The sequence below is a fragment of the Protopterus annectens genome, chromosome 6.part0 (assembly GCF_019279795.1).
Source record: "Protopterus annectens isolate FY-2018-M chromosome 6.part0, PAN1.0, whole genome shotgun sequence".
Lineage (NCBI taxonomy): Eukaryota > Metazoa > Chordata > Ceratodontiformes > Protopteridae > Protopterus > Protopterus annectens.
Genome location: NC_056737.1, coordinates 476788027 through 476860115, shown reverse-complemented (window position 1 = coordinate 476860115; position 72089 = coordinate 476788027).

Below are 72089 nucleotides of genomic sequence, written 5' to 3'. Positions count from 1 at the left end.
AAATATATGGTGCCTCTCTCTTTCTCTCTGTATGTCTCTCTCTCTCTCTCTCTCTCTCTCTCTCTCTCTGTCCCTCTACAGAATTCTACCTAGTTCTTATCTGAATGACTAAAGATGTTGAAAAAGACCTTTGAGCTCCAAAGACCATTTACATGATGCAGCTAGCCCACACACACAGCTACTTCCTCAAATAACATTTGGGTATTCTTTCCTTTTTTGTATACCACTGATGACTTACATTATACCCCTGGTATAGGCAATAGATTCCAGAGTCTAGCCACCCCTGTCTAGTACTATTTGTCTTGATTGTTTCTTGAAGCAAGCCCCATGCAGCTGTCACCCAAGTCCTCATTTCCATGGCCCCTCTTCAATACTTCCCTTCCTGCTTACTGCAAAGCAATCTAGTGGTCCACATTATATCTCCATTCTTTTACTTGTAAATGCATGCTCAGCTATCTATATATTTATATCCCACCCACCCCCATATATTTAATTAATTTGGTATCTCTGCAATACATTGCATACTTTCTACCAGCTAGGGCCAATAACTGGCTGCTGCAAAAACAGTGGCTCCCAGGCTTTCTGCTCATTACCCCTAATCAGATACCTCACTTCCAGGGCCTAAGTAATGAGCACCATTAAAGCATGCTTTGTGAAAAGTCGGGGTGAACCTTGCAAAGGGTCATGTCCTGGGTACTCAGTGAGGTATCAATGGAAGCTCCAGGAATGGGCAAGTACAGAGACCTGGGAGAACAGCTTGAGGCTATGTTTGTTAAGGGAGCTTAAAAAGGATTTAAAAAAATGAAATGCTGAATTCAAAATAAAAATGGATACTTGGTGTAATATTTGTCAGAAAATACTTTTAAGCATTGGGGTTGAAAAGCACCAAAAGTAAAGCAGTGTGCATGCTACCAAGTTGTTCAGGTCCCCAAGTAAAGTCACTGTTTCAGAAGCCAGCATTGTGTAAAGAGTAGCAAAGTAGTCCTCAGTAACACAGTAATAGTAATCCTCTATCAAATACTAGCACTGGCTCAGGAAGATAACTCATTTAATGTTTTTTCCTTAGTTTGTCTTGTCAAAAATTGTCTGCCATGATACATTCACAATGTGTAAACACAGAGACTGTGTACAGGTAAATGCTAACAGTCACAATGTCGTTTGAAATACTGTACAGAGCCACAGCAAAAATAACTTGCATGGTTATGCTTATTGACAGGCCTCAATAGTTTGCAAGGAGACTATAAAGGGTTGGGAGGGTGGCCTAATAGTTAAGGTATTTGCCTTACAAACACAAGGTGCAGGGTTTGAGTCTCACAAGGGATAATTGGCTAGGCTTAAAATGGCTTGCAAGAGCAGTCAACCTAGTACTAACCTATGAACCTATAATTACAAAAGCAACATCAGGAAAACATACATACTCCCTGGAGTTACCAGTAGATTTCAAGAGTAGAACTGAACAGAAATAAAAGTAAATGGAAATATTGGGTGACATAAAGAAACAGACTGAGCCAAGCTAATGTATGAATACTTAGACTCTGTTGTGAAGTACAATGAGATTTGCATCTGTATTGATCCACAAAATATGAATCAAAATAATCAAAAGAGAACAGTACCCAGTGATTACAGCTGGGGAAGGGGTCTAAAGTACAGCTATGCAAAATACTTTTCTTTATTAGATGCAAACCTGAGTTCATAGCAGGTGAAAGCTAAATGATGAAATCTTGTGGTTGTATACATTTTAATGTACCATTAGGAAGATGTACATTGACAATACTTCCATTTGATACTTCTTCTGCACTAGAAGTATTTCAAACAGCAGCTGCATGAGTAATTGAAGATTTTGAAGTGTCTGTATACATAATCAATCATCTTGTAGTGAGGCATCAATACCAAAAAAAAAATATGGCAAGAGACTGATAAAGCTATGAACAGACTGAGACAGTATACCTTTGAAGTATAGCAAGTATAAAATGATAGTGACAAGTCTTAAATGCATTGATCATTTTATAGAGTTAGAGGGAATGAAGCCATTCTTGAAAATGTCACAGCGATAATGTGAATCCCAGCACTTGAAGACAAACAGGTATTAATGAGGTTGCTGTGAATGATACAATATTTTATAAAGTTTATTCCTTGAACATCTGATATAACTATGAACTACGTCCTGAAGAAACACCTAGAGCAGCAGGTAACCTGGGAACAGGAAAAGTATTAAAATGCTCAATAAAGTAGTTGCAACTTTCCAACATTAAAATACTGCAATGCAAATAAGTTGTTTGTGTTGCAAGTAGATGCCACACAGAATGGTATAGGAGTTGTGATCTTGAAAGAGAACAGATTAGCTGCATGTGGATCAAGATTTTTACAGATGCACAAAAAGATATGCTCATATACAGACAGAAGGAGCTGTTCGTAGTACTGTATGGTTATGAGAAATTTTGATTGATTGCAATTAACAGTAAAGAAGTTCATGTGGAAACACACCACAAACTCTTGACAGATGATATTTAAGTTTTAGAAGTATGATCTAGAAGTATAAGATCAGGGAAGGATCTATGCATATCAGATATGCTGACTACAGCATATTTGTTAAATAAGTATAAATAGTTGCTGAAAGAAGAACTAGAGATTCCATATCTGTTACTGTAGACACCAAAAGCAGAACATAAAGTAAAAAAATATTAGAGTTTCACTGACACTGACTTAGAAAAATGGATACTAAAAGTCATTACAAAGAAATGCTGGTCTGAGCAAATTTCATAAGAGGAATAAATTGGTCATATTTTTCTTTTAAGAAATAAATAAGCTGTCTCCGTAACTTGATGTTAATAGCTGGCAGAATGTAATTCCCCATCAACTAAGAAAAAAAAATGCTTGAGGTGATACATGAATCACTTCTGGAAAAAAGTAAACTGCAAAGAAAAAGCAACAGATATAATGTGTTGACCAGGAACATTGACAAAGACAGAACAGACAGTACACAGTTGTATGATCTGCAGTACATACTTAACAATACAAAAAAAGGAATCCTCAGTTATCAGTCCATTCCACTTCAGGCAAACCTTACATCTTTTATATATGTATTTATATCTATACACATGTTTCTATTGTGTATGATCAAACTAATTTAATATCAAATTGAGAACACTAACAAAAAAGTTTGAACATACACAATGCTGAAAACGAAAAATATCAAATGAAATAATATTGAGAAAGGAAAAATATTTCTACTCTTGATATTAACACTAAAACCTCCCATAACTCTAATGTCAAATTTGTCTGAATAGTGGCAGTGCTACAGGATGTTTTTTATGAAAGTAGGGTTAGGGTTACCACCCATTACTAAAGAGGGCAGGGAGGCTCCACACCCCTGTACCACCTTAGTAATGGGTGCTTAACCCTAACACTGCCCCTTCGCTCAACCCTAACCCTACACCTTACCTTCATAAAAACCTTCCTGAACATTACCGCTAGATAAGACACACTCAGGCGTACAAGCATTCACAAACACACACAAACAACACTGTATCTATCCCCATACCTAATCCTGACCCTAACCCTTAAATACACAAGCTCGCACACAAACATAGAACACCTACCCTTCATTCATCCCTGACCCAAACCATACAGTATTACGAACAGCTCCTTCTGTCTGTATATGATACATATGCACAAACACTCCTAACCCTGCAACCCTTTTTACCAGTCTTAACATTACACACCACAGACATTTCCACCACTCGGCTACCAGTACCATCACCATTAAACCACACCCTTGCATTCGTCAACAAAACTGCTGCATTTATTAATTTGCTTGGGATTGCTTTTCTTGGTGTCTGCATTTTGTTTTAATTAACAAATCTGCTGCATTTATTAATTTGCTTGAGATTGCTTTTCTTGGTGTCTGTTTTTGTTTTCTATTTTACTGATAGTTAACAAAACTGCAGTGCTGTTACTTATTTGCTTGATATTTCTGGTCACTGTCTAGATCCTGTTCAGGTGGTTTCATAGTGAGAGTTGTCTACCGTCTTTTGATGCCAGCCTATCCAAGGTGTGACCACAGCTCTTTGTGTTATCTGATTCCCTGAGGCTCTTAAGTTTTCCTTTATACTACAGTTCTGTGTATCAGTATCTTAGCTGCTCCTTATGGCCTAGCTGTGACTGATTCAATAGACATCTGCATACAGAAAGCCTATAAGTATATTTTTTGGCACTTAATCTGTTATCAGTGATAGTCAAAAAACTGCTGCATTTATTAATTTGCTTGAGATTGCTTTTCTTGGTGTCTGCATTTTGTTTTAGTTAACAAAACTCCCGCATTTATTACTTTGCTTAAGATTGTATTTCTTGGTGTCTATTTTTGTTTTCTATTTTATTGATAGTTAACAAAATTGTAGTGCTACTTGGTGGCTTTGCAGTTGTCTGCCCCTACTGTAAATTTCATCTAGGGCACTCCTCCCAGTCTAGTGTCATTAGCTCATTCTACCTAATACAGAGAGAACATTTGAGAAGGCCAACTCACTTATGTTCTTAACCTTGAATTATCTTCTGTTCCTCCTTTCTCCCTTTCCACTTTACTGAAAAAAAAAAACTTTGCTAGAATCTCCTTGTGTTCTGAATGAGTGTGCTTCTCAAATAGTCTGGGAATACAGAGCTGATAGGTACATTTTTGGCACATTTTAACTGTTCAGAGATGAATAAAACAATAATTGAATTCAGTTCAGAATACAGTTTGAATAAATTGCAATTATTTAAACTGTATTTGCTTTAATACTGCTACACACTCACACGTGCTAGCTTGCACTGCACTTGAATTATTTTTAGTGCTGTTTTAGCTGCTTTTCAGTAAAAAAAAAAATAATAATTTCTAAGCTTGTTTCCTACCTTTCCTGTAACTAGTCTATTCCAGATGCAGATTTGCTGTGTCCAGGACTGTTTGTAAGCTTCTGAGCCCCCCAAGCCTTTTTGTGTTGGAGGGAAGCCTTCTAGGTTATCAGTGGGAGTGGTAAGCACTAGGTAGCCTATCTAACACAGGAGGAGTGGTTTCTGGCCCAGAAATTGTAGTTTATTGGCCGTTTGAGCAGTTTTTCCATCTCTTTCAATTTTCAGGTTTAAAAGCACTCATTTCCTCTTGTTTCCTGCCATTCCCATAACTAGTCTAGTCCAGATACAGATTTGCTGTATCCAGGACTGTTTGTAAGCATCTGAGTGGTGCCAAAAAGTCTGCTCTTCAATTTTTCCCTTAGATCTGCTAGTTCTCTCCTCTCCTGCACTTTTACTAGCTTATTAGTATAGCACTTTATCAGACTTCTAGTAGCAATTACTGTAGCACACAAAAGTGCTACAGCACTAAACAATCTACAAGGAAACAGCTCCAGTACTTATTATTAATGCTCACCCCTCCAGGCATGTCTAAAGGTCAGCTCCCTGTGCTTTCTCCTATTAACCTAGTGAACTTGGGCATCCTGAGGCAATGTACTGACTGCCTGATATACACTAATACCCCTCTCCTCTTACCCTCTCAAACACTGAGATTTGTGAGAGATGCACTTATATACCCAAATTGGAAGCCATGCACTCTCCAGCCAAGACCGGAATAGATGGCCAAGAGGAGAAGATCAACACTTGCACCACACCACATGGAACACATAGCCCTCCAGAACACACACCAGTACAGCCTTCACTTAAAAAAACAAACTACACACCCACCTTCATGGAGGCTCTAAATAAAAATCTACCCAAACAGCAGAGACCTCCAGGGCAGAAACTCACTTGACCACCACAACACAACACTAATCACAAGACACATAACTCTCCTAAATAGTGTGCCACTCAACCAAAGGCCCTAAGGCAAAACAGCATGCCCAACACACTAGTCATAGGTGACTCGATAGTGAGGCACACTGATGTCCCACTCACGAGGTTGAATAAGGAGAAAGTAACAGTCAGCTGTCTGTCAGGCGCCAGGATCCACCACATAACGCACGCACCCAGGTCCCTCAACAACAGGTACAGCTATGACTCTGTCTTTGTGCATGTGGGTGTGAATGCCCTGAGACGTACCTCCCTGGACTACATGAAAAGAGACATGGAGGAGCTCCTGGAGTATGTACCCCAGGCGGGTATGACCCTAGCCCTGAGTAGCCTCCTTCCATTACCCAGAATGATACCACAGTACAAGCAGAAAATTATTGATTTCAACAATTGGCTAATTTTCTGGTGTCATTCTAAGGGGATCCAGTATCTGTCTGCCTAGGATGACATGACTGACAGACCTCAATGCTTTGTCAGAGATAGCCTGCATCTGTCACCCCTGGGTTTCCAGATACTGGCCAAGGCTCTTGCCACCCCTATAGTGCCTTTTTACACATTGTTCCAAAGACCAAATTACCACTGTAACAGCTACAAACTAATGCAATCTGAGGGTCATGTGCTCAATGCTAGAAGTCTAAATCTTAAAATGCACTCGCTCAAAGCACTGCTTAAAATGGAGAACATCGACATTTGTGCTGTAACAGAGACCTGGTTCAAGGCAGCAGAAAGCACCCCTACACTACCAGGCTATAACTCATTCCACACCTTTCGGCCCCAGAATTTGGACCAAAGCTCCAAAGATGGTGGTGCTTCCATATTCATAAAGGATGTGCACACCTCCAGACTGGTAGCCCAAAATAATGCATCAGAGATACTTCAGATGCAGCTAACATTGGGTAAGACAGCGATTCAGGTCATAGCTTGCTATAGGTCCCCAAACATGTCCCAAGACTCACACTCCACATTCCTAAGCACCCTGGAGAATATTAGGATCCAACCTAACACTCTCATACTAGGCAACTTCAACTACCCCTCCATTAAATGGGAAAACTACCCATGTACAATGCACTTGCCCAACTTTTCCTGAAATTTATTAATTCCAATGCCCTGGACCAGCTCGTTCTTACCCCCACTACAGGTGGCGACATCCTTGACCTGGTCGTTACTAACATGGGTGACCATTGCTCTACACCAATAGTCAACTCATCCATAGTTAGATCCGAACACAAACTAATCATCTTGGAAATCCACATCCCTCCCACCCCACCCCACAAAGGTAACCACCATGAAAAACTTCTCCAAAGCTAACTTTGGGCTCCTAAAACAGAGGTGGCTAACTTCACGGCACCCATGCAATTGGAGAATAGTTGCATGACCACCGAATCATACACCAATGCACTGTATGAACACATACACAAATGCATGGATCTTGCCATACCCAATAGAACCAAAACACTCTCCTCCAAAAAAAGGAAGTCAATCTGGTGGTCCCCTGCCATAAACAAATTTTACAACGGAAGGAGAAAACTGATGCAGAATAAGGTGAAGTCCCAAGACTGGAAAAACTCCCTTATCAGCCTCAACAAAAAGTTGAGGTCCCTCATCAAATCCTCTAAAGCTAGCTATGAGACCAGAATTGCAGCAGATAATAAAGACAACCACAAGGCCTTCTATAGTTATGTAAAGAATCTCAATGGCAATACCCAGACTTGTTCTGGGCTACTGCACAATGGCACCTCTTATACTAAGTCAATAGATATTGCCAATATAATGGCCGACAGATTCAGTGCCAATTTTATCCCTTTCTTCCCCACCAAAGGACCAATCACAATACCAGTAGATTGCCAGGCACCCATTATTACTGCTACACAGGTTAAAACAGCACTGTCCAAGGCCAAGAATACAGCTTCTATGGGACCTGATAATATCACTGGCTGTATTCTACATGAACTACAGAGTGAACTGGCACCTCACCTGTGTGCCCTGTTCAATCACAGCCTCACCTCAGGCTTTGTCCCTACCGAATGGCACACTGCTACAGTCATCTCTCTCCACAAAGGAGGAGTGACTACAGACCCTGGGAACTATTGCCCCATTAGCCTGACGAGTCTTATAATTAAAGCTATGGAAAGCATCATCATGGATCTAATAAACAAGGATACAGGGAATCTCCAAACTCTGGATCCCACACAGTTTGGTTTTGTGAAGGGTAGATCATGCCTGCTCAACCTGGTTAACTTCTATGAGTCAGTCACCAGAGCTGTGGATGAAGGCAAGGTGGTTCATACAGCCTACCTTGATCTGGCCAAGGCCTTTGATACCATTCCCCACTCAGGAATCATAGAAAAACTCACTAAGCTAGGCATCAACCCTTATAGCACTAAGTGGGTTGCAAACTGACTCACAGTGTGAAAGTAGCTGAATCCAAGTCAGACGGACGAGCAGTCACGAGCGGAGTCCCACAAGGTTCGGTCCTGGGTCCTCTCCTGTTTGGTATCTACTTCTCTGAAGTCCAGGCCAACACAAAGGGACTCTGGCTGATAATGTTTGCAGACAATTGCAAGTTGGGAGCTATTATTAAACTCCCCAAGTGATGTTAACATCCTCGAGAAAGGCCTCATTGAGACCAACGACTGGTGTCAGAACCATGGCCTTAAGCTCAATGCCAAAAAATGTGTCATCATCCTCTTTGGGAAAAACCCGGTGCCCATGAATTACCACACTGATAGTAGTCCATTGAACACAGAAGGCATTATAAGAGATCTGGAAACACAGGTTGACAGCAACCTCTCTTTTGATCACCACATTGTCACTGTGGTCAGAAAGTCCTTCTATGTGGCACATCTCATTACAAAGGGTTTTGCATCCAGAAGGAAAGAGGTCATTGTCTCCCTCTACTCTTCCCTCATTAGGCCAATCATCGAGTACAATGCCCCATTTGGCATGTACCTCTGTACCTCACTAGACACCTGCAACAACTGGAGAGGCCACAAAAGTACCTCACAAAGAGGATCCTAGGCCTTAGACACTTGTCCTATATGGAAAGATTAAAAAAAAAAAAACTATTCTGTCTTATATCGCCTACTTAGAGGCGATCTCTGCTTGACTTACAAAGCCATGTCTGACCCAGCTCTGTTAGAAATGCTACATCTAAAGAAATGCCAATCCCTCTGCACCACACACTCCAGAGACCTCAACCTCATTACCACAATCAACAAAACAAGCTGGAGGAACAGGTTCCTAACACAGACAGCCCATGTTATGGAATAGACTTCTCATACATGCCAAACAGAGCACCTCAATGGCCCTCTTCAAGAGAAATCTTGATGAGTGGATGGGAAATAGAAAATTCACCCTGGGGATCACTCCAGTGGCTCTACTCGACAGAGGCAGTGGGAACTAAGGTTGGGTGGTACCACGCCAGGGTAATGCAATCGGCTAGACTTTTAAAGGCTCCAGGGCCATTAGACTAGTACACACCTATGAACCTATGAACGATATATACATTTCAGTAGTTACAATAATACATCTATATTTCTTTTTCTGTACAGCAGGGCAAGCTGTTGGTACATTTCTTAACATAAGCAGCTTTACAAATACATTTTCAGCACAAGCATCTGTACAAATCAGTTTGATATTCAAATAACATACAATTCTTTACTAAATTCCAGGTAGCTGTGCTGGTATATCTTACACATCCACTGCCCTACTTCTCCTGGCATAGTTGGCAATACCTCATATCATCACAGTTATCACTAAACAAACAAATGCATTCTAGACAAACCACCATACCCGCTCCTTCTACTTCTAACACCACTGACCAAATACTATCTCAATTCAACTCCTACTTTTTATAGACGGTACTATCTCTGAGCGATAGTAACAATTCACCTCTCTCTCTTTCTCTCCCTCTCTCTCTCTCTACTCCCATCCTCCCAGTCTTCTCCATTGACACTAAAACCAAATTCTTTAGCTGTTGACCAACTTCAAACATAAAACCTAAAAACAGCAGCTGATGCCTTGCCTTTTCCTGTATCCATATTTATAAACCAATCCATATCTCAGAGATATGTCCCATCCATCCGGAAAAAATCCTGCACAATACCATGGCACATCTGCAGACTTTACCAATTATAGATCTATTGTCATCCTATCCTCCCTGTCTCAAATACTTGAAAAATGCATCCACTCAAAACTAATGCAGTGCACTAACTGTAACAACCTTCTCTACGAAACCAAGTATGGTTTTAGAGTTCAGCATAGTATTACCACTGTCCTCTAAAACTTCACCAATATCATAATCCAACATATAAATTATGGCAGTCTTCTATCTTCACTACTCTTATATGTATCAAAGCATTTGACACCGCATTCCATCAACATAATCTTACAGAACTTTCCTCCCTTGGCCTCACCCAGCCATCTCTCTCATTGTTCCAAAGCTATCTGATTAACAGGTAGCAAGCAGTCAAATGGAAACAAAATCTCTCTTCCTTCTTACCAGTCACTAGCAGCATCCCAGAGGATCAATACTAGGTCTCCTCTTATTCAACACTTTCATAAACAAACTAAATACTGCCACCCACCTCAGTATGCTGAAACCTCAACTCTTATATATACAACCACGCCCTAACCAAATGTTCATGACAGTACCCCAAATTTGTATTTAATGCTATTGAAACTGGGCTAAAAGATAGAAATCTACTTTTAAATAAAAAAGACATGCTTTTCACTACTAAACAATATTAAAATGAAATACACTTTTTCAAAATAACTTCATCCAGCAAAACAAAAATTAAAACTGTAACCCAAATAAAACTTCTGTGCATCCTTACTGACAATAACCTCAGATTTGACCAACACATATTGCAAGCCATTAAAAACAGACGAGAAAATCAGCTCCCTCTATAGAAGTAAATACTACCTGACAAATGATGCAAGACAAATACTAACATTTACCTACATTTTTCCATTCCTATTATATGTCTTGCCTACTGTTACTAACATAAATATTATACTTAAAGCTAAACGCTCCATTTGTTATTATAGATTAGCCAAATTTGCTGCCAAAGTTACATATAGGAGTCATCATTGCAGAGCCCTGAAACAACTAAACTAGCTTGAGCTACCCAAATATTTAACATACTCACAACTTATTACTGTGCACAGTCTTATACAAGCACCAGAAAAATGTCCAGCACAAATAGATACCCTGCAGCGCTACTCTCCAGGTAGACACCTTAACTCAACCAATAAGCTCTTAAGAATCACAGTAAAATCTAATGACTCAGCAGGCAACTCACTAAACGCCCAGTATATCTATGAACTCTAGAACACCATCCCAGCATACCAAATTCAGGCCATGAAACTTTCCATCTTTAAGCCCTTAGTAAAGCAACACCTAAACCACATGTGGTCGTACACATGTTCCTCGCCTGAGAAACTCCATTTCACTTTGTCAGCTCATACCCACTATCCCATTATAAACTGTATCCCCTTCTATGTAACAAACCTTTCTACCACTCCTTGTCAATTTCCTTCCAACCTTAATCTCCACTTTAACATTTCAATTTCTTTTTAACCTTCCCCCTTTTTTCCATCTCCTTCAAATATTCTCTACCTCTATCTTATAACAAGGTTCTTTGTCAGTATCTATAGTAGTATTTTTACTCCCACTATCCTTGACTCATCACCTATACAATGCCTCACTCCTTCTTCTAGCTTTAACTACTATATACCTACTAACTAATGTTTTACCCTCCTTACATCTACACTGTAATGCTCCTCACCCATGTCTTACAAGTCATCATAGGATCATAGGAGGTTACTAGGCTCTGGGGGCCTTACAAGCCTAGGCAAGAGTTTATCCCCAACCTCAGTCAGCACCCATCGCCTCTGTCAATGAGGGACACAGGTGGAGCCCCTGGGACAAATTTGGGTTTTGTTATAGTTAATATCTGCTTGTCACGTATATTGCAAGTGAACTGTCGGCATACTACATATTTTATACCTGGAATTTAATATCATGACAAAATAAATACCTGTTTTGTCTTTATATAGTGTCACTACAGAACAATTACTTTTGTGTATCTAGGTGTTTTAAGAACTATCTGTGTAATGTAACTTTGTAAGTAATTTGTTTAATCATGAGCATTTTAAATGTATCTGCTGAAGCTTTTTTTTCCAGGCATTCATTGATAATGGGCTTTGTCCAGTCAGACTTTCCTGGTCAGCAAAGACAAATAAGTAAATAACTAACTAACTAAGCTGCCTGCTCACAACTTTGTGCCCACAGTTATGGGTTATGCACATCAGCTTTACATTCTCCATAGCAATGATCAGTGTAACATAATGCTTGCTGCCTCATAGATAAACATATACTTTTTCTAACTTTAATAAAAAAGATATCATATAGTACTAAGGCTAGGAAGCTAGTTACATTGTTTATGTATCAGGTAGTACACAGTTCACCTAGAAAGTTCTCAATTTCTCAGCCGGAATATAGAAGTCATAAAGGTTAACTAACACCTACCTGCCTATGCGCTATTTATTAAGTTTTCTGACATAATGGTAGGGTAAAATCACATTAGAAATAAAACTGTGTTAGAAGATAATGCTAATCCCAGGTTTCATAAAGACATAATTTTATTTTGTCTGTTAAGGCCTGTAGTACAGGCAGAGTAGTAAAGCCTAGAGAGTGCATGGATCGTATCTAAATGTGAAATGAGTAAGTGGGCAAAATTCACTGTACTTTTATTAAAATAAAGGCAAGACATGAGATCTGACTCTTTGGAGACATTAAGGAGTCTGTGAATCTAATGCTGTGTAGGAGATACTAACAGTTGTCCAGGGTAGAAGGCATTTTTGCACCTATAACCAGTGGGGGTATGTTTTATAAAGACTGACTTCATATCAACATACCATAAAATGAAGCTGGAGAAAGCTTCAAAAACATTTTTTGAATATTAATACACAAGGACTGTTCAAGTACAATAGAGTGAGATTTGGAGTAAAGTTGCTGCATAAGGCAAAAACAGTCAGATGTGTAAGTTTTGATAAAATGCAATGTCAGTACAAAGCGGTTATATGTTGCTCATGTACAGAAGTGTAAGCATTCAGTCACAAATGAGGTACCTACAATCTTACTTCCGATAAGAAACTTAAAATCATGCTTGGACTTACTGAAGCTTCTATTTCAGATATGTTAATATCAAGAAATTTCAGTATTGTAGGAAGACAAGGCCTTAGACAACGTTGATAGTGGGCGGTATGCTTTGGGTAAACATTACTGAAATGATGAAATGGATTCATGTCTTATTGCAGTAGATTCAGTGGGGCAGAAAATGCATTTTGAGAAGCCATGTGGAACAAATCCAGCATCCTAGTCAACCCAATTGCCTATAGCCAATAGCCTGTCAGCTGAACTTTTATGATTAGCAACCTACTCCAGAGTGCCCTAAGGATTCATTGCTCTCCCACAAAAAGGAGAGACATTCAGAACCATGCCAACAGAGGGATGCATTTCCCAGTTCAAGACCCATACTGGAAGAAATTCCTGGACCTGACATGGTGATGAGCACTATCCCAGAACAATGCATTCAGAAGCATGGAATATTGAAGCCAGATTTATTTAGGAATACCTAGCCAAGAATGCAGCCAACATAGTCCAGAGATCAGTGTCCAACCCCTTGGTATAGAGGGATAAAGCATTTACTGCATCCCAGATGACTAGGGTTCAGCTAATGGCATGGGTGCTTGAGGGATCAGATTGGTGGGAGAGTAGAAGTGAGCAGCTGATGCCTGCTCATTCATCTTTGGGGAAAGAGGGCTGCCTAGGATCACTATAATAGCAGCAGTAAGAGTCTGGTGAGCACTGCACTGCAAATGGTATACTGCTTGGCTGGGAAGTTGCACATGCACAGAAACGAGCATGCACTACTGCCTATGGGGGGAGCATGCTCTCTTCTGTGCATGCAAATAAGCGAGCGTGTACCTCCTATAGGCAGCAGTCATGGAGCTCACAAGGCTATCAAAGAAAGGGAGAGAGGAGAGCACACTCCCTGGTAGGAGTGTGATGCTGCCCTGTCATCTTCAATTTTCTTTGCATTGAAATAAGCTGCCTTGCATGCACTAATGATACTTCTTTCACAGTTTTAGAACTAGCTCAGAAGATATGTGCATAATTTCTCTTAACTGTACCTAATGCCTGCTGTCGAGATGAACTATATGTATATGTCTTACTAATATACATAACATCCTAAGACTAAATGTAAGTAGAGTGGAAGTGTTAAGTAAGTGTGCATTCATCTCTGAGTACATTTGTGCAAGTAGAGTTACTTCAATGCTCCCAGTTCCGTATATTTATTTTATCTAAATATATGTTATGTTGTCTGAGGTTAACATACAACAAACAGTATCCAGCACTGTGAAACATAACTTGGCAAGGTCTACTAATCAGAACCTACATAGTAAGATCAATGACATACAGAAAGCCTCTTTTCACTAGGAGATAAAGCCAGTGCAATAGATTTTCATGCTGTTGCCACTCTTTCATAACTAAGTTGTGTATGCATACATACATATATATATATATACATACTACAACAGTGGGTCAGTCATGATTTCCCAATAAACAGCATTTTTTTTTATGACTAGCACACCGATAGCTGATGTGCAATACACAACCACTGGATCCACAGATGGATACTCATGCTTGTCACGCAGTAGCCACAACAGTCCATCAGAATTACTGTGCTGTCTTGTTTAGTTATAGTTAGTATCATTTCACTGTGCCCACAGTATGAAACACGATTATAACATATCTGTAATCACCACGAGTACCATTTTTGTGGGCTGAAAACAGCTAGTAGTGACTAGTGGTCTGTAAACAGTATGAGACTTCTCTCATATAGATGGTTGTTCAACTTCTTTAGTGCCCAGACCAGACTAAGAGCTCTTCTAGCTCTCTGGATATACTGAGCCTCAGTTTTAGTTGATGACTTTGAAGCAAGTACGGGGGGGGGGTCTGTCTGCACCATCCCAGAATTCATAGGATAGACAAATGCCAGTTCCATAAAGCATCATATGCCAACATCATAGGCAAACATTAATCAAACTAAGTAAACCGTCTGTTCAGTGTAATCAGCTATTTTAAGTCCACGATATAGTGCTGTCAGTAAATCATCCATTTCCATTCATGCCTGTTCTTCAGTGGTTCTGATAGTTAAGGTACTGCTGAGAGGTACAGAAGAAAATGAAGGCAGTAGTCTACTAGTTCTAAACACAACCTCAGTTACCGAACACGCTGAAACCTGGATGTTTTCTGTACTTTGTTTTTCTGCATCACATACAAGGAAAATCAGCTTTTATGTTTCGCATGCATACCACTGACACAATTATTTTAGCCACTGTGGACACTTTATTACTTGCATACACCTTTAATAACAGGTGTCAAAGTAATTTACCATACTCTTCGGGAATGCATCAATATCTACTCCATTCTAAGTTTGAGACATTTCACTTCTGAATTGATTAAAGTAATATCGCTTTTGGGTTCATACTACACAGTTCTAACGAATCACTTCATAATTGCGGTTTTCTGTCTTTGCAGTCATCTCGGATGAGAATTCTTCCCTTCCTGCATCCATTCTGTACACATTATGATTCATAATTGCCATATTTAATCCCATTATTCTGCCACTGATGCTTTCATTACCTTTGGCCCTTTACAGTATCTTCCACATTCTGTTTCCTTCAATCAATAAATAGTTGTTTTGAATTGCAGTCTGACACACCTGAAATGTTTGTTTCTCACTTAATAGTCATTAACAACACATTTCTTTACATTGTGTTGTACAGTTGAGATATCCTTTGCTGCTATTTCCATTCATACTAATATTTTTAAAGCAATGCTTACTCAGTCACTTGCTGTCTTACAAGTCTCATCTGACTCATAGATATGCCCTACGGCAGCCATCATCCACTACCAGTGGTGTTTTCAAGGCAAAGGAGGAAACAGAAGTATGTTGTCGGGTCTTTCTTCTTTATCATAAGCACTCACACCTATGGGCAATTTAGAATCCCAAATTCATCTTACAACATATATTTGGAACGTGGGAGGAAACTGCAGCACAGTGAACACATGGAGGACATGCTGACTCTGTACAGAAGGCATCCCAGCCTAGAACCAAAGCAGCTAACCTCTTGCTGTGAGGCAGTCTGCTGTTAATCTGAAATACTGACAGACCTTTTAATGTGTTTAAGCAGCCACAAGTCACCTGGAAAATTATCAGACAAGATTGTCTCCATTAATATATAAACATTTCTCTATTATATGCTTACAGGACTAAAAGAGTTTCTGTTTGCAAGGAATCACCGACTACCTTTTGTTTAGCTAGCCATATAATTCATCTGAAATAATTACAGAAACATTTGGATTAACTGGTTTGCAATGATGACTTCTGTGCTTTTATACAACTTATAAAGGTCATTTTTTCCTATGAAGCATTGAATGCATCTTGTTACCATGTTTGTTTATGCAGCCTTAATATACTTAAAATACTTCGGCAGTCACCTGCAGTAATACATGAAAACTATGCTATTTTACTTGTACAGCACTCATAGGTTCACTCCATTCATTTCAGCAATCTGTCATTAAGCTGCTCCTTTTTGTACAAGTTACTGTATAATACTTTTAACTTTATTGATAGTACTGTTACAAAAATATTTTAATAACTTTCCTTTTTCTAATAATTATTACATGCAGTTTCACTGTATATTGATTTATTATAATATTGGCACATTATGTAAGCACTATTTTCAGATGCCCGTAAATTTACTATACATTAGTTAAAACATCTGATCATTAAAATCTACATACACTTTCTTTCTGAACATAGCACTGTATAATCATTAAAGTCAGCTGGTTTTCCAGTAAACTCACACTGCATAAGGAGTTTATTTTTGTTATGCATAATTACATTTAGCTTATTTTATTAGAATTTAGCTCATAAAGTCCAGCTAGTTTGCCAGCTTCATGATTACAAGGTTTTCTTCTAGCCTACTGCACCACAATGACCTTTAAACCCTTTTTTGGGGAATTTATTCTGTTTCTTCATAACAGACATTGCTTGCACCCATGAGCTGGGGAGATCACTGTACGCTGCATATAAATACACACTAATAGGAACAAGAAAACCAGAGCTGTGGCATAATGCATCTTTTACTTACTATAATGACTGTTGTTCTACTGCCACACGTAACCAGTATGTGCCAACACATCAGTACATGCATTACTAGGGCATACACTGCAAAGAGCTTCAGAATAATCAATTTATCCTACTTCTTGCACACATGAGCTGGACTTTTTGTTATATACTTGCTCACCATATAATAATAAATGGTATATATATAATAGTAAATAAGCACATATTAATAAAGGTAAGAAGACCAGAGCCATGGTATAATTTGTCTTTTACTTACAATGGTTGCAACTCAACTGGCACATGTATTACATAATAGCAAGTATATTACTACTACATACGCTACAGGGGGAGTTTCAGAATAAGAAGGGTCAGAGTTCTTGTCTTGGAGATACTTTCAGAGGAATTCTGAGGTCCGCAAATGCTTTGTTTGCAGCCTAAGGAAAAATCCACTGAGTGCACTGAAACTGAAACATGGGCTGGCTGTAATTATACTGGCAGCGAAAAAGTAAACAATAAATTTTAAAAAGCAAATAAAAGCCAACAAAATACAGTGCAATAATAGTTTAATAGTTCTTTGCCTTTGAAATAAATAAAGTATGTGGACATTTTGGCAAATGCTAAGAATTACAGAAAATACAAGCTACTTGATATTATTAAAATACTTGAATGATGGTTTGAAGGCAGGTTTGGCAGTGCAGACTTATACAGTTTATGCATGTCTGATGTAAACTGGATGTCAGGGCCAAGATAGAAAGTATGTTTCTTGTGTTGTCTAAAAAGTTTGTAAATGCATGGCACAGTGAAAACAAAAGTGCATATATGCTATCTATGTTATTTATTAATTTCTTGTTTTTACTTCATTTCTTAATTTTTATTGACTAGCAAATCATACAGCTACAACAACTGGACTGGCAATTTGATGAAAGGAGTGAACTAGCCTATTTCAAAGCCTAATACACTTTTAAAAGATGCCACTTCAAATGGTGGGTTAGTAATACAGTATTTTAACCAATATGTACAAATGCACTGGTCATCAGAACACTGAATACAGAGCACAATCTTTGAATTGCAAGGAAGTGAACATTTATGGGTGGGATGATGGAGGAAAAGTGACTCACTAATATTGTTTCAGCCAACTGAAAGCAATGGACTAGCAAGAATTAATTGACAAAGATATTCTGGAAGAAGGGACCACTAAATTCTAAGTCTAGACCACCACAAAATGCTATTCAGATACACCAGAGTGGGATAAGGATATCCTGTCATCAGACCACCGCAGAACAGCACAGATATCGGAAAAGGTATTGACCAAGTTCATGTCGATAAGGAAAAGCCTGTACAAGAAAATATTCACTTATTTTTTAATTCCTTCCTTAACTTAGAGGTTCATGTAAGTTCATAGGTGAGTACTAGGCTAACTGCCCTGAAGTGCTATTTTAATCCTAGTCAGTAACCCAAGGTCAGACTCAAATGTTATACCTTGCATCTTTAAGGTAAAGACCCTAACCATTATGTCAAACAGTCCCCCCTTATCATTATCAGAGTCACAGGGAATCTGAAGCCTATGTTGGTACTCAGCAGGTATAAGGTACAGAAACAGTCCTGCATGGGAAGAAAGTCCATCTCAGCCATCTCTGGACACACGCACACACACACACGTGCACACACACACACACACACACACACACACACACACACACACACACACACACACACACACACACACACACACACACACACACACACACACACACACACACACACACACACACACACACACACACACACACACACACACACACACACACACACACACACACACACACACCACAGGCATAACTATGGGTGATTTAGAAGATTGTCAGGCTACCTACTGGGGATATTGCCTACCCAGGATAAACTACTCAACATCAAATAAATATGCCTAAATATAACTGACTTTGTGACTCAAAACAATCTGGAACAAACAGTGTGAAATCCAAAAGATGACAGCGTCTCAGATATCACATTGACAAACCTGTGATCTTTCTGATTCTCCACTCCCTCCCATGCCAGCACTTTCTATAATTAACACAGATGATGAAAATATAATCTTTAACTAAAATAAAATCAGACTTGGTCATGAACAAATCATTCTTCCTAGACATTACCAGTAGAAATGATAATGCAATAAATGACAAAACACAGATAAAAACAGATTGGGGTGCCACCATAAATGACTCGGTTAAGCCTGCTCAGGATAGTATCAGTGATCCAGGAATTTCTTCCAGTATGATATCATTAATTACTGCATTCATGACCACATATTAGTAAGATGCAAATATACAAGTAAATTCAGCAAAAAAAGCGTTTGTAGAATCACCAAATTAATAAAATAAACAGCAGAAAAAAAGAGATACTTCTTAGATTTCAAAATGTACCCAAGCCATAAAAACAAGTCTAGAGTAAATGAAATACATAAGCTGCTTACTTTTCTTCACACATCTTCCAGATCTAACTAGTAAATTTGCTTGGCATCAAAGGCTGAGAGCAATAATAATGCATTCTTTTTTTTTGTTTGCTTAAATGTTTTTATTGATTTTACAAAATAAATGTAATTTCATAACTTTGCAATATAAAACATAATTTACACAGGCTAACAACTATATACAGTCAACAACTATAAAATCTGAACAAACTATTTACAAAGGTATCTACGTTTAAAGATATTACACATTTTTACATTTAAAACATTATTTCATGAGGTATTACAGTCATCTCTCTCCGTTATTTCATTCACTTTCTTCCATAAGTCTCAATAAGATGTGGTTCTTTCTGTTCTCATTCTAATGATTCTTATTTCCATCCATACTACATTCAATATGATGTTTCTGTATTCTTTAAATGCGAGTGAGGTCTCACTTTTTCAATTTGTAGTAATGGCTTTGCGTGGTATAGCCAGTAGTGTCCATAAAAGTGAAAACTTTGATCTAGCAACACATTGGGGTATGTGCGCATTAAACAAAATCAATGATTTAAACAAATGGAAATTATCATTAAAAACTATTTGCAAGAAAAAATTAAATTTACCCCAAAATGGTTTAAGTAAATGACAATCATAAAACATGCCTCTGATCTGTTTTCAAGTTCCTTTTACATCTCCAACATCCTATATTTTGTTTAAACATTATTTCCACTTCATGTGGTGTTATAAAGGACCTATGAACAGTTTCCAGTGCAATGAGCAAGATGCTTGCTTTGCGAAGAGAAGTATTAATTTCTTGTCATTGTCATTTTGCATTTGATTATTTATTGTTTTATAGTAGTCCCACAGATTATCTATATGATCTAATTTTGTTTTCTTAATTATTTTACAGATGTTTGATAAATAACCTTTTCCATGAACAGCTTGTGTTGTTGAAAAGACCAAGTGTTCTATAAGTTTAGGTATCTTTTGTCTGATTGTAAATTGCATTTTCTTTATTCTGTTTAAGATGTCCTGCCTTATATCCTGTATGCTTAGCCACAGATCATTACCTAAACCAAATTTGCTCTTTATGTGTTCCATTGTTAAAACTTTTCCAGAGTCTAGCAACTGATGCCAATACGTCAGTTCATGCTTTCTAAGAGTCTTGATTATATCTACAGCAAACGTTGTTGTTATTTTGGATATAGCAAATATATATACATATATATATATATATATATATATATATATATATATATATATATTAGGATATAGCAAGTATGACCAAGCTTTTATGTTGGGATTCCTATTCATAATGGTTTTGTATCCCTTTAATATGTTTTTATAACCTTCTAGCTTATGTTTCTGTTTGTTTTCTGCAAAATGTTATCTCATCATCCAAAGAAAAATATTTGATACCAACTCAGTATATTGTGATGGTAATGTAAGACCTGATTTAAGCCATATATTTTCATGTATGTGTCTCCATCTGGCAGAATAAGCAATATTTACCCGTAATGATATTGTTTTATATTAGATGATAGTGTCTATATCTCTATATCTGGAGGACTGATTCCTCCTGCTTCCCAGTCATTTAAGTGATGATTCAGAGCTATTCTGTGTTTCTTGGGATACCATAAGAAGTTTAGCATTAGTTTATTAAATTGTTTTATGTAAGATTTAGGAGTAGATATAGAAAAGGCTTGTGTGAAGTATAATATTTTTGGAAAAATAATCATTTTAATTATATAATGCCTTTCCTCCGTTGTAAAGAAATATTTATTCCATTTTTGAATGAGTGTTTTAATGTTATTTAGAATATTAGTTTGTTGTTATTGTCTTATCTAGTTCATCTGTTAATGTAATCCCTAAGTATTTTATTTTATCCTCAGCAGCTATATATTTAGAAAAATCCTTATCTATGTCTTTCTTATTAGAGTTTATAAGTAACATCTGTGTCTTATTTTCATTAAATTTAAGGCCCAAGAGTTTCTGAAAGTGTTCAGTTAAATTTAATATAGTTTTTAGAAAGGTGTTATTATCCTTTAAGGTTAACAAAATATCATCTGCAAACAACTGAATCTTCATTTCTAGACTATTATCAGTTTGCACACCCTTAATATTCTTATCCATTTGAATATAATTCACAAAAGGTTCGATTACTAAGGCAATAATAATAAAGACAAGAAGCATCCCTGTTTTGTACCTTTAGTAATTTGTAAAGATTTAGTAAAGCATGATCCAATCTTTATATATGCTAAGGATTTTTCATAGAGTGATTTAATTAATAATGTGAATTTTTGAGAAAATTCATATTCTTCTAGAAGTGACCATAGATAATCCCAGTGGACAGAATCAAAGGCACCATTTATTTAATCACATCAGAATGTTGAAAGGGAACATTGTGAGTGTAACATGTTACCTATAAACAATGACCTGATCACCTATCCACAAGACACAACAAATGTGTTTGCAGATAAAATTACTGCCAACTTCACACTAAGCAAAGAGTGTTATAAAGACGGAGGAGACATCCAGTAAATAACTACAAACTTGATAACTGCTGCCACAAATACAGTTAAAAAATGTAGTGCTGTGGAATCAGACTACATACCTGGTGGCTTCCTATGGAAAATCAAGGAAAACCTGACCACATCTGTTACCTATGATGAAAGACTGTAGTGCTACCAGTTCCAAAAGGGTGGGGGGGCACATCAGACCCGACATTTCAAACCCATCAGCCTAACCACTATTCTGTGCAAAATTTTAGAGAAAGTCATAATAGAGTTTATCCAAAATGATGCAGAGGAAATCAGTTAGATAACAAACAGTAAGGGTTTGTTAAGAAAAGATCTTCACCTTTGAATCTTGTGGCATTCCTTGAAATGTTAACTGTAGTACTTGATGGAGGACTGACATTCATTACTATTCCATTTAAGGAAATAAGTGACAAATTCAAATCAATAAATGTCAATCTATATTTTATTCAATAGGTGAAACACTGGTTTAGCAATAGGATACAGCACGCCAGAATGGGGGTTGACTTCTCTGTCCCAATAGGGCTTACCAGTGGTGTCTCACAGAGCTCTGTATTAGGACCACTTCTTTTGGGACTATTCTTCTCAGATACAAATGTGGGGAAAAAATGTTTTGGGTAACCAGATATGCTGATGAATGTAAGGTTATAAAAATGACTATTTCATCTGTAAATTCTGAAGTTCTAAAGCATTGTCAATGGCATTGTGTGATGCAAATACTATGTAAATAATGTTATTTCTTTAAAAGCAGTCAGGGGAATTCTCTAATATTGAGATAACTGGTCATTATAATTTATTATTTTATAAATGGTCATAATTTATTATTTTATAAAAGGAGGTCTTGTTTAACCAATGGCAGATTCACTAGATATTTGTTAGTCTCAAGGGGGCTGGATTGTCCTGTGTACCGGACTTGTTAGAGTCTCAAGGGGAAAGCTCATTGTCCTACACTGGAGGTGGAGGCTGTCATTGTGCTTCAGTAAGGAGGGGGTCTTTATACCTAGAGTGAGATTCCCAGCAAGAAAGAAGGTCTCCAGCTGCCTAAAGTAGAAGCTCTGTGTGCAGTCATGGACCTGAACTGGATGCTCTGTGTATGAACCATTTTTTTATATCTTGCAACAAATTCAGTTTTGCTGGCCAAATTTTATCTTCATATTCTGGCTTTATGCTTGAACGATGGAAAAATCTGTACATAGATATTATTTGTTGGTAAGAATATATTTTCTCAAAATCTGCTTTACAGCCTTGAATAAAGCAACATGTGAGCTGAATAAAGGCTGTTGGTCAGTTACTTTTGTTCCCAGCATTGTTAAAATGCCATAATGTGCGCACACACACAGACACACACAGACACACACACACACACACACACACACACACACACACACACACACACACACACACACACACACACACACACACACACACACACACACCATCAAAGTTTCTAAATACAGTAAAAGAATAATTTGGTGCACATATCACAGGAACTCAGAAGTAAGTGCATTGTTTATTTTATATATTTATATATATAAAGATAGAGAGAGTCACAGCAGAAAAATCATTTCAGGGCTGATGGCTGGATATATCCATTTCTAAGTTGTCCACAGTTCCAAACTGTCTCCATGAGGACACCTGTGCCATAATTGCAAAACATCTTCTGGGAGTACACAGTATTTCCAGGACTCATGATTAACAAACTGATACCTTCAAGAAAGTGTCTAGTATGATCTGCCATCATAATCTTAAAACCTACAATCTTGAAAATCATAATCCCAAGCCCATAATATCGGAAGACCAAAATGCTGATGACCACAATGTCAAAAAGTCTTGAATGCTAAATGAGTGCTAATATGGATCCTGAAGAGTTATAAACCCAGGAATAAGTGCTAATATAGGCCCTGCAAGGCTGTGGATCCAGGAATGAGTGCTAACATGGATCCTGCAGAAGTTTGTCTTCATCATTTTGGCCTTTTGATATTATAGTCTCAGAATTATGATTTTCAAGATTGTGGACTTCAAGATTGTAAAAAGTAAACCATCTTGTACAGGTATATGTATCTGTAATTTCCTTATATTGAAGATAATTTGCACTATTTCAGCATAATATTTTTAGATCTATAATGGGACTGTCTGCTATTCTACATATGGTCACCAAGCAAAGATCTCAATGAAACTTATTGTTTTGCTCTCTTCTTGAAGTCAGCACTCCATACCATGATCTGTGCTTTTAGATGTAGGAATATTCTGTATTTAATGCACATCTCTTTCATCTTCTGTTCATGTCACACCAATGTGCCTGGATATCTTTACATCCCTTGTATCATTCTCTTAATGTTGTCAGAAGGACTGGTGTAAGTAAATGAAGAGTCAAACAGAATAACACCCAATGGCATCAACAGCCAACAGAGGAAATCTTCATTTTTAGTGGCCCAAGAAACGGCTGTATTTATCAGTTTATCTTTGTTCCCTTTCCAGTTACTGACTGAGTGAGAGAGATAAGGAATGTGGATAACTATGCCAGGATAACCTAGCCAGGACTGTGTATGAGCAAGTAACTTAACATGTCATATACCTGATTTGGATTTGGCACAAATGCAGGTAACACATCAATGACTCATACAGGAGCAGGGAGAAAGAATGATCAGTCCAGCAGTGACTGTGAAAGAAAGAAAGAAAGAAAGAAAGAAAGAAAGAAAGAAAGAAAGAAAGAAAGAAAGAAAGAAAGAAAGAAAAGAGGTGAGAACAACTTTGCAATACCAAGCCAGCAGAAAATGTCTGTTTTTTTTTTTTTTAAGTAGCTTCAATATAAAACAAAGTAGAAGAATAATCCTGCCCATATACAGAAATCCTTACTGTTCAATGTAACACGAGTTCATACAGGTAACATTGGATCATCCAGATACAGGCAACAGTTTATTACTGAAGTGGTAACTTTAAGCTATTTTTTCATAAAATCATTTGGAGATGAATAGGATCACTGTGTTTTTTATACTTTATTTATTTAGTTAGTTGTTTTTTTTTTTTTATTACTCATACGCAGTCATGGAAGTTAGTGACCATGACTGTACCCCAGTAACTTATACAACAGATGCAGAGAAAATCTAATTGAAAATTGACATCACATATGATAATGAACAGCAGCATTGATGCCCCCACCCCCAGCTAGCATAGGGCCCTAGGCAGGTACCTAAAGAGCAGTGATCTAGACCCACCTCTGTTCCTACAGCCTACAAATGTTTCTCAAACTGATAAGTCATTGTCTCAGTATGCTGCTTATGGATCTTTACAGTGAGGCCTGGCTCTATGGCACACAGGGATTGAACTCTGAATATGATCTGAGCAGGGATTGATCAAAATCCCTGGCTCTAGGGGAATGAAGGGACACGGCTTGCTCACATCTCTCAGAAAGTGGGAGTGGCTTGTACACACCCAGGGACACATTGGGTAGGTGTTATTTCCCTAATGGAGACTAGGGAAACCACCACTCATATCTCATGGAGAGGGGTAAGGCTGCCTGTAGAGAATACCCCTTGCAGAAATGAGGGAGAAATTCTCCACAGGCAACCCATTGCTCTTTCTTACCCAAAGCTTCACTGGGTTTGGATAGATAATGCCAGACAGAAAAACAAGAAAAATCCTCAAACCATCCCATTGGTTGTCTGAATGTTGGCCCCTCCTAGTCAACCAAAACCATGTGGTTGGGAATGAATGGTCCAATTCACTAAAGAAGGAGCTGATGAGCAATAAGCAGTGGGAGCCCGGGAATGCAAAAAAATTATCTCTACAGTTAGGATAAATTAAAGAAGTAGAGTCATGTTTTGTCTACTATAAACCTTACTTTTTTGGAGAAAGATTATGGTTATGTCCCTACAGGCTGCAGTTGTCCCTTTATTTGTTGCTACAAAGTTTGGAAAAGTTACTTTGAAGAAAAGATGGTGGAGTACAAATGGGTGTTGTTGGAGTGTATGAAAACCCTTTTTACTAAGCAGTGTTTTCTGTGGTGTTTCATACAAGAAAGCAGCAAAATTCAGTGAAGAATGGTAGGAAACAAAAAAGTCCCTGTGAGCACAAGGAAAGAAAGACATACATCTGTCAGTCTGTTGTTCTTGTCTTCTTTATGGACTATAAGAAGGTGACAGAAGTCATGATTAGTAATAGTAATTACCAGATCAAAGAGTGTGGGGGGGCAATGATGTGCTGTGAAATGCTTATTTGTGTTTAGAACTCTTAAAATTATGGGGCTACTTCTGCCTGCCTTGGACTCTCAGATAATATAGGTTAATCACATTGTATTTTTAAAAGATGTAGATTTTAAAGAATTTGCCACACTTAGTTTATGTGGGTTATTTTTTTAATGACTCCTGATATCCAGACCACAGACTGAGCAGCTCTAACACCACATAGCGTGTAATTACAGCTGTTCGAAACATGGTCTGGATATTATCAGGCATGAAAAAAATTAAACAAATGAAGCACTGTGTAAGAATGATTCTTCTTAAAAACAAAGTCTGTATAAATTAAATGATTAAGTTATGGTGTCAGAACAAAGTATTAGTATCTACTAAAAAGTTCTGAAAGTTTTAAATAATTCATTTGCCTTTGAATGTTATATATCAATGTAATTTAAGCTGTATCTGAGTAAGAACTTTTATTATGTATTTAACTGTTTACTGATTTGTTAATTGGGTAGGTGGGCTATTTCTAGGACCCTTTTTAGCTTTTTACAGCCTAAGCACCATGAAGAAAATGCAAAATACATTGAGTACAAAGATGGTACATTTATAAAATAAACAGTTACATACTTTTAATAAAGAGATTGCAAATGTGAGCAATTTATGGAGCTAAAACATGGAATGAAGTTCAAACTATACAATCTAGTTGTGTCTGTTTTAAATAGAAATTAGGGTGAAGTTTGGCTAAGTACATATTGATATGACACTTTTACAAAATGCAAATACATAGGTTCACAGATACGTCACATGTTGCAATAATTTCTGAAGGGCTGAACGTGGATGGGCGTTTGAGGAAAATCTACTTGCCAGCTTTTCTCAATAAAGCAGGTGAAACAGTGTGCCTTCTATAGGTGTTCAAGTGGCTTGGTTTCCTTACTCTTCCTGAGTCCCAACTCCATGAGGACACCACTGACTGAGTTTATTGCCCTAATGTTGAAATGACCAATCACTATTCAATATGGGAAATCACTGTCAGTATGGTTTCTAAGTGTGCTGCAGCAGTGATTTCTTTGTTTTGGGAATTTTCACCATTCTTTGTGTTTGTGCAACTGGGACGTTGGTACCTACAATTTTGGGGGCTGAATCTCACTCAGTTTAACATGATGAGTTGAATTCTCATCAAGTTAAATGTCGTGATCATGGGGTGGCAACTGGCTTTCTTCTGAAAACAGGGTACTGTGTTCCATTTATATTCCTTTTATGGAAATGGTTTCATTTGACAGGTGCTACTTTAGAAAAAAAACATTCATAATCTATCACGTTAAGGAAACTGGATCTTTGAAGTGTTAGAGACTCAGCTTTTTAAAACAAAGGTCGTATGAGGAGAGACATAGTGTCAGGCTGTTACTACGACTAAGGCAGCACCTTTCTTCGATAACTCTGAGGTGAATGAGAGCTGGAGAGTTTCACAGGTAGTTACTAGTAACCATTCAGTTTTTTTTTAAATATAGTACCATGATGCTCAGTTCTTGGTGAAAGGTGTAGATACCCATATACGACATGTTGTAACAAAACTGAAATGCAAAACATTTATGTTTTTTCTCAGTCCTGCATTTACTGCAATCTGGTATTTATGATAGCTTGACAGAAGTTAAATCATCCCTTTTATTTGCAATTTATTGTTCTCCTCATAAGTTATAGAATACTTCGGGAAACTAAGACAAGCCCATAAAATACAGTACCTTTCGTGTCTAATTTCTGCTGCTTTCTTAAAGCTGCAAGATAGTCTCAAGGAAAAATGTGTTGAAACTAAACAGTTTCTGAAGGCTGCAAAGCCAGCCCTACCTCCCACTGTTACTGCCATGTGAAGACCCAGCAAGAAGGATCAACTAGAATGTGTTGCCCTGCTCCGGTATTAATAGCTAATCATATGTGGCATTATTACATACTGTCTGGCTTTTAAGTGCAGAGGCAGGGCAGGTAGTTACTAAAAATCTTCATGCTGTAGTGATGCATTTAATTCACTCATTTTGTCTTCTGTGTGACTCTGAATAAGTATCTTAAATGTTGCCAGGTCACACCTGAAAAGAACTGTATACATGTAATGTTATTCCTTAATTAACAAAAAAATAATTCTTACCAATAAGGTGCACTCAGCTGAATACAAACAGTATGCATGGCTACATGTGACTGCACACTTACATTCTCAATCCTTAATTATACTGGCTTTCCTTCAAACATGTGCCATCTATCCTTGCTATGCTTAACTTTTGCCTATGTGTCACCTTTGCTAAAATATTTCTACATTGTTCTAGCTAATATTATCATGTTTAGAGCATTATATTCCTTGTTGAAAGACCAGATCTAAGTACTGAAAGGTTAGGAATCAAGTGTCCCATTAATTTGTATCACTGCACTGACACTGTTTTTTTTTTTGAGGGGTGGTTTTAACTGCAGTGTGCGGAGTATACTCAGCAAGACAGTGGTATTAATCCTCAATAAATATTGGCACGGCTATTTCTGAGTAAATGTCAGTGTCAACCTGGCCTGAATTAGGCAGTGACTTCCTCACTTAAGAATCAGAGACATGATCAGCAGTGTTGTCACACATCTGTGTTAAAATAATGGTATTTTACCTGGGTATTAATAGAGACATGCTTTTAAGCTTTTATTCTGTTAACAGTGCTAGCAATGTCATCTGTAAAGACACAGGACTGCAGAGTTGGGCATTGTAAGTGCTCTGGTAGGCTTTGATCCTGCAGAATGTTACATCAGATTGTGAAGAATGGATACCTACATAATGATCTGATAGCAGAATGTAGCTTTTAGTTTGTTGTCTTTCTGACAGCTTGCATCGGCACCTCATAAGTTAATGCATCAGGCATATCTGCTACACCACTTTTCAGAAGTAAAAGTACAGTCTGTTGTCCTTACAATGCGTGGCGAAATATTTCATATGCAAAGGTTCTTAGACATAGTGTTACCTATTGCCATGTGACAGCTGCCTCTCTACCTCCTAAGCAAAAACAAGCACTTTAAGTCTACTGCTAAGTGTGCTGTTTGCCTGTTAGGTTAATAAGCACTTTAGAGATATTTGTTTGTGTGCACAAAGGCAGTTATGCTATTAAACTGATGATATTCATATCACTTTGTAAACATATTTTAATGGAGTGGTTAATGAGCAGAAATGATCCCACTGTGGCTGATTCCCTGGCTTTGCACTATACTCACTACATGTTATGTTACATCTTATGTCATTATTCTGTGTTTTGGTTGCTGCTATGAGTTGCTGTCCATTGGCTTCCCCTAACAATGTCTGTTACCCATTGTGTCACTCCATTCAGCAAAACAGAAAATACGAAAAGTTATAAAAACACTGTATAAATGTCATATACCTCAGCTATGTGCTGCTTCGAGTACCAAAATTTCTCTGAGTAGCTGTACACTGAGCTTTACAACTTTCTTTTCTAAAAATCAGCAGTATACTGTATGACGACCCATGGTCATTGGATGTAATAATCCTGCGTACTCTCCTAAGAAGGGTTGTACACATGTATTATAAATGCCTGAACGGAACTATCACCATCAGCTCCCCTCCCACCTGCTCTCACAAGAAACATACCTGTCCATGCAACATTACTGCACTAAATTTTCATCAAAATTTAACATTAGTAATTTCCAAAATTTTCACGCATGAATTACCTGCATTGGTATGAGCCCATTTACATAAGTAAGTCATGAGGAAATGGCCCACAGTATTATAGCTATAAACAATTACATGGCAGCATTGCTGCCAGTGAACAAAAGTTTACTTACGTGTAGACCAAAACAATTCTGGGCAGTCTAATACTCCTTTTTCTTGCTATATAACAGGGCACAATCACATCTCTCATATCTTATATGCCCAGCATAAATTATATCACAGATGTAATTAAGTCTGTGATGACACTGGCGTTTTTGGAAGTCACAGCATTTCATATAAATGGAACAGCATGTCTATGCATTTCATATACATAGAACAACATGTCTACTGCAATGGAATGTATTTATGGTTCAGAAGCCATCTGAAAGTCGTGCATGGCTGTGTTCATGCGACAAGTTTTCTCCACAGACGTATTATTGAATATAATGCACCTTTTGGCATATATTTGTCCAAACATATCACTCAAGTTGAGAAACCTCAGAGATTCATAACTAAAAAGATCAACGGCCTCAAAAATTTTAGTTATCAGGACAGACTGGCAGCCTTCTCTCTATATATACTTAGTCCCCTATAGACTTCTCCATCGGGATCTGTGTCTAACTTATCAAGTCATGAAAGACCTAACCATCTTTGACCTTCTGTTCCTTCATTGAACAAGTGGTACCTCAAATACCTGGCTAAAGGAACAAAACCTTTATCGGCAGATATACAAAAAACATTGGTATGATAAACTCATATCCAAATAGGATCATAGGATCATAGGAGGTTACTAGGCTAATGGCCCTGGGGCCCTTACAAGCCTAGCCAAGAGTTTATCCCCAAAAAGAAACCTCAGTCACCACTTGTTGCCACTGTCAATGAGGGACACAGAAGGAATCCCTGGGACAAATTTGTGGTTTCCCATCCACTCATCAAGGTTGGGCTTGAAGAGAGTCAGCAAGGTACTCTGTTTGACGTGTATGGAAAGTCTGTTCCAGAGATGGGGCAGCCTCTGGGAGACAAACCTGTCTCTCCAGCAGGTTTTGTTGATATTGCATATTAGACTCAGGCCTTTCAAGCGGGTAATGTGCAAAGAGTTAGACATACAGATATGGAGCATCTCTAGTAGGGTAGGGTCTGAGATTGCCTTGTAGGTGAGACACAGATCCCCTCTGAGCAATCTGTATGATACGGAGTAGAGTGATAGTGATTTGAGCCTGTCCACATAGGACAGATGTTGGAGGCCATGGATTCTGTTTGTGAGGTATTTCTGTGGCCTTTCCAACTGGTACAGATGTTTGGAGAGGTACATACCAAATGGGGTGTTATACTCAATTATTGGTCTAATGAGGGAGTAGTATAGACAGGTAATAACCTCCTTTTTCCTGAATGCAATCTCTTTACTTATGAGATGAACCAAGTAAAAGGCTTTTCTGACCACTGCCACTACATGATGGTTGAATGTGAGATTGTTATCAACCTGAGCATCCAGGTCTCTCACCACAGGTTGTGTGTTTAGGGGGTTGCTCTTGATGTGGCAATCAGTAGGGGCCATGTTTCTGCCAAATGGTATGATGATACATTTTTTTGCATTTAGCTTGAGGCCATGACTTCGGCACCAGTCATTAGTTGCTGTGTCACCCTCTTGCAGTATGCTAACATCATTTGGGGAGTCAATAACAGCACCCAACTTACAGTTGTCTGCAAACTTTGTCAGCCACAGGTCTTTTGTCTTTGCCTGGACCTCTGAGAAGTAGATGCCAAACAGTAGAGGTCTCAGGACAGATCCCTGGGGAACTCCATTAGTGACAGGTCTGCTATCGGAGGTGAAGGTGCCTATTTTGACCTTGAGGGTCCTGTCGGTGAGCCAGTTGGCCACCCACCTGATGAGACATGGATTTACACCAAGCTGCATTAGCTTTACAATGATGCCTGAGTGGGGAATTGTGTCAAAGGCCTTGGCCAAGTCAAGGTAAGCTGTATGTACTGACTTTCCCTCATGCAGGACCTTGCTGACAGTCTCAAAGAAGTCAACCAGGTTCAACAGGCAAGATCTGCCCTTGACGAATCCAAACTTGGTGGGGTCAAGTGCTTGGAAATTGCCTATGTCCTTGTTTATGAAATCCATAATTATACATTCCATGGCTTTACAGATCAGACTTGTCAAGCTAATAGGGTGATAGCTTCCATGGGCAGTAGTGGCACCACCTTTGTGCAAGGGGATGACAATGACAGTTCTCCACTCTGCTGGAATGAAGCTTGTACTTAGGCTTTGGTTGAATAGGGGGCTCAATGGCAAAGCCAATTCTTGCTGGAGATGGTGCAGAATACAGCCTGGGATACTATCAGGTCCCATGGAAGCTGTGTTCTTTGTCTTGGATAGGGCATTTAACATGATCTATGGAGATGTGACATGCAGGACAAGTATCGGGGATGTCAAAAGGGCCTTTAGGGGAAACAGGGGATGAAGTTTGCACTGAACCTATCTGCTAGCAGGTTGGCTAAGTCAACAGGATCAGTGTAAGTGATAATGTTAAGTACTAATTCAGAACAAACCTGGGATTTGCCATGGAGGTTCCTGATGTAACTGAAGAACGCTTTGTGGTTTCCCTTTGTTTCGGAGGCCAGTTTCAATTCATAACTGGCTTTGGATGTTTTCACTAGTGATTTAATTTGCTTGTTAAGGCTAAGGAGAGAGTTTTTTCAATTTGGAATTTGTTCCTTTTTAACCTTGGACAACAGTTTCTTCCTTTTGTTGTAAAGCCTGTTGATAAAGGATGTCCACCAAACAGGTTTGTGTTTCCTTGAGGAGCAGGTTTTAGTTCTATTAGGTATGGGTGAGTCCATGCAGTTGTATAGGTGCTTGTATACTGCACTGGCATACTGTTCAGCATAGTTGTCTGCATCCTCTGAGGAGGGCAGTGGTGTGAAGCTACAGATATCCTCCCTTAGGAGATTGTAGTCAAATTTTGAGGAGTTTTTTAGCTTGATTATGGCTGGGGAGGGTTGGGTGGAATAGAAACTTCAAACAAGACAGTCCAATGATCTGATATCACCAGGGAAGAACAAATTATGCGAGTGGTGCAGCGGTTACCCATGTTGGTGAGAACCAAGTCCAGAATGTTATCTCCCCTTGTGGGGGATGAGGCAAGCTGGTATAGTGCTTTAAAATTGATGAAGTCTAGGAATAGTTCCCCCAGTCTATTGTGGGGTAGTTGAAGTCACCAAGGATCAGGGTGTTAGGGGGTACCTTGATGGAGTCAAGTAGATCCAAGTAAGAGGAGTGGGTGTCCTGAGTCATGGAGGGGGGGTCTATAGCTGGCTATGACTTGAATGGTTGTCTTGCCAACTGTCAGTTGCAGTTGGAGTAATTCCAGTGCATCATGCTGGCAGACCAGTCTGGAGGTGTGCCTGTCCTTAATGAAGATAGAGACTCCACCATCCTTAGTCTTTCATACCTTGTTTTGGGGTTGGAATTTGTGGAATGAGGTACAGCCTGCTAAGACAGGGGTGCTCTCTGCTGCTCTGAACCAGGTTTCCATGACCGCACAGACATCGGCATCTTCCGGTGCAAGGGAGCCTCCAGTGAGTACATTTTCAGGTTAAGGCTCCTAGTGTTTAGCAGCATGACCTTCAATTTGTTTTTTGACAGATCTTTTATGCTGGAAGATTTGTCTTTGGGATATTGCCTAAAAAAGGCACAATGGGGGAGGCGAGCACCTTGGCCAGGATCTGGAATCCCAGTGGTGACAGGTGGAGGTCATCTCTGGCAAAGCAATGAGGCCTGTCAACCATGTCATTCCAGGCAAACAGATACTGGATCCCCTTGGAATGACACCAGAAACTAAGTCAATTGTTCAAGTCAATTATTTTTTGTTGGTATTGTGGTAACATTCTTGGTGAAAGTACGATGCTGCTTAGAGCTAGGGTCATACCTTCCTGGGACACATACTCTGAGAGCTCAATCATGTCTCGCTTCATGTAGTCCAGGGAGGTACATCTCAAGTCATTCACACCAACATGGACAATGACAGCATCATACTTGTACTTGTCCTCATTTCTGGAACAAACTTCCGCTACATGTCATATTGGATGGGCAGCCTTAAATTGTCCCCTGTTCAATGTTGTCTTGCCCTTCTTGAGGCAGGAGGGAACTTTTGAATTTTTTTTTTGTCTAAGCTTGTGATTTGCAGATCGATTGCCTACTAATTACTTGTGAAGCTATGAACCTATGATTGATCCTTCAAGTATTACACCACAGATTTCTTTAATGTAAAGTTATATTGACATTCAGGATATTGCATGGTGCTCAGCAGTATCAGCCAAATGTCTGACATAAAAAGTTCATTTCAGCCAAGGGAACCCGCAGGCAGGTGCAAGGGGGTGCACTTGCTACCCCTGGAATTTTCTGGCCGGGAGATAAATTTTTCTTTTAATTAAAAAAAAATATGTTTTTTTTTAAGGACGTTCTTTAAGAATTGCATCCAGTTGCACAGATGCAACAGGTGTTTGCATCCTGTTTTCTTCTTCTGCGTCTGTGTGACCAATAGTTTACGTCTTCATCTTCCGAGTGGGTGTGGAATTTGAATTCCAGAAGACGTTTGGACTGTGGACGAATGTACAAGTGAGAGGTAGGTGTGGGCGTGTGTGTTTAAGTGTGTGTGTGTGTGTGTGTGTGTGTGTGTGTGTGTGTGTGTGTGTGTGTGTGTGTGTGTGTAAGAAGTAGGTAGGTAAAGGTAGGGGTGACACATTTCTACTTCTTCCACTCCCAACCTCATGTTTGCAAAATTCTGTGAATTCCTCAGAGTATGGCAGTGTCAGCATTTTAACATCCGTTAGAAAAGCTGATATTTGATAGTATTTTGAACAGTTATACTTACACTGATCACATGAATTAATAAAATATTAAAGCAGATCTTCAGAAAATATGATTCGATACATTATACTGGCTTTTAAGGAAGCTTCAAGTTGTGTAACAGTCTAAACATTTTTATAAAAGCTTCCATAGTATAATGTATCAAATCACATGGTCTAAAACCATCTGTTTCGGTGAGCAGTGAGGCAGCATGACAGTTTTTTTTTTTTAAACCTAAGCATTTCTTTTATTTATTTCATTTTGTTGACTGGGTGGATATCATTAAGCTTAAGGCATTTTTACAAGGGATAATAAAGGTGCATTTAAAAACAGTGGACAAATTGCATTCTGTTATTTGACTACAGAGAATAAGAATGAAAAAGTTAGTGCTGTATTTTCTGAAATTCTGATGAATTTTGTAGTGCTTTTTAATATTTTATGATAATGAATTCAGTGCTGGACTTGCTTGGCTCTGCATATCACTCGGTTGTCTGCGTTCCCGCCCCTTATTTTGAAAGTTATTTTCATACATTTTCTTTGTAACATACAAAAATATGTAAGAGAATACATTTTAAAAAGTGTATTTTTGATGTGATGTAACCTCATTCGAACAATTTTGAAAGCATTTTGTAGATAGAACTTTTTTCTGGGCATTCATTCTTCCTGTTAAATTAGTATTCAGATTCTTTTAATATTTAAAGCTAAGAACTAGAAAAGAGTGTGTAAGGCATCATTTCAAGGTAGGAAGATAATCACAGAAGCGGACAGTGAGAGGATACTTGTTTGTCTGTCCACCACATGGAAGAGGAAAGGGAATAGGAAAGTGGCAGGAGAATCCCTGGAGCAGTACAATGAGACAGACCCATTATGAACTGTGTCAGCCTTCTGGCAAAATCATTGCTATTAAGCCCTAAGACTAAAGAGTTCAAGGCTGGGCAGAGTGATAGAGACAAAAGTAGATGGTTATAAAGAAGCCACTACAATATATGATGTACAGCTATTACCAGTTTGTTCTAACAGGCCACAAGGATGCAGGAAATGGTCCCCATCCATTTGATGCGGAGCCCATCCCTAACCCTATTGAAGTATAATCTTGACCAATGGATAGGAAATTGGAAAGTCACCTCAAGTCTGGCCCCAGTGTATCTGATAGACAGAGGCAGACAGTAATGCATAAACTAATATAACCCCTCACACACAACCTCTAGAAACTTCCTAACTAGCATTCTCCTCCTAATAAACACCCATGTTACATAAGGGCAGAACTGGGTTGGATTGCACAGCTAGGTTTATAAAAACCCTGGTGGTCGTTAGCCTAGTATATGACTATGAACCTATGTAGTAAAATGCCAGAGCCCAGAAGAGCACTGGTGCATGTTCTTATAAACAGGTAACAGGAAGAATAACTGTAAAACATATAGTAGGTAGGGCAGTACCGATCCCTGATGTATATCCTGGAAACAGATTATGAATATAGCACTATCTACCTCCAAGTCACTGTGGTCTCCATTTCACTAACTACAAGGTGGCCATCTTAAATTCATCCTTGTCCACCTGATCAAATTTGTGATTTGTATGCCTCTGCCCTCATCAAATCTGATTTCTTTCAGAACCAAGGTAGGTCGGGGTGTGTATGTGTGTGTTTGTGTGTACGTAAGAGGGAGGTAAGCGTGTGTGTAAGGGGGGGTTCATACCTTGTAATTATTCCGATTTTTGCCTCATATTTGCAGTTTGTTTCTCATAAAATTGTGTATTTCTGACAAATCACTGAGGACTGAAGTCAGAAAATAATGGCAGACATTTGAGCTTTAGACTTCATATCCTTCAGAAAATGCATATTAATGCAAAACATGCTGTTATATCCACTTTCTAAGCATGTAGGGGCATGTATGTGGGTGCATACCTCTCAACTGTACATATTTTCAAAGAATGCCCATATTTTTGCCTTATAATTTTGGTCTGTTCCTCATAAAAATTATTATTTTTTTTTTTTACAAATCACTTTGATGAGCTAAGGATTAAAGTTACTAAATAATGACATGCATTTGAGTTTCAGTCTTCATATCCTTCAGAAAATGCATTCTAACACAAATCCTGTTATTCTAACAACTTTATAAATAGGTCCCTAGTTTTGAGCCTTTGACCCCAACATTATAAAAGGCTTTGTTCAGATTTCTTATGCTAAGAGATTGAGAGGTATGGTGTGTGTGTGTGTGTGTGTGTGTGTGTGTGTGTGTGTGTGTGTGTGTGTGTGTGTGTGTGTGTGTGTGTGTGTGTCTCTGCACGTATATATAAGAGGGGTGGTAGCATACCCCTTAGCTGTCCAGGTTTATGCAGAATGTACAATTCTTTGCCCCATATTCCTCCTTAAAAGGATTGAAGTTGGTAAATAATGAAAGACATTTGAGTTATAGATGTCATATCCTTTAGAAAAAAATGTATACAAACACAAATCCTGTTATTCTGCAATTTCTAAGTTCATGAGAGCAATATTTATAATCTGTCCCTATTTATTTTAGGTTTTGTCCATATTTCTTGCATGAATAGGTTGAGGTATGTGTGTGTGAGAGAGAGAGAGTGAAATGCCCTAGTTAGAGTTAGCAGGTGAATGTATTTTCAAGTGCATTTTCGAGGAATTGTGAGCTTCAAGGGAAGAGATGTTTACTGCTGCTCATGCTATGTCTGCTTAAAATATGCAACTGTTTTGTGTAGCAAAATCACTATTGTGGTATAGCATTTTAAAGCAGTGTTAGTAGCACAGCTGGTAGCATACTTGCAACTTGATGCAGAGGGCTGTATGGTCTACTCCCACAGCATGCAGATCTGTATTTTAAGGGGGTGGGGTTCTGCAATCCTGAGTATATCCTCTTTGGATGAGATGCCTAGTAACTATGAACCTGTTTTTCAGCTTGCCATGAATTCCCTATTGCAATATATCAGCTTACCATTTTTTAATGTAACATAGTCAACTTATTCTTTAAGGGCAGCAGGCACTGAATTTGTAGATGAAACACTGAAATATAAAGTTGTTTTCTGGCAACAACTTCTTCATTAGTTTCAGATCTCTTTAATGTGGAATTATTCAGATGACTTTTACTTCTGCAGAAATTGTGCATATTGATTGATATTGGTGGATTCTAATGACAGAGGTCTGAGTGGCCTATTATGGTTGAAATGTTCTGAATTGGGCAGTTTGTCATTATTGGCTCATATGTTTTGTTTCATTGCTTACTGGAAAATTGTTCAAAACTACACATTTAAAACACACTCAAACAAGTGGTGCTATTATACAAGGGGATATAATTCAATTATTATATATTATAATTAATAATTGATTTTTTTGCTTTCATACTTGTACAGTTTCTTTTTTGAATGCAATTTTGAACTTTATTTGTTTGTCTTGTATTGTTAACTACTTTTATTTTGATTCTGTAAAACATGTAATTCTGTATTTTTTACTTGCATTTCTTGTGACTGTGGAGTTTTGTCCCTGGGCATCCGCTGAAAAAGGGCTTTACCTCAGTCAGACTAACCCGGTCAATAAATATCAAATAAATAAATAATGCAATCAGGAAAGTGAATCAAAACACTTTTGCATGGTCCTAAAATGTGTGCAAGGGGTCTACGATTTGAAAAGAGCAGAAAGGAAAACTTAACTCGCCACTGGCCAGATGCATTTTCTTTGAATGTAGGTTTTAATGCTGTTTCAGTGAATGCGAGTTTCAATGGTAGAGGTTTTAATGCTAAGTCTGTTTTCATTGTAAAACTATTGCTTTGTTTAGCAAATGCCTCAGTGTTTTGTGCTATAAAATCTGAAATAAAAGTTGCAAATTAAATCCAAACATCTGTATAATTATTATCTGTATAATTAGTAGTAGTAGTTTATTGGCCATTTTGGGCTAATTTCTATCTCTTTCATTTCCCTGCTATAAAAACTGCATTTGCCTGGTTTTGTGCGCCAGGCAGCGCCAGTTAGCTAGGGTATAACTATTCCCGACTCCACAAAGTCTCCTCTTCAATTTTTCCCTTGGAACTAGACAAGCTTTCAACTTAAGCACTCAAGCCATTCATTTCTCAGCCCAGTACTTGCTCAAAACTCATAGCAAGCACTTATAAACCCTAGCACTACAGAAGGACAGGGCTCTCTATTCGACCTTACCAGCCATTCAGTAAAACAGTTTACTGTACCTATTCAGGCATGTCCAAAGGGCAGTTTCAGGTGTACTCTCCAGTCAAACTGGTGAATCTAGGCACTTTGAGGCAATGTAACAACTGCCTCATGTACACAGATAACCCTCTCCTCCTACCACCAAACACACATACATAGGTTCATAGGTTCATAGGTTCATAGGTTCATACTAGGCTATCTGCCCAAGGGCATTTATAAGCCTAGCCCATAGTTATGTGGCTTTCGACACCCCTTTAGTTTGAATAAAAACTATGCCTATCATTTTTCTGTGCCTCTGTCAAGCAGTGACACTGAAGTAATCCCTGGGGTATATCTGCGATCTCCCATCCATTGGTCAAGATTCCTCTTGAACAAGGCCAGCGAGGTGCTCTGCCTCACATGTACCGGGATTTTGTTCCACAGCATAGGGAGTCTCTGGGTGATGAATCTGTCCCTCCAGCACGTTCTATTTATAACCGTGTCAAGGTTTAAGTCTCCGCCCTTGTGGTTCTGAGGATCTAGATTTTTGAGGTGAAGCATATTCATCAAATCTGGGTTTGACATGGCCTTATATGTCAGGCACAGGTCACCTCTGAGCAAGCGGTATGAGACTGAATAGAGCTGGAGTTCTTTCAGTTGGGCAGCATAAGACATATTTTTGAGACCCTTTATCCTTTTGGTGAGGAACTTTTGGGGCCTTTCAAGCTGCAGCAGGTGTCTGGTCAGATACATTCCGAACGAGGCATTGTACTCAATCATAGGTCTAATGAGTGATGAGTACAAGGGACGATGACCTCCCTTGATCTAGATGTGAATCCCTTCATGATCAGGTGGGCGATATAGAAGGTTTTCCTAACTACTTTAGCAACATGAGTGTCAAACGAAAGGCTACTGTCAACTTGGGTCCCCAGATCCCTGATGACTTTTTCTGTGCTCAGTGGATTGCCACCTATATGGTAGCTAGGGGTAACCTTGTTTTTCCCGAAGGGTATGACTATGCATTTTTGACGTTTAACTTCAGGCCATGGCTCTGCCACGAGTTATCCGCTTCTGTGAGTCCCTTCTGGAGGATATCTGTGTCAGATGTGTTTTCGACTATGGCCCAGTTTGCAGTCATCTGCAAACTTTGTCAGCCATAACCCTCCTGTGTTTGCTTGTACTTCAGAAAAGTAGATGCCGAACAAGAGTGGACCCAGGACTGAGCCCTGTGGGACACCACTTGTGACAGGCTTTGAGTCTGACATGGCTCCAGCAACTCTGACCCTGTGGGTTCTGTCACTTAGCCAGTTTGCAACCCATCTTGTGATGTATGGGTTTACATTCAAGCTGATGAGTTTTTCGATGATACCTGAGTGGGGTATTGTGTCAAGGCCTTTGCCAGGTCGAGGTAGGCTGTATGGACTGCCTTTCCCTCATCAATGGCCTTGGTGACTGTCTTGAAAAAGTCAACCAAGTTTAAGAGGCAGGATCTGCCTTTGACAAAGCCAAACTGGGTTGGATCCAAAGTCTGCAAGTTCCCTATGTCTTTATTTATGAGTTCCATTATGATCCTCTCCATGGCTTTGCAGATAAGACTTGTCAAGCTAATGGGGCGGTAATTTCCAGGGTCTGTGGAGGCACCGCCCTTATGAAGTGGGACCACAGTCGCCGTGCGCCACTCCTTGGGTACGTATCCTGAGGTGAGGCTAAGATTAAACAGCTGTCCTAACTGTGGGTTTAATTCCTCATTGAGTTCATGAAGCACACAGCCGGGGACACCATCCGTCCCATGGATGTTGTGTTTTTGCCTTAGTGAGGGCAGTTCTCACCTGGGCGTTGGAGATGTTTGGGGGCTACAATCCTCTGGAATAGATATCTCTCCTTTTGGGGAGGGGAGAAGTTTGCACTGAACCTGTCAGCCAGTATGTTAGCAATGTGTGTAGGTTCAGTAATTTTCACATCATTTTGAACTAATTCTGAGCATATCTGGGAGTTTCCTCCTAGGTTTCTAACATAGCTAAAGAAGGCCTTATGATTGTCTTTAGAGTCCTTGGCGATTTTTCTCTCAAAATTTGCCTTGGATGATTTTATGAGAGCTCTTAGTTTTTACTTATAATGATCAAAGGTGTCTTACCTTTCAAGGATTTTGCTCTATCTTGTAGTAGCTTCCTCCTTTTGTTGTAGAGCTTGTTTATGGCTGGGGTCCACCAGACTGGACGCTTGCCTTTGGTACAGAGAGTCTTAGTTTTGTTTGGGATTGCCTGATCCATGCAGTCCTGTAGGTGCTGGTAGAAGGCATTTGTAAGTGATTCAGCTGTTTGAGTAATGTTTACCACTGGCTCAGGGGCCTTAAAGGAGACCACACTAGTTTTTAGAAGTGTGAAATTGGCTTTTGAGAAGTTTTTCACTGTGGTCTTTTTTGTTTCAGGTGGGGCGGGATGAGGACCTCCAGCGAGATTAGTTTATGATCTGATCTCACCAGTGAGGGGTATACTTCGGTGTTGAACATTTTGATCCCATGTTCGTGATGATGAGATCAAGTATGTTTTCTCCTCTTGTGGGGATGGTGACTAGTTGTTCCATGGCATTTGAGTTTATGAACTCCAGGAATCTTTGGGTTAGAGTGTTCGGGCTTGAGTAGTGTTCCCAGTCTATATTAGGGTAGTTGAAGTCACCTAGTATGATGGTGTTTGGAGATACATTTATCCCTCCAATGTTTTCAGGAAGGCCATGTAAGGTTCCTGAGTTTGAGAGGGTGGCCTGTAACATGCTACAAATTGCAGAGCAGTCTTGCCTATGGTTAATTGCACCTGGATGGTCTCCGATGCATCGTGCGTTGCCACCAACCTTGAGGTGTGGGTGTCCTTTATGAATATGGACACTCCCCCTCCTTTCTTGGTGTTGTCCGGATTTTGGGGCCGGAACGCATGATATGAGGTGAAACCTGTTAGTGCTGGGGTGCTCTCAGGAGCCTTGAACCAGGTTTCTGTCACAGCACAGACATCGATGTTCTCCATATTGAGAAGGGCCTCGAGTGCGTGCATCTTGAGAGTGAGACTTCTGGCATTGAGCAGCATTACCCTTAGTTTTTCCTTTTGGTGTTCTAGGGTGGTAGGTTTAGAATTTGAGCCTTGCCTAAAAAGGCACTATGGGGTGGCAAGAGCCTTTGCCAATATCCGGAAGCCCAGGAGTGACAGGTGCAAGCCGTCCCTTGTGAAGCAGCGTGGCTTGTCCAGCATGTCATCCCAGGCAGACAGACATTGGATCCTTTGAATGACACCAGAATTTAAGCCAATTATTAAAGCTGATCATCTTATCACTGTATTGTGGCATCATTCTAGGTGAAGGTAGGATACTGCTCAAGGTCAGGGTCATACCTGCCTGGGCTACATAATCAGAGAGCTCCTCGATGTCCCTTTCATGTAGTCCAAGGAGGTATGTCTCAGGTCGCTGGCACCAGCGTGGACAATGACTGAGTCGTACTTGTACCTGCTGTTGAGAGACCTGAGTGCTTGCGTTATGTGGCGGATTCTAGCGCCCGACAGGCAGCTTACTGTGACCTTCTCCTTACTCAGTCTGGTGAGGGGACGCCAGTGTGTCTGACTATGGAATCACCAATGACAAGTGTGTCTGGCATTTTGTTTGGCCTTAAGGGCTGTGACTGTTTGACACTCTGACTGTGTGGTCTATGTGTTGCATGTGTTGGGTCGTGAGGTGGTAGTTGTTTGGGTGTCTGCTTTGGTGGCCTCTGCTGTTTTGGTAAATTTTGATCAGAGCCTCGAGTATGTCTTTGTGTGAGTATGTGTATGATTTGAAGTTGTGATGGTACCATGTGTGACTGGGTATGTATTGTGTGTGGTTACCTTCTCCTCCTGTCTGGTCTTGCCAGTCCTATGTTGAGAGAGCTCAGCCTCCAGTTTGGCCGTATAGTTGCATCTCTCGCATGTATTTGTGTTTTGTGGGAGGAGGAGAGGATTGTTCAGTGTACATGAGGCAATTGTAACATTGCCTCAATATTCCCAGGTTCACCAGTTGAGCTGGAGAGGACACTAGCAACTGATCCCTCGACATACTAGAAGTAGTAGATAAAGAGACTTTCAAAGGACTCCGGGGGAAGTGGGTTTTAGGCTGGTGGGGTACTATCTATAATAAGAGTGCTTTATCAAGGTGCAAGTACTGTAGGAGTAAGTGCTAGGCTTTACAGATAGAGAATAGTCTACTTGGGAATCAAGTAGAGATGAACTTTTCAGTTATAGGATATGCTGGTTAGATCAGCAGTACAGCTCGAGGAAGGTAGTTCTAAGGGAAAATTTGAAGAGTGGAATTTAGATGGCCCGAATAGTTAACCTTGTTTAACCGCTGCTCTTGTGTGCAATAGTGGCAACTCAGCGCTTAACGCTGCTTAGCGTGTTTTATAGCAGGGGCTGAAGGGAGCTAGGAATTGGCCCAAACGACCAATGGACTACTAGTTTCTGGCTGAAACTTCACCAAATCGGACAAAAAGGCTGCTCAGTGCTTCCCACTCCCACTGGTAAGCAAAGAAACTTCCCTCCTCCTAATAAGGCAATGGATCAGTAACAGGAACTAAAACAAAGCCCAGGGATCAGCAACTCTGAAACTGGACTACTCTAGTTCAGTAAGTTGGGAAAACAAGAGATTTTTTTTTTTTTTTTTTTTTACAGAGACAAAGAAAAAATCAGACAGTAAATGCTATAAATGCTTTTAAGCGGCTAGCACACTTGAGTGTGTTAGCCTACAGGTAAAATTAAGCAACAAATAACTTTTTAAGAGTGCAAAACAGTTAATCAACACAAAAACAGTTTAAATAGAATGCAGAGCTGTATAAACAGGCTAAGATGCAGTCGCTAAGCAGTAAATATTCAAAAGACAGAAAAAATACTTAAATCAGTTATAGCAAATACAGTTATAACAAATGCTCTGGAATATACTGTATATTTCCAATATGTTTGAGAAGGACAGTCAGAACACAAGAAGGTTCAGGCAAAAAAGAAAAAAAAAAGTTTTGTTTTACTTTTTGAAGAGGGAAAAAGGAGGAACAGAAGGCCTTATCAAATGTTCTCTCTGTATTAAGAAGAATGAGCTAATGACACTAGATTGGGAGGTGTGTCACAGTAGGGGCAACTGCAAAGCCACCAAGTATAAGAGCAAGACACCAACAGGCAGGAGGGTGAGACAAAATAAAAGCACTACAGAGTCAAATGAAATTTTTAAACAGATAAGGATTTGTGAAGATTCTGAATAGACAAAGTGCTTTATATATATTAAATTATAAAAACAGTAATCTGTAAAAATAATCAAAATATACTTATATTTTGTAGCTCAGTTGCTGTCAAACAACTTCTCCAGCTTGCACTGTGTGCAAAGACAAAGACCAGAACAACAACTTTTTTTTTTTTTTACAAGAACACAAAAGAACCAGCCCCCACTAGCCAAGAGATAATTACACAGAGTAAATGTTTCAGTTTATACAATAGCCTAAGACAGAAAAGCACTACAGAGTCAAATGAAATTTTTTAAACAGATAAGGATTTGTGAAGATTCTGAACAGACAAAGTGCTTTATATATATTAAATTATAAAAACAGTAATCTGTAAAAATAATCAAAATATACTTATATTTTGTAGCTCAGTTGTGGTCAAACAACTGCTCCAGCTTGCACTGTGTGCAAAGACCATGCGAGAGATGCAATTATACAGCCAAACTGGAGGCTAAGCTCTCTTAACGTAAGACTGGATCAGACAGTCAAGAGGAGAAGGAAATACTGGCATCACACCACCAGTCTCACATAGACCCATTAAACCAGCACCGTAAAAACACACGTAAACACGAAAACATACTCAGAGGCTCTAAATAAAAAAAAAAAAACACAAAAATCACCACATGTAAACTACAACATCCTTTGAATGACACCATGGAATTTGGATCTCCGATGCGGCGTTGCCACCAACCTTGAGGTGTGGGTGTCCTTATGAATATGGACACCCTCCTTTCTTGGTGTTGTCCGGATTTTGGGGCCGAGCATGATATGAGGTGAAACCTGTTAGTGCTGGGGTGCTCTCAGGAGCCTTGAACCAGGTTTCTGTCACAGCACAGACATCGATGTTCTCCATATTGAGAAGGGCCTCGAGTGCGTGCATCTTGAGAGTGAGACTTCTGGCATTGAGCAGCATTACCCTTAGTTTTTTCCTTTTGGTGTTCTAGGGTGGTAGGTTTAGAATTTGAGCCTTGCCTAAAAAGGCACTATGGGGTGGCAAGAGCCTTTGCCAATATCCGGAAGCCCAGGGTGACAGGTGCAAGTCCCTTGAAGCAGGCTTGTCCAGCATGTCATCCCAGGCAGACAGACATTGGATCCCTTTGAATGACACCAGAATTTAAGCCAATTATTAAAGCTGATCATCTTATCACTGTATTGTGGCATCATTCTAGGTGAAGGTAGGATACTGCTCAAGGTCAGGGTCATACCTGCCTGGGCTACATAATCAGAGAGCTCCTCGATGTCCCTTTCATGTAGTCCAAGGAGGTATGTCTCAGGTCGTTGACACCAGCGTGGACAATGACTGAGTCGACTTGTACCTGCTGTTGAGAGACCTGAGTGCTTGCGTTATGTGGCGGATTCTAGCCCGACAGGCAGCTTACTGTGACCTTCTCCTTACTCAGTCTGGTGAGCGGACGTCAGTGTGTCTGACTATGGAATCACCAATGACAAGTGTGTCTGGCATTTTGTTTGGCCTTAAGGGCTGTGACTGTTTGACACTCTGACTGTGTGGTCTATGTGTTGCATGTGTTGGGTCGTGAGGTGGTAGTTGTTTGGGTGTCTGCTTTGGTGGCCTCTGCTGTTTTGGTAAATTTTTGATCAGAGCCCCCGAGTATGTCTTTGTGTGAGTATGTGTATGATTTGAAGTTGTGATGGTACCATGTGTGACTGGGTATGTATTGTGTGTGGTTACCTTCTCCTCCTGTCTGGTCTTGCCAGTCCTATGTTGAGAGAGCTCAGCCTCCAGTTTGGCCGTATAGTTGCATCTCTCGCATGTATTTGTGTTTTGTGGGAGGAGGAGAGGATTGTCTGTGTACATGAGGCAATTGTAACATTGCCTCAATATTCCCAGGTTCACCAGTTGAGCTGGAGAGGACACTAGCAACTGATCCATCGACATACTAGAAGTAGTAGATAAAGAGACTTTCAAAGGACTCCGGGGGGAGTGGGTTTTAGGCTGGTGGGGTACTATCTATAATAAAAGTGCTTTATCAAGGTGCAAGTACTGTAGGAGTAAGTGCTAGGCTTTACAGATAGAGAATAGTCTACTTGGGAATCAAGTAGAGATGAACTTTTCAGTAATAGGATATGCTGGTTAGATGAGCAGTACAGCTCGAGGAAGGTAGTTCTAAGGGAAAATTTGAAGAGTGGAATTTAGATGGCCCGAATAGTTTAACCTTGTTTAACCGCTCTTGTGTGCAACAGTGGAACTCAGTCGCTTTAGCGTGTTTTATAGCAGGGGCTGAAGGAGCTAGAATTGGCCCAAACGACCAATGGACTACTAGTTTCTGGCTGAAACTTCACCAATTGGCAAAAGGTTCAGTGCTTCCCACTCCCACTGGTAAGCAAAGAAACTTCCTCCTCCTAATAAGGCAATGGATCAGTAACAGGAACTAAAAACAAAGCCCAGGGATCAGCAACCTAAATACTCTAGTTCAGTAAGGTGGAAAAAAGTTTAGCAATTTTACAGAGACAGAATATACTGTATATTTCAATATGTTTGAGAAGGACAGCAAACTAAGTGGTTAGCCAAAAAAAAAAAAATTACTTTTAAGAGTGCAAAAGGAGGAACAAACCAAAAACATGTTAATATTAAGAAGCATGAGCTAATACACTAGATTGGAGTGTCACAGTAAAAGCCAATAAAGCCACCAAGTATAAAGCAAACATAAGCAAAGGTGGAAAATATAAAAGCACTACAGAGTCAATGAAAGGACGTCAAACAAGGATTTCGAAGATTCTGAAAGACAAAGTGTTTTTTATATATTAAATTATAAAAACAGTAACGAAGCTTATCAAAATATACTTATATTTGTAGCTCAGTGAGCTAATGACACAATTGCCAGGTTGCACAGTAGGCAAACTGAAACACCAAGTATAAGAGCAAGACACAACAGGCAGGCGGTGGCAAGAATAATTACACAGAGTAAATGTTTCAGTTTATACAATAGCTAATTGGAAATACTAAGAGTCAAATGAAATTTTTTAAACAGATAAGGATTTGTGAAGATTCTGAACAGACAAAGTGCTTTATATATATTAAATTATAAACAGTAATCTGTAAAATAATCAAAATACTTATATTTTGTAGCTCAGTAGTCAAACAACTTCTCCAGCTTGCACTGTGTGCAAAGACCATGCAGAGATGCAATTATACAGCCAAACTGGAGGCTAAGCTCTCTAACGTAAGACTGGATCAGACAGTCAAGAGGAGAAGGAAATACTGGCATCACACCACCAGTCTCACATAGACCCATTAAACCAGCACCGTAAAAACACACGTAAAACAAAAACATACTCAGAGGCTCTAAATAAAAATCTGCAAAAGTAACAGAGCCCTTCAAAGCAGACATCCAAGCAACCTCCACCCCCCAACACAAACCATGAAACAATACATCACAAAACCAGTGTGGCATCACAGCCCTCAAGGCAAAATAACATACCCAACATACTAGTAACAGGTGGCTCTACAGTCAGGCACAATAACGTCTCACTCACTAGGCTGAATAAGGAGAAGGTTACTGTTAGCTGTCTGTCAGGTGCCAGGATCCACCACATAACACAAGCACTCAGGTCACTCCAGAACAAGTACAAATACGACTCTGTCATTGTCCATGTTGGTGTGAATGACCTGAGCTGTACCTCCATAGACTACATGAAAAAAGACATGGAAGAGCTCTCTGATCACATAGCCCAGGCAGTACCCTGACCCTGAGTAGCATCCTGCCCTTACCAAGAATGATACCACAGTATAAAGAAAAAAATATCAATTTCAACAATTGGCTAAGCTTCTGGTGCCATTCAAAGGGGATCCAGTGTCTGTCTGCCTGGGATGACATGCTCGACAAGCCACGCTGTTCGCTAGAGATGGCTTGCACCTGTCACCCTTAGGTTTTCGTATACTGGCCAAGGCTCTTGCCACCCCCATATTGCCTTTTTTATGCAAGGCTCAAAAGACCAATCCACCGCTGTAAATAGCACAAGTAACAAAAATCTGAGGGTAATACTACTCAATGCCAGAAGTCTAAACCTCAAAATGCATGCACTCGAGGCACTCCTCAGTATGGAGAAAATCGATATGTGTGCAGTAACAGAAGCCTGGTTTAAGGCTCCATAGACCACACCAGCACTACCAAGCTACAACTCATACCATACATTTCGGCCACAGAACCCGGATCGAAATACAAAAGGCGGGGGAGTATCCATATTCATCAAGGATACCCACACCTCCAGGTTAGTGGCAAAGCACGATGCTTCAAAGATTATCCACGTGCAACGAACAATGGGCAAAACTGCAATTCAAATTGTAGCTTGCTACAGATCACCCATCATGTCCCAAGACCCCATTCCGCATTTCTGGAAACACTGGGTAACATAAAGGTCCTACCAAACACCCAAATATTGGGTGATTTCAACTACCCATACATTAACTGGGAGAACTACTCAAGTACTAACTCCCTTGCCCAACATTTCCTAGAATTTATAAACTCAAACATCCTGGAACAACTGTTTTCCCTCGACATACTAGAAGTAGTAGATAAAGAGACTTTCAAAGGACTCGGGGAAGTGGGTTTTAGGCTGGTGGGGTACTATCTATAATAAGAGTGCTTTATCAAGGTGCAAGTACTGTAGGAGTAAGTGCTAGGCTTTACAGATAGAGAATAGTCTACTTGGGAATCAAGTAGAGATGAACTTTTCAGTTATAGGATATGCTGGTTAGATCAGCAGTACAGCTCGAGGAAGGTAGTTCTAAGGGAAAATTTGAAGAGTGGAATTTAGATGGCCCGAATAGTTAACCTTGTTTAACCGCCGCTGCTCTTGTGTGCAACAGTGGCAACTCAGCTAACGCGTTTAGCGTGTTTTATAGCAGGGGGCTGAAGGGAGCTAGGAATTGGCCCAAAACGACCAATGGACTACTAGTTTCTGGCTGAAACTTCACCAATTCGGGCAAAAAGGCTGCTCAGTGCTTCCCACTCCCACTGGTAAGCAAAGAAACTTCCCTCCTCCCTAATAAGGCAATGGATCAGTAACAGGAACTAAAAACAAAGCCCAGGGATCAGCAACTCTGAAACTGGACTACTCTAGTTCAGTAAGGTGGGAAAACAAGAGATTTCTTTTTTTTTACAGAGACAAGGAAAAAACAGACAGTAAATGCTATAAATGCTTTTAAGCGGCTAGCACACTTGAGTGTGTTAGCCTACAGGTAAAATTAAGCAACAAATAACTTTTTAAGAGTGCAAAACAGTTAATCAACACAAAAACAGTTTAAATAGAATGCAGAGCTGTATAAACAGGCTAAGATGCAGTCGCTAAGCAGTAAATATTCAAAAAGCCAGAAAAAAATACTTAAATCAGTTATAGCAAATACAGTTATAACAAATGCTCTGGAATATACTGTATATTTCCAATATGTTTGAGAAGGACAGTCAGAACACAAGAAGGTTCAGGCGAAAAAGAAAAAAAAAAGTTTTGTTTTACTTTTTGAAGAGGGAAAAAGGAGGAACAGAAGGCCTTATCAAATGTTCTCTCTGTATTAAGAAGAATGAGCTAATGACACTAGATTGGGAGGTGTGTCACAGTAGGGGCGGGCAACTGCAAAGCCACCAAGTATAAGAGCAAGACACCAACAGGCAGGGAGGGTGGGACAAAATAAAAGCACTACAGAGTCAAATGAAATTTTTTAAACAGATAAGGATTTGTGAAGATTCTGAATAGACAAAGTGCTTTATATATATTAAATTATAAAAACAGTAATCTGTAAAAATAATCAAAATATACTTATATTTTGTAGCTCAGTTCTTGGTCAAACAACTTCTCCAGCTTGCACTGTGTGCAAAGACAAAGACCAGAACAACAACTTTTTTTTACAAGAACACAAAAGAACCAGCCCCCACTAGCCAAGAGATAATTACACAGAGTAAATGTTTCAGTTTATACAATAGCCTAAGACAGAAAAGCACTACAGAGTCAAATGAAATTTTTTAAACAGATAAGGATTTGTGAAGATTCTGAACAGACAAAGTGCTTTATATATATTAAATTATAAAAACAGTAATCTGTAAAAATAATCAAAATATACTTATATTTTGTAGCTCAGTTGCGGTCAAACAACTTCTCCAGCTTGCACTGTGTGCAAAGACCATGCGAGAGATGCAATTATACAGCCAAACTGGAGGCTAAGCTCTCTTAACGTAAGACTGGATCAGACAGTCAAGAGGAGAAGGAAATACTGGCATCACACCACCAGTCTCACATAGACCCATTAAACCAGCACCGGTAAAAAACACACGTAAATACACGAAAACATACTCAGAGGCTCTAAATAAAAATCTGCAAAAGCAACAGAGCCCTTCAAAGCAGACATCCAAGCAACCTCCACCCCCCAACACAAACCATGAAACACATACATCACAAAACCAGTGTGCCACGCTATCACAGCCCTCAAGGCAAAATAACATACCCAACATACTAGTAACAGGTGGCTCTACAGTCAGGCACACTAACGTCTCACTCACTAGGCTGAATAAGGAGAAGGTTACTGTTAGCTGTCTGTCAGGTGCCAGGATCCACCACATAACACAAGCACTCAGGTCACTCCAGAACAAGTACAAATACGACTCTGTCATTGTCCATGTTGGTGTGAATGACCTGAGCTGTACCTCCATAGACTACATGAAAAAAGACATGGAAGAGCTCTCTGATCACATAGCCCAGGCCGGTACGACCCTGACCCTGAGTAGCATCCTGCCCTTACCAAGAATGATACCACAGTATAAAGAAAAAAATATCAATTTCAACAATTGGCTAAGCTTCTGGTGCCATTCAAAGGGGATCCAGTGTCTGTCTGCCTGGGATGACATGCTCGACAAGCCACGCTGCTTCGCTAGAGATGGCTTGCACCTGTCACCCTTAGGTTTTCGTATACTGGCCAAGGCTCTTGCCACCCCCATATTGCCTTTTTTATGCAAGGCTCAAAAGACCAATCCACCGCTGTAAATAGCACAAGTAACAAAAATCTGAGGGTAATACTACTCAATGCCAGAAGTCTAAACCTCAAAATGCATGCACTCGAGGCACTCCTCAGTATGGAGAAAATCGATATGTGTGCAGTAACAGAAACCTGGTTTAAGGCTCCATAGACCACACCAGCACTACCAAGCTACAACTCATACCATACATTTCGGCCACAGAACCCGGATCGAAATACAAAAGGCGGGGGAGTATCCATATTCATCAAGGATACCCACACCTCCAGGTTAGTGGCAAAGCACTACCACATAGGTGGTACTCCCCTAAATACGGAAAATGTAATAAGGGATCTGGGGACCCAAATAGATAGTAATCTCTCCTTTGATAATCACATTGCCAAAGTGGTTAGAAAATCATTCTATGTGGCCCACCTAATCACAAAAGGGTTTGCATCCAGATCAAAAGAGGTCATTGTGCCCCTCTACTCATCAGACCCATCATAGAGTACAATGCCCCATTTGGGATGCACCTTACAAGACACCTGCAACAGCTGGAAAGACCACAGAAGTACCCCACCAAGTGAATCACTGGCCTCAAACAGATGCCCTATGCAATTCGACTGAAGAAACCCCAGCTGTTCTCGGTTGCATACCGCCTGCTCAGAGGTGATCTCTGCCTGATATATTAGGCCATGTCCAACCCAGAACTGATGGACATGCTCCAACTAAAGAAAACCTTATCCCCTCGAGCCACACACCCTAGGGATCTAAACTTCACCACAACAATAAATAGGATGTGCTGGAGGGATAGATTCCTGCCCCAGAGACTTCCCATGCTTTGGAACAAGATTCCAATCTACATTAGGCAGAGCTCCTCGCTAGCACTCTTCAAGAGGAACCTTGGCAAGTGGATGGGAAACAGAAAGTTTACCTGGGGGATCACTTCACTGGCTCTGCTGGACAGAGGCACAGGGAACTAATCTAGGGGGCAGTGAAAGTCAACACATTTTGGCTAGGCTTATAAATGCCTTCAGGCAGATAGTCTAGTACCTACCTATGAACCTATAATCATTGTAGAAGTAAAGCATAAAACAGTATGCACACTGAGTGTTTTGAACAGTGTTTATTTCAACTGGGGAGAAATAGCCAAGTACTGGGATATTGGAATGGCTGCGTGGGGGGGTGAGTGTGGGGGCACTAGGTTTGCACCCCCCTGTGAAATACCATGTCAGCTCCCCTGATTTCAGCATTTTGTTACAGGTAGGCAAACTCACCATTACATGCATTTACATACCAAGGTCACATCATGAAGATGAAATGTCTCTGACACAGATATATATGCAGGTGATACATGCGTATGCTGTCTATATACATATATATATATATATATATATATATATATATATATATATATATATATATGGATCTAGGACACTTGCTCAAAAAAGCAAGTGTCCGAATCCATATATATATATATATATATATATATATATATATATATATATATATGGATCTAGGACACTTGCTCAAAAAAGCAAGTGTCCGAATCCATATATACCGATCACAGTCTAACGAAAGTGCTTTAATCGAAAAAGAGCTTCCGTTAAACTGTGAAAAAAAGAAAACAAAACCACTAATTAAATGTTTTTGCAGGGGGGGTTCGCCCCCCTGCACCCCCCAACGTGGGGGGCTGTGCCCCCCACACCACCCTACTCAAATATTCACACTCCATGGTCGCACTTCAGTGGAGTAAAGGAATATTCCCTTACTCACACCGCAGTGCGATCGGCACACCACTCAAACACACCCGAAATTGCTGCTTCGATGAACAGCAATTTCGGGTATGTGTGAGCGCGAATTTGACGTTTGGTGAAAGTTAAATTCGTGCAAGTGTCCGGGTCACACACACACACACACACACACACACACACACACACACACACACACACACACATTTACATTCATGAAGTAAGACACCATAAAGACAAGCAGATCACTATATTTTGAACTTTTTTATATGGTTTGCTCCTCATTCTCTCAGGTGTGTCATCAAAGTACTATGTAGCATGTAATATTACTATAGTAGTAGCTAATGAAAACAAAGCATGTAAACCTTTACATTTTCAGAACTGTCTGCAAAAAGTAATGTGAGCAGGGTATTATTACACTTGTTTATTCTGAACTAACTTTAACAGCAAGCTATTCTACTTCTTTTAGTATGGATTATCCTCTGACTGAGGATGCAATTTTAAATCCTGCAGGTTAAATTCACTTAGTTTTAATTGAACTGTGGCTTCATTTGCAGTGATATATGATATGTAATCCTCATGTGAAGGCTGCATTTAACAGAAGGCATCAGATAAGAAACTTATAATGACCAATAAATACACTACATCTGCTCTCCATCACAACATGCAGCTGGGATAATTGCATCTAACTGTGTTTTAAACAGTGACAGCAATAATGAATGGTTTCCCAATAAGCATTGCTCAGTAAGACATATGCAAACAACACAATTAGTCCCAGTCTTTCATCTGTCAAGTTGGCAGTACAAATCAGTAACCCTTCCTGACTTCTCACATCATCATGCCATGCTGTTGTTTACTTCACTCTGTTTAAGACTGTTTAAAATTATTTACATAATAATAATAATGGCAGCAAAAATTGCTGTAATGATTTAACAGCATATTAATAGTGCTAATTTGACAAAAATAGTAATAAAGTCATGATTACTGTTTACAAATGGCTGTACCCTTTTTAAGTATCTCAAAGTGTTCTTACTTGGAATTTATAGTTCTGCACATGACATGCATGGGTCTCAAAAAAAGCATAAGTATACCAATACCATACCTCAGTACCAGCAACACGGGCAATATGATATGCTTTTTATAGAATTATTCCTGATGTGCTTCCCTAAAACCTACCCTCCCCACTATGGAATATTCCTGTCTTGGCAGGCAGCCCTGTTCAAATGTGTTGCTGTGGAGACACCCACATTTACAAATGTTTCTGTTACAGCTACATGACCTTAGGAGGGGGCATCACATATCTCAGTTTTGATTTCATAGAGATAAAAGAAATGGTGTCAGGACTCTGTGTACCTTTTCATCAGTTTTAATTTACGTAACTAACTGATGGTACAAGTAGAAAGAGTGTTCTTAATCAAGAAGTTGGCATAGAAAGCTTCCCTAATGCATGACACACAGTTTTGTTTGTACCTCTACTCTACACTACAATGCAGGTTTATCAGCAGTGTACACATCCCCTTCAACTGACTTATTTTATCTTGTAGACTATAGCTGGCATAGTCAGGTAGGTCCATCATAGTGACAGTACTGCAAATGTATCTTTAAATGGGTGCTACCAGAAAACACCCAAATTATTTTTTTTTGCAGGAGGCAAGCCCCCCTAACCCACATGTGGGGGACTTCACCCTCATACCCCTTATTTATACATATTAACCTCACAATTAACTGTGGGACAAAAAGAAGTACCCAGTAAAGGTGTAAACACTCATGGAAGCAACGGTGCCCTCTCTGTCTCAGTAAATCAATGGAAAATACTGTTAGAGAGCCCTAAAACTGACAAGTTGTAAACCACAATGGTGGTCATTGTGTTACATTTCAAGGAACTCAAGAGTCAAGAGATACTTTTGTTATATGACTGAGTTGAAACAAAGAGTAAAAGATTGTGAGTTTGGAGTGTAGATAAATAAAAGGCATGACTGAGTAAGGTATAAAATAATCAAGTCAAAGGCAAGCTATTCAGACAAGCAGACGCGAAACTTGATAATGCACTAGATGTGTGCAGAGTGAATGAATTTTCATATACTTTGCTTAAAAGCATGGCTGAGGAAAGGTTCACTATTGAAAAGTCAGCACTCTTAATATTGAGTGGTGATACACCAACAAAACCGAAAATGCATCAGAAGAGCAAATCCTGAACATTGATCTTCTTTAAACTTGTATTTTTTGTGGGAGGCAAGCACTCCTATACCATCCAATCTCAGACTTATATATACCAACACTGAGATCACCATACCTTGGAAAAAAGGGAATATTCCAAGGAATGACAGTTTCAGACTTGTTATATGCAAGTCCATTTTTCAACCATTCAGTTTTTGTATTTTGGGACTCACTGAAGTAGGTCCCAACAGTTCAACTGATTACCCTGAAGAACTGTGGGTATGCAAAATAAGCTGTGAAAATTATGGCAAAATGAAGCTCAAAGTTAATAAAAGAAATAAAAATAAGAAAGATGGCACCTGCTAATAAAGAAGCATTGGACATCACACCCAGTGCAAGCAGTGTGGCTATATGCATGAACTAGAGGCATGACATTAATCATACTCGTGGGTTATGTAGAAGACATAACCATTATGCAAAAAAGTACAACAAAGTCTAAATAGATCTGTGCAGCAAGATTTACACATAGCAGAGGAAAGGGTATAAAATACAAAAGAAATGTTTATGGGCCGAGTTGAAATGAGCAATATGAATTCAGTACACACTGTAAGCAATAGAAAGGGTTTTTGTCAGAGAAAAATGTGATTAAAGTCAAGAACATTGCATTAAACTTGATACTGGTGCAGAATGCAATATGCTATGCTTAAACCAGAGTGAAACGTTTGTGTAGCCTTTTGACATGCTCTGTGCATAAACTGAAGTCTAAGGGTCTGACTATGTTAGATTGTAAGTGGTAATGTTTTAAGTAGTATTACTTGAAAAAAACACCTAAAGCAACCTAATACACTGGAGTGTAATAATTGTGAGAAATGTTATATAATTAATAGGATTCATATTGCACAGTTACATAATAATTGTCAGAGCTATGCAGAGAAAATCATGAATTTTATTAATGTGGCTTAAAATGAGAACATGCTAAATGTCTGAAAAAACAACATGATTTTTCATGAAGGGCATAACAAATGTGTGCATAGTCATTGGCAGAATTAGAACTTTTACCAAATTAACAAATTCTACCAATCGACAACTCAAAGTTGGTTCTCAAGGAAGGCAGGAAACAAGGGTTGCCAACCATTAGGACTTCTTCCAGACTGTCCAGAATTAAGGGACACTGTCTGGAAAATAGAGACTGCCTTTTCTGGACAGTGTATTATCTGGAAATAATACCTGGAGATTAATTTTGTTTTAATTAAAAAAAATACATTTTTAGAGGGTGCTCTTCTTTAAGAACACACTTTGCGTCCAGTTGCACAGACATAGAAGACAAAAACAGTCCAATTGTTTACATGTTTGTGTTCTGTGCACTCAGAATTTGAATTCTAGAAGATATTTGAACTGCTCAGAGTACCATGAGCGGATATGTTTCAAACATGGTTCAGGTACTTATGAAGTGATGCAGTTTTACCTACTTGTTCCACAGTCCGTTTGCATATATAGAGGAAGTACCAATGCAGCAGTTAGTGTAGAGACTGCTGTTTCTTTCTAAGGTAAGCTGTGGATGGTTGGAAGAAGAATGTCTCTTATTTATGCTCATACTCCTCAGCTTATTAGTGAAAGAAATCTGGACAAAGACTCAATCGGGGAACAATGGCCCACAAATAAGGACAGCTTTTAAATATTGCTCTTATAAACTTAGAAAGTGCTAGAATAACAGGGTTTGCATTAGCATGCATTTTCTGATGGCTATTTAGATCAAACTCAAATGCGTATCATTATTTAGTGGCTTAATCCTTAGTGATATGACAGAAAACCACAAATTTCATGAGGTACAGACCAAAAATAAGAGGCAAAAATCTGAACATTTGAGAGGTATGTTCATTTGCATAACATGGGGGCAGAGCAAGGCAGGAGCTGAGTTTTTGTGATATCAGTTATGTGTGTGAAGGCTTTGTGTTAGTGTGCTTCTCTAATTTATAATATTGTAATATATTAGAATTATAATATTTACTCCTACTTTTAAATAATAGTATTAACTTTGAACTCACCATTGTTGTTTACAGTTTTATTCCGTTATTAGAGTTTCTTTAGAGCATATGTGTGTTTTTCTCTTGTTATTAAAGCTTGTTTAGAACTTATTTTACTCTTTTGGTTCTGATATTACTCAGATGCAAAGACTGCTACCAAACATTTCCAAAAATGAATTGTTAGGATTAGCTAGTGATTTTAAGTATTACTTTCCTATATTTGTAAGCATATTGCTTTTTCAAAACTTGTTTCCATTAATGTGACTTTCCTGATATATAATAATGAAGAAAGAAAAGAACTGTAACATACTTTAGAAATTCCATGTATTGCAATCTTTTAAAGGTACAAAAGTATGATCTGTAAAGTGAAGTCTGTTTCTTGGGTGTGCTAATAACACATGATTGGAAAGGAACATAACAGAGCGGAACTTTGTGAAGGAAAGACATAAAAGTGATAAAGATCTCTAGAATACAGTGCCAGGCAATGAATTACCATAGAGATAGATAACTTAGTTGCCATTGATGATGGAATTGTATAGACTATTGGAATAATGAAGGATAATCTTGGTTAAACTTTGATGAAGATTACAGCTGGAATGGAAGAAAAAAATTAGATTGCTCTGTTTCAGACTTGAGTTTTAATGACGCAGGGTACAGATTTTAGGCATGATTTAAGTAAGGTCATCCAGGACCAACAGCATGTTAGTATAATGCATAATATATTGACAGTGGAGCAGAAAAATCTAAATAGGCTGTTCAGCATACCTGTACTGACTGTGTCACATAGGCTGTACCAAATTGTAGAGAATGTAGTTAAACAAACTGTAGGCTTGTAAACTTTTTGTAACTTTGAGATGCATAGGCAACTGAAAGTATAGTACACCAGTTGTATGCAGTTTTGGATATTGTATGTCTTGGGCTGACTTGAACTCTTCTTATAGGGCAGCAGTATTCTCCAGCATGTGAATGGATTGCTGATACTGTGCTGTATTTTAAGCAGTCCTGAGTATGCCCTCATTTGGATAAGATGCCTAGTAGCTACGATTTTTTCAGTTTACAATCCTTTCCCTATTGCAATATTACCAGCTTATCATTTGTTAATGTAACATAGGTAATTTATTCTTCAAGGGCAGCAGGCACTGAAATTGTAGATGAAATACTGAAATATAAAGTTTGCTAGCAGCAACCTTTTCATTAATTACAGATGTCTTTAAGGTGGAATTATTCAGATGAGCGTTTACTTCTGCAGATATTGTGCATATTGACTGAGACTGGTGGATTGTAATGACAGAATTTTGAGTGGTCTTTTATGGTTGAAATGCTTTGAATTGGGCAGTTTTGTCATTATTGGTTCATATGTTTTGTTTCATTGCTTACTGGAAAAATACTCAAAACTATAAATTTAAAACACGTTCTAACAAGTGGTCCTATATTATGCAAGCGATATAATTTAATTATTATATATTATAATTTAATACAACCAGGAAGGTGAATCAAATAACTTTTGCATGGTCCTAAAAATGTGTGCAAGGGGCCTATGATTTAAAAAAGCCCATAGGTAAACAATCTGCCACTGACTAGATGCATTTTCTTTGAATGTGGGTTTCAATGCTTTTTCAGTGAATGTAAGTTTCAAAGGCAGAGAAGTTTTAATGCTATGTTTGTTTTCATTGTGAGACTGTATTGCTTTGTTTAGCAAATGTCTACCAGTGTTTGTGCTATAAAATTTAAAATAAAAGTTTTAAATTAAATCCAAATATCTGTAATCATTGTAGAAGTAAAGCAGAAAACAGTATGCACACTGAGAGTTTTGAACAGTATTTATAGCAACTGGGAAGAAATAGAGAAATAGCCAAGTAATGAGACACTGGAATGGCTACGTGGGAAGGAACGAGGGTACCAAAATTACATACATTTTGCTTTCATGTACATATCCAGAATTTTTGACATGAAAAGTTGGCAACCCTGCATATAAATCAAGTTTGAATTTTCACAAAATCAATAATATTGTCTCAACCATCTAAAGTTTGAATTTCCAAAAACTGGTTAATCTGACATAAACCCACATAAGTAAGGGGGTACAAAGTGCTTTATTTCTTCCATTTGTAGATTCAAATTGTGGTTATCAAGCAATACATAGTAGAAATGATTTCATGTAAGCTGATCTGTCATAACCACAGTCCTCTAAGCAGTAGCTTGTTGTGATATCATGTTAATATAAGGATCATTCTTGACAACTTTCTTACTTTCTAAACTTCGTCTTTGAGTTTCATTAGTTCTCTAGGAAATGCTTTTCCATTAAGATGGTGGTGGTAATGTATCTAGTTCAAAACTTTGAGATAACACTTGGGAATGCAGGTAGCTGAGCAACAGAGCTTCTTAAAGACCAACCTGTTTAATTAAATGCTTCCTATTTCTTCTTCTTATCTGCACTCCTGGCCCTTTCACATAGTCTGATTTTGGTTGTTCTGTTTGACAGAACAATGCAATAGGTAAATTAATTTTAAATTACTTTTCTGTGCATTAATTCCAAAATACATACTCATCCTCATACTTTCTTCTTTTTTCAGTTCTGACAGTTTTGTTTTTGACTTGTCATATTCAAAGGCCTAATTATGCTGCTTTTCCTTCAGTAATTAAATAAAACGTATTTGAGTCTCAAGAAATGACAAGAATATAATGTAGGTAGCTTAATTTTGAGATGTCTTCTGCCAGTGAAAGCCCTACAGGCATCAAAGGCATATTATTTTCTGAACATTCACACTTCTTTATAAGATTGTTTATAGTCTGAACCATATGTTTAATTGCTCTTTGTTGTGCAGATATCTGAGAACTGAGGTAGTATGTTTAAAATCACCATTGTTTTACCAAGTATGGAACCCTTGATCACAACCTGCAGAGTACTATTTGATATTATGCAATTAAACTTTACCCTGTCTAGAAAAGAGAAATTTTGATATTGTGATAACACCATGACTGGAAGTATGTTGCAATTGTACTGTTTCTTGGTAATTTGAATAATACTCAGCAGAGAGTATGTAATGATTATATTTACACTGAAACAGATCTGCTCTTGCTGTCATCCAAGGAAGACTCCCTGTTTCACATGGATGCATTTTATTTCTCCGATTCTTATTTCTGAACATGTTGCAAATCACATCTTTGAACCATCTGCTCAATCTGTGGAGGCCCTAGGCAAATAAAGAACATCACATGCTATTTTCTCGCATTTAGTTATTCCTAGATGTGACACACAGACAACATGTATCATAGCATCACAATGTTGAGTAGGAATGGTAAACCCTAAACATTAAGTCTTACACTCAAGAAAGCTCATCACACTATGGGGAGAATATTCTTAGATATGTGTGGATGTACATTATCTTGCCAGCCACTCATAACTACACCTCGCAACAGATGTACTTCTCTTTTCTTACTTATATGGCTTTGTGACACTTCAACCTGGTTAGCTGATGTTGGCAATTGTGAAATACTCTGCAGAATTTCCAAATTTTAATCTAGCAAGGTCTTGTAAGTAAGTTTTGCTGTGTGTCAGCTGTATGCATCAGTTTACCCATTTTATACTAAATGTGAAGGTGACATGCCTAATATAACTTGAAGTCTTGCTTGTGCTTTTTGAAAAGTCCATTTGAATGTGCTCTGCAGTGGTTTACGACCTAATTCCATTGTGAATGATTTACCATTGATATAGTCATGAATCTTTTGACAACAATAACAAACACATATGGTAATTTTTTTCTGTATTTGAGAGTAGTGGCTTGAGCTTCATTTAAAGCCATTGACCCATGTGTCACTGACCTACCGTCCTGCAATAATACTGCTCCAAGCCATTACTGGCTGGATTCAACCTACAGTATATGTGGCTGTGACACTGACATAGAAGCCACAGTGACTAGTTTTTATTTTTTTTTAACTGCAAAGTGTCTGTCTTATCCCTGCAACCAAAACTATGAGACATTAAGAAAAAAGTAGTTTCCTGGGTGGCACTTTTTCATTTGACAAGTACGAAATTAACTTGGAAAGGCATTGCACCATATCAATAAATGACATTAGAGATAACTTGTCATGGGGTAAAGCATGTTCACTATAGCAATGACTTTATCAGGTCCTGGTTTTTGGGATTTTCAAAAATTTGGATATATGCTATAAAGACATACACATATTTCTATTCAGTTTCAAGTCTGTCTGCCTCAGTCAGTCCAGCATCTTGATGAGTCACAATTCATGCTGCTGCTCGGTCACACTCTACACAAGGCCATTAATTATGATTTCTTCTCTGTCTAGCCTTTTTCAAGCCCTTCAGTCAATTTAACTGCTGCTGTATGAAGTATGTCTTAGAGTGATGACATTCTAACCAGATGGTTGTTAACTGTACACACTTTTGCACTAGCTCAGTCTAGCTTAATATGCCAAAATCATTGATTAGCATCTAGCACAGAGAAGAACTTGTTGTTAACTGCAATAACTTCATTGGAGGTAGATAATGATCCATTTGAATTCATTTTTGAAAACCTTGAAGGCTTAGTCTGTGCTTCCTTCACAACTGTCACCATGCTATTCATACATTTAATTATTTTGTATTGTTATCAAGGGTAGTCACTGATTCAAACAGACCTTTTTCCGACCCATCCTGGGAAAAAATACACAATAGCTACACAAAAAATGTACATTCTTATAAACACAAATGGAAAGACGGATAAACAACAGCAAGGTGTTAGAACATATAGGGTGAATGCAGTTTTAGCAGGATAAACCCAATACCAAGTCAATATGATGGAAAATGTATGTGCAGTACACTCTATAAAACCAGAGCATTTACAATACTTACAATATCCATTGTAGAAAACCACTAAAAATGGTGAAATAAAGAGGAGTACAGCGAAATAGAAGTACTGTGTGACTACCATAGTGAATAATGTGAAATAATGAAGATGAGGTAGATATCGAGGCATTTGTGGGTTGAGGGGAATGGATTCTAGAAAACATTTACATTTAGAAGTTTCATTGTGATTTTTTTTAAGGCCTTTCTAAGAGGCAGTGTAGGAATCATTTCTTTTTTGGGGAGGACTTTCCATAGTGAGTATGGTGGAGCTATGATCACTACTGAAGATGTTATATCAGATGTGAAGAGAGGGGGTGATGTGGTCAGCTGATCTAAGCTTGAACTGTGAGTGCCTTACTAGAAGTCTGCTAGAAAAGAAAGTAAAATAATCCATTTCAAAGATTTTGTACAGAACAGACCTGAAGAATAGGCTTGTTCTGTGATTTTTTATTAACCAACTTTTTAATTACAAAATAAAATATATTCAGTATGGCTTTACAGTAGAGTAACAGTATTAAAGTGGTGTATGAAGATCAGCCACTTAAAAAGGTCAAATAACAAACATGATTCATCTATTCCAATACCTAACACAAAATGTTTAACCTTTAACATGTCCAATAGAAGCCAACATTCACTTTCATTCTATACAAATAATAGTAACTGAGAAGTGATATTACATCAAGAGTTCTGCTAACACAATAAAAAAATTGATGTCACTAACAAGCCTAAAAATTTCCCTAAATATGTCTAATTCAACATAAAAAATCAAGTCAAAGCAGATATAAATTACATTTCTATTTTGTTTATTTCCTATATCATGGGCCATCCCTACAAAGCGACAATGAGGAGAAGGTGAGCTCCTACATAAACCCTGTGAATATCTTTGCATACCCCTTTCTAAATGATTTTCACGTGCAGGAAATGCAAACAAATTGTTTTTACCACACTCTACAGACTTTATTGTGCCCCACAAATGTAGCCTGGGTTTAAGGTGCCTATTTAGCCCACACAAATTCTCCTGTTTTAGGGTCACTAATGCTACATTCCAGGTTGCACAGTTTCTTCATTACAGAGTGAAATTTCTTAACAGAGAGAGGCACATTATGTTTCCAGGATCTGGTAATATCCTTTTTTAGCTACTAACATCATTAGTTGAAGTAAGGAACTATGTAGCTTATCTAGTTGGAGGCTGAGGAAGAACAATAAAATAGCTTATCTAGTTGGAGGCTGAGGAAGAACAATAAAAAGGGTCTTTGTGAGAACCACACTCCCTTGCCACAACTTATAACACCAATTCTCTCTATCTCCTTCTTTAAGCCATCCAGTGTTTCACATCCCCAAAAGATATGTTCCCAATCTCCCAAGTCATTCACCTCCAACAATAAGATGATGTACCTGAAAACAAATGGCTCAGAATTGATGGGGTGTAAAATTGTTTAAATAAGCACTACTATTCAAAGAATCTAAATTGCCTGGATTTATCAGCATATCTTGGAAACTGGATCATGGCCTGCCACTTATCCTACGGCAACACGCTGCCCAGTATCCTTTCCCATCCATGTCTATATTTATTTGTAACTAGTTTCTCAGCATCATCTGCTATTTTGTAAATAACTAACATCAACTCCTTGGCCTTCAGAGGGGCCATTCTGGTTTCACCCAAGTCTTGATCCATAAAGGCTGGTCTGATTTTGGAAATGTAATGAGTTGAACATTGCTTCCCTTTTCCATAAGCTGCTGAAAAGATCTTTCACTTCCTTCTTTGACTCCAAATGCATCTTGATATTCCTGGAAAGATATTAACAAATCCACTTCCAATAACTGTTACCAGTAGTTAAGACCTACTGGGGTGCTTACATGCTGCCTTATTAAAATACTCTTGTAGATCACAATTCAAAGCGACTCTAATGGAAAGAAAATCAGGAATCCATTCCATTGTGCCATTGTCCCTAAATGTTTTTAACAGATTTATGAGCAAATTCTCAGAAATGTCAGTTTTAACCCTAGGAGGGAAGTTGATTATTGCCAAAAAATTTTACACCAACTACTTAATCCCCTAGAAATGGGCATTACAATATATTTCCAAAGTGGGCTATAAAGTAAATTTATAAACAATAATGCTAATTTCACTTTGGCATTGTATACCACAAAGCTAGGAAGGGCTACTCCCCTCAACAGTGCTGGAAGGATAAATACTTTCTGTGCTAAGCATGTTGAGAGGCAAGGCACTATACTGAGAGACATAGAACACCAACTACAGCACAAACCAGGATATGGCCCGAACCCACTGGGTAAAATTGAGGGATAAACCTTTCTACCTCCCCAAGAACACTTTGGTACATTGGAATATAACACTTTAACAATGTAACAAATTAACACTACACCATGTATGATAACCACCTTAATATATGTGTTTTCCTTTTTCAGATGAAGTCTTTAACTATTTCTTTCTCAGCTACTTGCTTTCAACCTTTGCTGTGTGTATGTGAGAAAAATGTGTACCTGTGTGTACATATCGTTAAACAATCTCAGTTTTGTGATAACTCACTGTAATAATTTCACTGTATTTACACTTGTTTTTGTACATTTGGAGCTTTTCTCCCTGGGCCTCCGCTGAAAATGGACCTGTATCCAGTCGGACTTTCTAGGTTAACAAATGTAAAATAAATAAAGAAAATAAAGAAAGAAATAAATAAATATATCCTGATAAGAGGCCTCCAGCTTTTGACTCAAAGCTGGGGGCCAAACCTTAACATCAGATATGTCATTACATTACCCTTTGACAAAAAGGAAAAGTGACTATACACTTAGTAGAGAGGAAATAGCTTATTCTAATCCCCTAGGTTTTTTAAACAACTTTATTGAATTATCACTTGTGACATAGGCTAATTTACATTTATCCAAAATAATCAAACTTTTTTAACAAGTTCACTTTTACAAACATTATATTTCACATATATCACTGCATATCATATAACCTAAGCAACATTACATAAATTATTCAACTTCTGCCCTTTTTTTAAACAAGAAGCATCTTTATTAAACCATCACTTACGACAGGCAATCATACATCTGTGTAAATTAAAACAAACCACACCAACATAATCTTAGTCGCAAGCATTTTACATCACAAACCATACTGATACACTCCTGGTTACAAACATTATACATCACTTATAATCTACCCAGTCATTTTCAATCAAACATTACATAGCTTATATAAGTCTTGCTTTCCTTTAAACATCATTCCTCCCCTGTATGGATTTTTCTCACAATTCCTATTTTTTCCTATGTAGTTTGCTCCTACCCTTTTCTAAAGATCTCATTTTCAGTTGTTTTATCTCTGTTACTATATGCACTACTTCTAGTATAGTTAGTTTAGATTTTGATTCCTATTTTCTAATAATTGATTTTTTGACAGCCACCATAATTAGACATAGCAAGGCCTTACCATGTGTAGGCAATTTGGATTCTAATCACCTGGGTTTTATTCTAATCACCTGGGTTTTATCCACATTTATTGAATATTCAACCTATTTTCCAAATTCCAAATTATGCAATCTCCTACATCATTTTTTTGCAAATAACCATCAGGATTAGACAAATATAAAATATCATCAGCATATAGGGCTGATTTTATCTGTAGACCTGCTAGCTCAAATCCTGAGAAAGCTTCCCTTCTCAGCCGAGCCACGAGAGAGTCAAGATTTAATTTGAAAGGAAATGGAGAAAGAAGCAACCCTGGTGAGCACACTATGCATCTAAAATTTCATAGAAATGCTTCCCCAACTTTTATACATGCTTCAAAAGAGGAATACAAATTCTGGAGAAGACCAACAAACCTGGAAAAGCCAATTTTATGCAACACCAAAAATAATAATTCCCAACTTACTTTATTGAATGTCTTCTCCACATCCAAGCTGACAATCAATGGCCTTTTATTATATCTAGAGGCATCTTCCATTATCAGGTGAGTTTTCATCAAATTATCAAATATTGTCTTTGATGGCAGAACCCAATCTGACCCTGATAAATCAATGTGAGTAGAATACCAGCTAATCATTTGGCTAAAATAGCTATGGATAGTTTGTAATCATGGCTCAGTACTGATATGGTCTATATGAGCCCACAAAATAAGAATCCTTACCAGACTTCAGTAATAAAGTGATTAACTGCCTTTCTCCATGATGGAGGGGGCACAGCTGATTTCAGTTCATCATTAGCAAGCTTAGTAAATAAGCTAGCAAATATATCCTCCCTAGCTGCTAGTCCTCTAATGGTACCCCATCTAAATCAGGCATTTTCCCTTTAGCCTAGTACTTCAACATTTCCATGTCTTCATCCATAATAATTGGGCCTAGCCTTCTCCTGGACTGGGCTAAGAGCTGACTGGCTCATGGTAGCTAGAAACTCTCTCATTTGCATCATACAATCCTGAGAGAATCTCTCAGGTTTATATTATCTAGTAAAAAACAAACAAAAGATTTGCCCTTTGTTTGATGGAAGACCATTTTGCTTTGAAAAGGGGCTGGCTCATATGTTCAGGGAAAAGGGTGTTGAAATGCCAAAACCTGTTAGATGCTGTCAATAGGAAGTACTCTTTCCTTGGAGTTTTCAAAATAAGGGGGTGGCCATATTCAAGTTGGGCTAGGCAAATACCTTTACCAAATGTTGCTCTGCCTTCTGTAGGGTAAGCAAATGTGGAAATGTTCAAGTTAAAAAGAGAAGCTTATTGCTTTTTGCCTTAGTTTTTCCTATATTGTGATTAAAGTTTTGTCTCTGATCTAGCCATATCCCTAGCTATTTGAATATTTAATTTGTTTCCAAAGCTTCCTTTTTATTTCTTGGTATATGCCATTTTTGGGGTCAGGGTCAGACTTCTTTTGGGTCTGCAAGGTTTTAGTTTTCTTATAGTTAAGAATGAGACTCATGTTAACAGTCGGAAGGAAAGTTGTTAGTTCATGGAACTTTTTCAGGGGATTTTGGATTACAGCAAGAGAAAACTTTGAGTTGTAAATTATTATGCCATTAGTATACAATAATAATTGATATGGGTACAAGGTCTGCTGAGAATTTATAAATGTAGAGCAGAGGAGAGAAGAGAGGAACTAATCCTAGGGATATGTCTTTCAATAATGAAGCGGAGTTGGAGAGGAAAGTGCCAACCTTGACTTTGTAGATTCTTTTGGACAGGCCATTGTTAAACCATTTAGCTGCTTTAATGCTCATACCTGTAGGTAAAAGAGAACTGAGCATCTTATAGTTAATCATGTCACAACTTTGGTGAGGTCAATAAATGCAACACCCATAAGACTGTCCTTATCTGTGTTAATTACTATGCCATTGGTGAGGGTCAACATGACTGTTGTTGTGCTCGTCCCCATCCAGAAACTATGGTGGTATCTGGAGAAGGTGGAGGGGGTGGTATTGCTGGATATATGAGGAGCTTTGTGAATAGACAAGTGTCTTTAGGATTTTGCCTACAGTGGAAAGAATGGAAATGGACCTAAAGTCAGAAGCTGAGGAAGGTTTAGGTATTTTGGTAGGGTGTTATATTACTACAGTATTCATATTCCATAGGGTAGGGATATTCACAGATCATTATTTTGTCATGGTGAAGAGGCTTGTGTATCCCAATTATGCTTAAAGTTATACTGTGTAGATCCATCTATGACAAAGATGTCCCACTGGAAAAGATAATGGTGAGCCACCAGTATTTTGTGCCAGGAAAACCCTGTGGACAAAAGCAACCATACAAATGTTGAAATTATGTCCGTCATTCCATGAAGAGCAAAGAACAATTTCAAGCAATGCTAAGGTTTATGATGTAGATGTATTAAAGCTAGAAGGATGTCCATCTGCTGAGGTGCTCAGTGATGAAAATAAAGTCAAATGCTGGAAGGCACTATACGCCAATAGAACATGGAATGTAAGAACTCTGAACAAAGATATAACTTGAAGCAACTAAGGATGAGACAACAAGAACAAACACTGCCATTTTAGTACTTATCAAAGTCTTATAAGATATTATCGAGATAAAGCTGCCAACATCTGCTGGATAACAGAGAAAGCAAGGGAGTTCCAGAAAAATATTTATCTCTTTTTTATTGACTACACTAAAGCCTTTGACTGTATGGGCCACAACAGTCTGTGGCACATTTTTAGAGAACTGGGGATACGATGTCACCTTATTTGCCTCCTGAAGAGAAGAAACAGTTGGAACCAAATATGTAACAATGGTCTGATTCAAGACTAGGAAAGAGTATGCCAGGGTTGTATATTGTTGCCTAACTTACTAGAATCAAATTTGTCGGGAGACATGTTAACAACTTCAGATATGCAGATGACATCACCCTAATGACTGAAACTGATCAAGAGTTTATGAGGTGAAAATAGAAAATGCAAAACCTGGCTTGTTGTACATCATAAATAAACTAAAATTATATCTATCTAGATATAAAAAAATTATATACAAACAGATGGGCAGTGACAAATTTTATTTTTTGGGCTCAAATATCTGTGCAGATGGTGATTGCAGCCATGAAATTAAAAGATGATTGCTTTTTGAAGGAAAGTGATGGCAAATCTGGATAAGGTCCACATACTCAAAGCAATAGTTTTCTCAGTAGTAACATGGCTGTGAGAGTTGGACTATAAGTGTATACAGAACACTGAAAAATCAATGCTTTTGAAATGTGGTGTTGGAAAAAAATTTTGAGAACTGCATGGACTGCAAGAGATGATCAATACTTAAGGAAATAAACCTAGATTCATCACTGGAAGGCCTGGTGGTAAAACTAAAACAAAAATACTTTGGCATAATGCAAAAACAAAATTCACAAGAGAAGACACTGAGGTTGAGAAAGAATGAAGGCAAAAGAAGAAGAGGATAGCAAAGACTAAGATGAAGGGATTGCATTACTGAAGTAATGAAATGAATTTGAATGTGCAAGAACTTAAGGAATATTTTTTTCTCAGACAGAACTGGTGTGCTAAAGTGCTTGAGGTCATGAAGAGTCTGATTTGACTAAATGACTAAACAAAATGACTAAACAACAACCACCACCACCACCACAACAATGACAAGAAAATATGTTTCTGTTCAAGGACTGATTGAATATATGTTATGGGGAATGAGAAAGTGTTTCATTAGAAATTGAGAGGAACCAGTAATGGAAGTTGTCATCTCAAAAGGGGGTGTTTTGAGGGATTTTTATAAAAGTTACTCAATTTACCTTTTCTTAATAATATAGTAGAATAATGGTGTAATGAATTTTGGGGAGGGGTGGATCAGGCAGCATGGGGGCTGGATGAACAGTCTGGCTGGGGAAGATACGAGAACTTATTTAGAAATCCAGAGTATGGAAGGGGACAGTGAGGATAGTGACAGATTTAAAACAATGGGGATTGTTGTTGTCTGAAAACATTAACTTGTTTCCAGAATTCTTTTTACAATGATATAAAGATAGATTGTAGGAGATGAGGTGCATTGCATTCTGGCATGCTTTCTTACCTAGGTTCCTAATTATTATAAGGTAGCCTATATTAGTTGGAAGTCTGCTTTGTTTCCAATGGAGCCATGGTTGGTCTCTGATTTTAAAGACTGGGGAGAGCCACTTGCTTGGGCATGGTTTTAGAAATGTTTAGACAATGTGAAACTCCTTGTTCTGTAGCCCTAGGAATAATGTAATCACTCTTTGAAAGTAATTAGGCAGATTTGTGACTTAACCTCATCTTCAATGTTGTGCAGTTATGAAGTTAGTATCTACAGGTTAGAGGGATTTGAGGGTTCCACAACATGTGACTGCCTTTTTTGAATTATCAGCACTCAGACAAACTGCATTCATAAAGTCATCATGAATCCAGAGCATGTTGGTTAATGTGTTGGCTGCACAATTTGGATCTGTAAACTGAGCACAGCTGACAAGACTATTGAGTTTAGGGCCGGATTCACGAAGGCTTGCACGGAGTCTAAGAGTAGAGTAAGACTCCAGACAGTCAATATGTCTGCCGAGTGATCCAGGAACAGCCGGCAGGGATGTGCATGAGAGCTCCTAAAACTACTCTTGCACGGACAGTGTTAGGTTATGCAAATTACCTCATTTGCTGCTGAAAGCTATGCAAATTAGGTAAATTTGCAATCTAGGAAACACTAACCTGTTCGAGTAAGAGTAGTGTTATTTGCAGAAATGTACTCCATTGGTAACTGAGTACCGTTCTGAAAATAGCAAAATGGACCTATGACAGCTCCAAATAAAGAATGCATCCAGTTGAGGAAGCATTCCAATGGCCAAATATAAGGCCATTGGCATTTTTATGTGTTGCAAAATAATAAAAAATTTATTTTCTTTTTTTCCCCGATCTCCGATGTTTAAGAGTAGCACAGCGCCGCGCAAATGTGCGGCACTCTAAAAACCAGAAAAAAAAAAAAACCAAAAATACGCATTTTATTAAAAATATTCATCTGCCATGCAGGTGAATGGCAGGCTGAAGACAACATGGCTACTGAGTAGTGGTTGCTAAGGGGGGAAACTCAGCCTGAGAGATGTAACCAAGCATTAGTAGGCAATCCTATGCAAATGAGTATAAGGATAGTGAATCCCAATTTTCCCTGCCATCTGAACCATGTCCCTAGAGTGTAAGAGTAGGATTAGGGGAGTAACAGAGTAGAAGATAGGTAACATCATGAGGGGGTATGTATCAAAGACTGTAAGCTTATTGGAGCAGAGTGGCATGTGTTTGCTGTGAGTTACTCAGGACTGGAAGAGGCGTGTCTACGGTTGTCTGAACTGAAACCCAGAAACCGAAGGTGTACGCCATGGTTATCACTAAAGTTTCTTGCAAAGATACTTACACTGTGTGTGCACGTGTGCACGCCTGTAAACCCATCTAAGCCTGTGTGCACCCATGTAAGCCTGTGTAAGGCTGTATAAGCCTGGGTGCATGGATGTGCACCCGCCTAAGCTTGTGTAAGCCTGTGTAAGGCTGTGTGCGCACGTGTGCGCTTGTGTGCATGTGTTTGCACTTGTTTGTGTGGCACTGCCCCCTGTGGAAACAGAAAGGGAAAAGGAAGGAAAAGTAGTAGTAGGAAGTTAACCAAGGAGAACTAGCAGAGCTGCTAGGTGAAATCAATCAGAATCAGCCAATTACACAGGCAGTACACTAGCCCAGCCCAGCCCAGCACTTAAAACTCTGCAAACAACATTCCCCCATGTTTTACTCAGAAACACTGCAACACTGCAGTATACAAAGAGAAGTGAAAACTTAAAAAGCTTAACTGAGACAAAAAATGCCAGGGGCTGCTGTTGCTATTATAAGGCAACATGTTCAAGATGCTGAGGGTGGTGCCATTGCGAATGCTGCTGAGCAACCCACAGTGAGGAGATGGAGAAGAGTGTACAGACCCAGGGTAACCTACCAGGGGCTACATGAGCTGGAGATAGTGGAACGCTATAGAGTGGACAGAGAGCTCCTGCAGCAAATTATTGAGCTGTGCAGGCCATGCCTCACACACAGAACCAACAGAGGGGAACCCATCCCAGTGGAAACCAAGGTATGTGTTGGCCTAAGAATACTAGCAACAGGCACCTTCCAGAGACCAACTGGTGATATGATGGGGATTTCACAGGCATCAGCATCCAGGGTACTACACCAGTTCCTGAATGCCATGTCAGCACATGTTGGTTATCATGTATATTTCCCCAATTCCCGTGAGGTATTGGCCAGCAATATGCATCTCTTCCAGCAAATAGTGGAACACCCTGAGGTAGTGGGTGCAATTGACTTCACGCACATACACATCAAAGCACCAGCCAGTGAGCGGGGTAGGGCCTACATCAACCGCAGGGGCTTCCACTCCATCAACTGCCAGGTCATGTACGATGCCCAGGGCATAATACTGAATGTGTGTGCTGGCTGCCCTGGAAGCTACCACGATTCCCATATCTGGCATCATACACAGCTGTACCAGACATTTGCCAATGGGGACATCCCTGATGGTCACCTAGTGGGGGATGCTGGATACGTACTGGAGCCGTGGCTGATGACACCCATCAGAAATGCACACACACCTGAACAAGAACTCCATAATGAGGCACACACACAAACACAAAATGTAATCGAGCGTGTGTTTGGGATGCTCAATTCACAGTTCCGGTGCCTGGACACATCTGGTGGAGCCTTGCAGTACTCACCAACTACATGTACCCAAATTG